The sequence below is a fragment of the Mytilus edulis genome, chromosome 4, assembly GCF_963676685.1.
Source record: "Mytilus edulis chromosome 4, xbMytEdul2.2, whole genome shotgun sequence".
Lineage (NCBI taxonomy): Eukaryota > Metazoa > Mollusca > Bivalvia > Mytilida > Mytilidae > Mytilus > Mytilus edulis.
Window position 1 is genome coordinate 88194768 of NC_092347.1, and position 72089 is coordinate 88266856.

Genomic DNA, 72089 nt, shown 5'->3' on the forward strand with positions numbered 1-72089 from the left:
GTTGTGCTTTTGTATATGCATGTCTGCACCTAGAACAAAGAGATGTTTCTGAGATAGCACTAACATGGGTATTTCAATTAGATAACATTAATGGCGGCGATATCAGTTTTATTTCCTATACTGAACACAAATACACACTAAACCGTTAAAAGCTTCACATTTGATACGGTAATGTATAGCGCGTTGCATTAGATTGCATCTAATACTCTTTTTTCCATTAAAGTCGAGGAGAAATTTATTTCGCAGTAAAGATGGCGCTTTATAGTGTTGACGATATCAGCTATTTAAGTAATATTTACAGACTCGTCCAAGAAAATCAATTTGGTCTGATTGTAATTTCATTCAAACGATTCTATGAGCAAAGGAACCACACAAAAGGACACACTAAAGATTTTAAATATCTTTATTGCTTAATTCATGACTATTTAAATAATATGTTGTCAAATATGTTTGTGATACATTCGCAATTGTATTTGTAATCTTGAAATGGTATAATTTTCATTATGGATAATTCTACAGTGAATACAGTATAATACAAACAGTTTAGACTGGCAACAGAAAATAGTATAAGGGTTTCCATCTTTTTTTTCCAATAGACTAGACATTTGTATACATAAACTATTTAAGTATTCAGAATATATAGAACAGATAACATCATAAAACAAGACCTTCAATATTGAGATATATCAGCTTTTGAACCAGTTTTTTTTTTTAAATTAGAATTGTTAGATGTAATAAAATGCGAGTTGCATTTAATAGACAGGGCATTAAAACCTATAAACCTTAAAAGATTACTCCAGCAAGAAAAGAAAAGATACATGCTCAAAAAATGTTTAATACTAGAATTTAAGTATGATCTTTTGCAGGATGCAGTTTAGTACACATAGTCATCTACTCCCTACACATCGATGTCTTTTGCCGTTTTGTTGTGTTTGGTTTGCTGTCTTATTGATTCATGCCCCACATCTCATTTTATTCATATGGCATCAAATAGGTTTATATAATATTGTCTTTTATGGAAAATAATAAAATAACCCTTTTCCATTACTTGTATTAGTCTTTTCAAAAAAGAAATAAAAAATCATAAAAAATAAATGATTTTTCAAAAACTTCACGTTAAAAAATACAAAACTTTGTCCATTTAAATACTTTATTTTTGAAGGTCAGATTTTCAAAAACCTATTGTCAAAATTGAACAAATTTGTATATTGGTGCCACAAGTATATATCATGTTATTGAAACTCGATCAATTTGTACATTTGTTCAAATCATTTTGCAAATTCAATCTATACTGAACATGCATCAAACTGTTTGCATTTATGGTAATAAACACGACGAGTGCCTTACATTTTTGTGACCCACACTTGAATTTGCATTTTTAAATTGTCTACAAAGTTATTCACTGCAACTGATCACTGATATACCGATACGAAGTTATGACGTTCACAGTTGTAGTACACACAAACTATGGACCGTAACACCAAGTGTGTTTTTCTATTGTAATGAGGTTTTCCGGTGTAATATTAATATGTTAGTGGCTAAAATGTAAACTTTAAATATTTGTGATAATTTGCGCTTGTAAATAAACATGATCGTTTTGTAAATGATTTATAAATGATTTGTTGTTTCTTTAACGTCCACTGATAAATAGACCATGCTTGATTTGAACAGCCATTTTTCTTAATGCAAAATACATTTTTATTTTCGATTTTTATACCTGTTCAAACAAGGTTTTCGATTTCTAGTTATTGAAAGGAATTCAACAAAATGTTTTATGAAAATAATTGGATTAGTTAACTTCCTAATCTTATTAGGTTTGGATTTTTGAACGAACCTCTTTTTATCTATTAAAGGACATTGAATTTTAATAGCAAGAAAATTTCATATGCACGTCTAACTAAATAGTAAATCAATATCTTCAATATAAAACAGATTTATTTTACTAATTGATATATAACTTAACTTATCAAGACCACTGTTGATATAGTTTGTAAATTTACAATGTAATCAAAATTGTTCACTGGGATGTTTAATTATCTTATAAGAGTTAAACCTGTCTAAACTGAATCTTGCATACATTGAACACCTGGCTAAATTAAACATGTCCCTAGCCCAGTCATATCAAATTGTATGCGTTTTGAACCTGACGAAACAGAACATCTGACACAACCGAACAAAGCCTAAAGTCCCGAATAGGATCGGTTTAGACAGGTTTCACTGTATTACTTATTAGCAAGGCACTACTACAACAACAACAAATACGGTTATATACAGTTCTGGTTTAATGCAATACTATTGTATTTACTTAGCATAGCTATGCAAATCAATCATGCATTTAATAATTCCCCGAGAACTAAGAAGAACCCCATTGGAAATAAACGAAAACGCTTTTTTGGAACGATATAAATTTATAATTGCATTTTAAGGCTTGTTCGCAGAATTGTAGTTAATGTTTTAACCACTTTTATAAATATTTGAAAACAATAACATATATGTTATCCAGCAGTAGAGCATGATAAATGCTTATATTAGTTTCATAAGCTATAAAGTTATAATTCACAGTTAAAAGTTTACTTCATTTAGCCAGGGTTAAATGTACAGAATTAAGCATAGCAACCAAACTGATAAACTAAACGTATGAACGAAGCTGATCACTACTTATTTAATGTCTGCAATTTGCAATAACAACTTGATGCTAAAATTGTGCGGGAATAGTAGTTAACAAGACTATGAGCTTAAACCTGAGAATTACTATCAACTTTGAACTTTTAATGTGTATTGGTCAATTACCTATCAACATAGTTAAACAATTCTCGTATTTGTGCTCGCTAAAAGGCTTGGACAAGGTGTAAGAAAAGTTAACATGATTCTACAATATTGCATATTTGACATTGTTAACCGGTATAAATTCATTTTATTTTCCCCATTTCAATAAAGTTTTACATATATTTAAAAAAAAATGGTAATATATTAATATAAAAAAATCATTCTGAAGTTGGTTTGTAACAACATTCGTTCTGTAGATTTACTTAAAAAGTGCTCGGTTGAAAGATCCACTACACTTTATAACGGATCTTTCTTTTGATTAAAAGTATTTTATCAAATTCTCAAGCCATAAGCCAGAAGTCGTTAGATGAACAAATAATTAATATGCCAAAAAAAAAAATCGACCACTCTTAAGAACATTGGTTAAAAGAGGAACAACTAATATATTTATCTAAACATAAAAGGTGCCGTACAAATACAGATGAGTGCAGACATAACCTTATTAACGGTGCACGGTCATAAAACTATGTATTGGTGTACGATCGTTTGTACAATATTCTAATTTTTAAGTAGATGATAATGTTGCTTTCATTTTGACAATTCAAAAATATAGAGAAAACCGTTACTACCTGCTAGTTAAATGGAAAGGACAGTAGTGGATGTTATGTCGAATCTGTTCTGTATAAAATACACAAACATCGAGTATTTCCTAATGATCTTATTATTTTGTTCTGTTTACAAAGAAAAATGACAATAATTTTTTAATATAATTATTCATAAATATTTTCTGTATTGAATGCATTTCTCGAACACAAAATACTTGTACATGTACTTATTCGGTTTTATCGACATCAGGAAAAATATATACAGAGAGGATTGTGACCAGTTTCGGGCAAAACAGATGCATTGCATGTAAATAATTATTAACCTATGCAGTCACGACCATATTTTGTCTTTTGCTCACAAATGCTGAAAAATCCATGCTTCAGAATATCCGTTGTAATTTTAAATGACATTAAAAACATCTACTATCATACATGGGTAGTTGTAACTGTAGCTCCATTCCTTTCAGCGTGTGCCACACCCATTTTTCTCCATCCTGGACGAATTTTGGGGCAACAACTACAGAATGTTTGACGAAAAGTTTCTCTGAATTGTGTGCTCATCGTACAATACAAGACAAAGTTAATCGCGTTGTTACACAAAGCCGTAATGTCAAATAAGTCACCGAGAGGCATATACACACTTTCGTAAAATCTTTCGATATCAACTATGTTGAGAATTGTCATGATACCTTGTGGTAGCTCTGTAATTAGGAACAAAACCACGACGGCTAGTAACATTAACGTAGTGCGGTTGTGTTCATTGTGCTTGTCTGAGTCCTCTTTCTTACCCTTGTTCTTTAAAGCCATTCGTCTTTTATACGCTCGATGCATGGCAACAACAAGCAAGATTGTAAGAAGTGTCAGCATTATACATGGAATTATTTTCATCAAGCTGGCTTGTACAAAAAAGTTTAAAGATTCGTTAAATTGAAAGAAGGCATTTTCTTGTCGGAGTTTCCATTTGTATATTTTTTCTCTTTTATATATCACAGTACTTGTGTTTGTTGTATTGATGGTTTTCTCGCACACATTCACAAAATCAAAGTCGTTTGCAATAACGTTAGGTATTGTGAAAATAATTGTACTGACAATTATCACAACGATGACTTTTTTAGCATGATCCAGTGAACATAAAGTGCTACCTCTCGTTGGAAACCATATGTATAAAAATCTAAAAATAGCCAGCGCTATTGTTAGCCATATTGCTATTGTGTGACAACATATGCTGAAGCTGCCATGGAACAGAAGAAAACAAATCCAACCGTAGCCGCGGGTAAACAGCGGGGGTAAATCCACATCTTTCAGGATGTAAAAATGCACTGCGAATGGGAAGTAATCAAGCATCGTAAATAAATCCGCTATAGCTAGCCATGTTAAGATAAAATTTGTCGATGAAATCATATTTTTCCTTGTCAATACTATTATGTTTGCCATGTTCGCCATGAAACCAAAAAGACAAACGCAAATACTGATGTATCCATGTAAGTAGGCATAAGCAACTCCAAATACTTGTAAAGGGGTAAGTGACGAACTATTGACGCTAGTAAATAACGCGTCCCCCGGCCTACATGTCACCGGTGACGTATTCATTCTTTCTGTTGAATTCATTGACGACGTCACAATAGAAGTGATGTTTGATAGTGTCACAGACATCTTGTCTTTCAGGTTCTGTATAAATCTACTTCAATGTCACATGATTAAGTCTGCTATCTTGTAATCTGAAAAAACCGAAAAGGTGAATCTTAAACAAAATGCAAAAAATCTCAAACAACATTTAAAAATGTGTATATACCTAATGTAATTTGTGTAGAATTTAACCCTAACAAGGGCAGATAGTAAAAAATCCATACATGCCTAATACAATTTATTTAGAATTTACCCCTAATAAGGGCAGATAATAAAAATCATGATAAGGGCAGATAATAAAAATCCATACATAACTAATGTAAATTATGTAAAATTTAACCCTAAAAAGAGCAGATAATAGTATTCTTCCGAACCTAATGTGATTTATATAGTAAGAATTAAACCCAAACAAGGGCAGATAACGAATTCATACATACGTAATGTAATTCAAGTAGAATTTTTCCCTAACAAGGGCAGATGAAAATAAGTTTGAAACATTTTTAACTGCGTAAGAGAAAAGATCAGAAAATAATTTATTCCATGGCGAGTGTTAAACTGTTAATGGAAAGATGGTATTATTCATGAATCGCAATGCATCTTTGAATGTCATCAATATTTTTTATGTCACAAAGAAGGTCAAGTTTACATAGGTTTTATTTATATTTATTCTCTTGACATCTAATACAAGGAGGTATACCACCATTCTATTAACACATATTGGCGAGACTCAACATTTGAACAGGTGCAAGTGCTAAATCGGATTGTTATTCATAAGTAAAGTCTGACTATAAAATAACTTAATTGATTCTGACAAAAAATGCATGTCGTTAAATAATGCAATAACGTTATTTGATTTTTATTGGGAGCTTATAACTCTATATGATTTGTGCGGCAATCTCATCAGCTGAAATGCTGAAATAATGTTGGAATTAATTTATAAGTCACGTCAATTAAATGTACTCTTATATGAGACATAATATCAATGGTAATTTAGCAACTAAAGAAGTTTGACTTTCATTTCACATATTTAACAAAATCCTTATAACACTAAATCCAACATTTTATTCGTATTTGCCTTCTGCACTAAAAAGTGTTAATATGAGTCTATCAGAAGGTCATAACAGATAATACATAAAAATAAGTCAATTTCTAATTTGTTCTCTGAAAATCTCACAATCTTTTTACTAAAGTCACATGTTATCGAGGAAATTGGAATGTTTATTTGGGCAAACACAATTTTCTATTTTCATTATAAAAGAATGAGACCTTTTCATATATTCTGCAATTATTTAAGACAATTTTGACGTTTCTTAATTTCTTTAAAACTCTGCATGTAGGTTTAAATTGATTTAAATTTATCATCAGAATTTCATACAGAATGCCAAATGATTAAAAATTGCAATTTTCGTTTTAGTGACATGTATAATTGACATTTTGTCTGTTTCCTTCTATTTAACAAACCAATCACGATCATAAAATTCGATTTTAGCCATACTCTAAAAATCACTATAGCTCCATTTTTAATGTACCATGTTTTATGTGTTTTATTTCAACTTTATTGTTTGAAGTTTGATTCATTACAAAATAGAAAAATAAACAATTTCTTGAAAGATTGAAAAATAAACTCATTTGTAGATATCATGATTAAATTATTGCACACCAGGACACGTTTTTCATCTACAAAAGACATAAGTGATGCTCGAATAAAAAAAGTATGAAGTTGCAGGGCATTGAAGACCTAAAATTACGATAGGTTTTGCCAAATTCAGCTAAGATAAGAAGTGTATGCTGCATTATATATTCATAATACCCTTAAATATATCTACAGACACAACCCCCACATCTCCTACAAAAAGCATCTTTTTTGTCGCTTGGTTGCTGTCCAAATGGCATTCCCGTTTCTTATTTCCCAGACATAACACAAGAATACAAATGTAGCAACTATACACCAGGGGCCGGTTTCACGAAGCTATCCTAAGACCTGTCGTAAGACATATCTTAGGACATGTCTTATGATTCTTTTATGACTATCCTAGGACATATCTCAGACCTCGTCTGGAAGCTGTCTTAGGATCATCTTAGCTAAGACATCCTAAACCTGTCGCAAGTTCTTTAAATTTTCAAATATAAATATGATCTACGGAAAAAAATCATGTAAATGTAATATGTCTTACCATAAATTATTCTAAACGTATTGATTATTATAATGACATAATTTGCAAAATAAATATAAAAAAATAAAAGTAATTTATATATAAATTATCTTTAAACAATACATCAATATGAATATGAAATTTTCAATGCAAAATTAAGAAAAAAGAATATAAAATTATGACATTGTTTTGGTACAAGTGAGTTGAATTCAGTTTCGACTTTATTGGTTATAAAAGGTTAAGAGATAAAATCGTGCAATTTTTATATCAATACATCGAATTTTCATTGTTGACAAATCCTGATAATCCGTCAATGTATATATGTTTTAAGCAGGAACATGAGAATAGATAATTAGATAATAATAAGATATTTTTTTTTTTAAATTAATATAAAAAATGAGTGTTATTTATATAAATAAACGTATAACTATCCTAAGACCATCATAAGACACCTCTCGCGTTGTCCTAACTTTATGACCAACTTTAAGAGATGTCCTAATTTAGGACCGCTTTGTGAAACCCACTTAGGACTAAGATATGTCGTAAGACCATCCTAAGACATGTCTTTTTTTTTTTTTTTTTTAATAAAATAAATCCTTTATTGCACATTTCTCTGCTGTTTACAACTTACTCGACTCACAGCATTCAGTCTAGTATCCCTGTAAATTAGTTACTGTTTAACCAGGGAGATTATACAGTAAAAATATTAGCTATTAATTATGATTAGTTATACAATAATAATATATAAATACATTGATTTTGACAATTTGTCTTTTGCAGTTTCCTCATATTACGTGATTACGGAATTTGTACTATCTATTGTCCGCTATTGATTTTAGGTTTATCGTTAACCTTACCTTTTGATCAAAACAAGATCACGTGAAAGTTGAGATGATCGGATAATTAAAGAATGCCACGTGTATTGATGATGAGCAGAAGGCTCTCATCTAATTTAAGTGTCTATAATGGTGAGTTTTGTAAATATTTCAATTGTTTTATGATAATTTATTGAAAGCATCATGATTTATTTTAAAATATCAAAGAATTTCTATTCTGACATTAGATAGTACAAGGTCAATGTTCAGTAAGCATGCTGATTTGTGTACAGGTAAACCTTGATCATTTGTCACATTTAAACACACACATGAAATTTGTTTACATTGCCTAAGAGTCATTCTACATGATATATATGTGTAATGATATTAAATAAAAATACATTTTATGATTTATAATATAAACATAGTTATTATATATTTTTATAAACATCACACAAAAACCTACTTGTTTTTTTATCAAGTGTTTTCATACTATCAAAGTATTGTTGAAATTCTAACTTAAAAATTCTGTAAACATCAACATTATTTTGTTTATACTCTGATGCATATGTAGATTTATGAATAGAGAACATTAATACAGTCAGAAACAGATTGATGTCATAGTAGTTTTTATCATATATTTTATACCCAAGTATTAGATTTTTGAAAGAGATTATATGTGTCCCCATTTTTATTTTGTCAAGCAGTAATTTGACTTTTTTCCAAAAAGTTTGAAAGTATTGGCATGTGATGAAAAAGTGTTCATAGTTTTCTAATTGGTTGCAAATATGGCATTGGTCATCACTTTTCAGTTTCCAGATGTGCAATAGCTGTTTACAAGGAAGGATATAGTGAAGTAGTTTCCACCTGAATATTTTTAACTTGTTAACTTGTAAGCTGTAAAATATAAAGTTAAGCATTTTGTACAAGTAGCTTGACGATTCTAATTTAAATTGTGTTTTCCATTTTAGAAATCCAATTGGTGTTTTTTCCTCTATATTACATGAATTAATGCTTTTATATATTTCTTTTGATGGAAGGTTTTCAATGCAGATCAATTTTGTGTTGTTTTGTGTTTTTAAGTATAGTTTTTTATTTGTTTTAACTTGAGTACAGCATGATTTATCTGATTTCATTTCCATTTGCCACTTTCTTGGTATTGCGTTTTTTATTCTTGATAGTTCTGATATCCAATTTGATTTAATTGTTAGTTTATCTAATACAATCTTTTGTGAAATGTTTCCTTCTTTGTCGATTATATCATTAATAAAAAGTATTCCATTTGTTATCCAATTTGAAAATATTAAGCATTTGTTTTGAAATTTTATATGCTTATTGCCCCAAATATATTGTTGTCTTATGTTAATAAAAGTTGTATTGTTTTTGTTTGAGATATTTTTTATTTTAAACCAACTTTTAATTATTTCTAAATAAAAAAGAGGGAGTGTTTTACTAAGGTTTGGGATTGCTTTTATGCTACCTGGATTCATGTTGAATAAAGAGAAGTTTTCTCCAAATATATTAAAAAAGAAAAGGGGAATAACTTTCCAGTTCGCAAAGTGTGTTGATGTTAAACGTTTGACCCAGGATAATTGTATAGCTGATAGAAAATTGTCAATATTAATCATTTTTAGGCCTCCTTCCAAATAATCTTTACATAAAGTTATCCGTTTAACTTTTTCTTTTTTATTTCCCCAAATGAAGTTGTAAATTAGTGTTTTGAATTCATTCAGAAAGTTTTTGGATATAGTTGTCACTGATGCCAAGAAAGTTAAATTTGGTAGGATAAGAGATTTAATTACTGTTATTTTACCTATCATTGTAAGATTTCTTCTGTTCCAGCTATTGATTGCATCTTGAGACTTTCTTAAAATTCTTTCTGTATTTAATCTGTCGCATTCATCTTTGTTAAGTCCAAAATATACCCCTAGACTTTTAATAGGTTCTTTATTCCAGTTTATATTTTCATATTTATCTTTGCAGCTTTTCAATTGGCCTAACCATATGCCCTCTGTTTTAGATCGGTTAAGTTTAAGACCTGAGAGTGTTCCAAATATTTCAATCAAGTTTAAAGCATAGCTTATTTCCTGCTTACATTTTAAAAAGAGAGTAGTATCATCTGCTAGTTGTGAAATTTTCAGACTATGTGTTTTGGAGTCTAATTTAATTTGAAATCCCTTAATACCAGTATCTTGTCTTATTCTACATGCGAGAATTTCTACTGCTATTGTGAAAATTAGAGAACTGCATGGACACCCTTGTCGTATCCCACGATATACATTGTAGGTTTCTGAAATCCAACCATTATTTAGCATACAACCTTTAATATTTTTATATAATGTTTTAACCCATTTAATGAATGAGTTTGGGAGACCAAATTTTGTTAGGGCTTCATACATAAAGTCCCATTCTAATGAATCAAAAGCTTTTGAAAAATCAATAAAAAGTAATGCACCATCAATTTGAAAGGTTTCAGCATAATCAATAATGTCTTGGATTTGGCGTATATTAAAACCAATATATCTATTTTTGATATAACCATTTTGATCCCCATGAATTATTTTTAACAGTATTGGTTTTAAACGTTGAGCTATTGCATATGCAATGAGTTTAGTATCTACATTTAATAGTGTAATTGGTCTATAGTTATCCAGTGACAAAGGGTCTTTTTTTTTGTAAATTAAGGATATTATACCTATTTTTTGTATGGTTGTTAGTTCTCCTTCTTCATAGCATTTGTTAAAAACTTCAACAGTAAATTCTTTTAGATTATTCCAAAAAGTGCGATAAAATTCTACACTTAGCCCATCTATTCCTGGAGATTTATTTAATTTCATTTGAAATATTGCCTTAGTGCATTCTTTTACTGTTAAAGGGCCCCCCAAGGATTCACTTTCTATTTCTGATAGTTTGTGATCAATGTTGGTTTCATTTATGTAATTTTTTATATCTTTTAAATTTGGAGAAGTGCTTTTATATAGATTTTCATAGTATGATCTTTCTATGTTTAGAATTTCTGAGTGTTCTGTAACTATTTTCCCATCTTTATTTTTAAGCGCTGTGATACTTTTTTTGGTTTGTCTTGATTTTTCAAGGCCCAGGAAGAATTTAGTGTTTTTCTCTCCTTCTTCTAACCATTGTACTCGGGATCTTATTTGTGCACCTTTAACTTTATTTAAGTAGAGGTTTTCAAGTTTTTCTTCCATGGTTTTAATTTCTTTTTCCATAGTTGGGCTTACATTTGTTTTTTCATTTAATTTTCTTAATTTTGTTTCTAAATTTTTTATATCATTTTTATTTTCAGATGATCTTTGTTTGCAGTAAGTAAGAGTTGCGGTTCTTACCTCTGATTTAAACATATCCCAAAGTGTTTTCAAATTTTTGGTGAGTATTTGTTTTTTATAGTTTTCGATTAATTTATTTATGAGATCAATATATTTTTGCTCTTTAAGTATACTATTATTTATTTTAAAGAATCCCCTGCCTCTTTCTTCCGAATTTTGTCTTACTTGTAAAGAAATGGCTTGATGATCAGTATATAATATCATTGCAGGTCGAATATCTGCTTTCATAACATGCGGTCTTATATCAGGACTTATTAGAAAGAAGTCAATTCTACTGGCTATTTTTGTATCATTTTTCCTTCTCCATGTGAATTGACTTGTATTAGGATGAAGTTCTCTCCATATATCTGTTAAATTATTTTTCTTTATTAACTTTTTTAAACTATTCACTGGTTTGTAGTTTCGAGAGATATTATTAGTTTTTTTATCATTAATTGATAGGGTTTCGTTCATGTCACCTCCAAGTATAAGAATACCCAAGCGATTGTTTTCAATTATATTTTGGACCTTTTTGAAAAATTTGTTTCTGTTTTTGTGTTGGTTTGGAGCATATACATTTATTAAAGTAAAAATGTTTTCATTTATTTCTATGTTAATCAAAATTATTCTGCCTTCTGTATCTTTTATCTCATTTATTGTCTTACATTTTAAATTATTTTTCACATAGATTGATACCCCCTTTGATTGTGTGTTACCATAACTATGGAACATTTTGCCATCAAACTCATAATTTATAGTTTTTTCATTTTTTTCTATAAAATGTGACTCTTGCATGAAAAGAATATTACATTTTTGATTTTTTGTCCATAGTTGTAATCTTTCTCTTTTCTGTTTTTGGCCTAAACCTTGACAGTTTAGTGATATTATGTGTAGATTTTCACCCATTGTTAAATTTTGAGTTTAGATGTTTTGTTAGCATAAATGCTGAAAAAAGATATATTTGTTTCATCTGATATTTACAACATATTTTCATTAGTTTGATTTTATGATTACTATAAAAACAATGGTACACAATTATGTGTGAGATAAGTGCATATAATAAATAGAATATAAACACAAATTTGACAGTGTACATGAATGTAAATAAAACATAACACAAACAAATATAAGCATGCATGCATGTAGTTGAACATATATTTTTATTTACTTGTTCAATATATACATTAGATTTTTCTTTTGCTACTTCAACATATTTTGAGACTATATACATGATATATCTACACTGAAAAAACAGATATATTTTATTCATAACATGTGTTTTAATTTTATGGTTATTTATTTTTAGATCTGATGTTTTGGCAGAAGTAAATGTATGAAATTTTTGGACCATGTACAAAGTGTGGAAATTTACAATCAATTTAGAAGCAATCGGAATGTTTATATTTAGCAAAATCGGTATTTGTGTATATCTACATAATCTATGAAGGAACATATTTGCTGATAATCTGGGACTTGCAAAGGATGGATGGATGGATTTTTTCATGTGGATTAAAATTGACTTTTGAAGTATTCCTAATATGTGGATTAAATAAGATATCCATATCTTTTTAATGTGAAATGGAAAAGGACAAAGTATGTGAATTAAGACTGATGGATAATTTGTTATAGAGCAAGCATATATCATGGAGAGTTTATAGCTGTTAAGTATAAAAATCAACAGAAAAAGTGATTTTAGACTGATGTGATTTAATGAATTGGTGTTTATCAAAGATATTTTCTTTTTGAACTTTGATTTTGTTGGATTTCTCTTATTCATTTTATCTTTATTTCTACTTCGAGCAGCTAGTGTTTTCCTTTTACACAGTAGAAGTATATGTGTAATTATTGTGTTTCTTTCATTTATCATGTTTATATGATTCTTTATTATGTTTATACAAGTAAAAAGCATCATAATAAATTTTATTATCAAAACAGCTTTCCGTATATATTTATTTATACCTGCAAATATTATTTTTGTGGTAATTACATCACAACTTGACTTGTTCCAATATGTTATTTGGTGAATAGCATATTCAGAATAGAGACATTTATATATTGATTTTGTGGTCATTTGAAATTCAACTCTTTTTACAATATGTCTTATACACAATTTATTACATATATATACATTATCCTTTATATTTCTTGTAATACTATTTTCAAGGTGTATATAATCTGAAATTATATCACACTCTGACTTATTTTTTTTAATTTTTTTTTCTTGACTAAAAACAAAAATAGACAAACAAATAAAAAATATAATACAGTATTTACAATAATTCATAGGTGTATTTTATATTTGGACAATTTGTGTGTTTGGATCGTTATGTGTTATGATCGGATGTCCTTGGTTTTGATGAGCCAATCTCACGGTCGTGTAACTTATCAGTTGGTGTGGTGGCGGAACGTTTGGATGATTTCTGCTGAGGGGTTGTCATAGTCGTCCCGAGGTATTTATCTAGTGGACCATAAGTTGTTGCTGGTGATTTGGATGTTTTTTTTCTTTTTCTTTTTTTTTTTCATGCATTGTTCAGGATGCTGTTGGTCTGTTTCATCAGACTTCAATTCAGATGGATTTTGGTCTGGTACATTTGTATTGTTTGTATCTGTGGGAAGTTCAGCATTTTTGCTGATTTCCTCAGTATGTGTTATGTCTAATAAGTTTTCGGTGGATTGTGATAGCACAATCTCCTCATCTTTCTCAGATTCAGCTTCACTTGCTTCATCTGACTCTTCGGACGACACATCTGAGTCAGCTTGACTGTTCTTATCAAACTCAGCTGTGCAGTCTTTAGAGATATGACCATTTGTACCGCACGTCTTGCACTTCCAGTCATTGGTACATTCTGATTTTTTATGACCTTTTTGCAGGCATTTGGTACATTCAATTTCAGCATTTTGGTTTGTTTGACCCTTGTAGAAAATCAGTCCACGGTATTTGCCAATTTTGACATTTCTTGGAATTGTGATATCGAAGGGTTGGACATAAAAGATCCTGTCGCCTGTTTGACAATTTGTCACGAACCCATCAATCCGAAGTCTCTCTCTTTGGTAATTAAGTACTTCGAGGTGCCAATTTTGCAGGTATCTAATTAATTGTCCATCATCAGCAGATAATGGAATATTCTTTATTCTAATTCGAACTGTGGTTGGGCTTTCTTTCTCAACATATTTAGGGTTTCTTGGGTAAACCTCGATGCGTTTTTTCCGAACTGTGATGGAGCTTACCACAAGAGTTTCCCTGTCTTCTTCACTGTCTGGATATATACGCCATACCCCTCCAATGACTCTCTGAAGTCCATTTAAATGGTTAGCAGGTATTGTGAGATCAATACATTTGAATAACTCGGTATGTGTAAGATAATTGTTTTTATCAGGTTTTGAACTACCGAAAATGTCTGATTCTAATATAAAAACAGGCTTGACGTTGAAGTATTCCGCATCAGGTTCTGCATTATCTTTATGTGTGTTGTTGTTATGTTTAAGTGCCATAGCATAGGAGTCCGCCATTTTTTCACTGGCCGGATTTTCACTATCTTGACCACTCATGGTACAAAGTAGAAAACTGTTATGTTATGTTTTGAACTATACTAATAAACAGATAGTTTCTGGAAGGTTAATTATCGTTTTGTTTGTTGCTGGTATGGGTAGAGTGACTCTCACATATGTACATTACTATTAATTTTTGTTATTTTTCCGGAGCTTGGAAAACCGTGGTCAGCCATTCAAACCGGAAATCCTTTTCTCTTTTTTTAGTCCTAAGACAGCTTCGTGAAACTGGGCCCTGAGTCATAGTACAGACTTGACGGTATTTACAATCATTACGATAGTGTCCTTTCTCCTCCTTATATCTGTGTGTATAAGGAACACTTACTTATCGATGTTACCGTTAATTTAAAGTTGAAGAAACGGGCATAAAGTAAAATGGTTATTTAAATTTTTTTTTTAACAAATTACTGAAAATGAAAAGTAACTGTTATCCATTTTCTTGTATATCATGTTAAAAATCAACTATTAAGAAAAATAGGGAGAACACCAATTTACGATAAAATACTATTCGTAAAACATCAAAGCATAGATTTCACTAGTTAATGAAGAAATTACTCAATATAAATGCTGATTACTTTTTATACCTGATATCAAGGCTTTTATTTATGATGGTAATCTTTAATCAACCACTTTCAACACTGCAGAATTTTCGATTTTATTATTACCTCAGAAACATTTTAATTTGGTTTTATTTTGGTGTACTGAGTTCGGTAAATTTAATGCCTGCACAAGATCCTGGTCATTTCCATAATGCCGCCCACACCAACATTTATCCATGATAACTATTTACTCTACGAACTGTAGATTTCAAATGAACAGAGGAATCAACTTTCCCCCAGTTAAGGTGGAACGGTAGACTTGCTACATGTCCCTTCCTTATTATTTTTTTCAATTTTGCCCCTTTAACAATTTTACTACTATAGTTAAGAGATTACTTTTATACTGACATCTGCAGAGGAAGGCTTTCTCCAAAGGCAATCAGTTTACTGACCGTTTTCAATAACCATAAAAATTAGTAAGAATGAAATAAATGAAAGGGACTTGTAGCAAGTCTATGTAGCACGGTAGTTTTTACATTCCAGAAACTATGTTGCTCTTTTATGTACGTATAACTTACTTAGATAAATGTGTCTGAACACCGTGATCTTATTGGACAAAAAAGTATCTACTGAACATACTTTCACAAGCTGTGGGAGCAAAATATGAAAAATCCGCCAGAGACTAAAGGACGAGGATGAACACATATATACGTCACTTAACGGCCTTCAAATATGAGCAAAAAATACCGATATGAATGGCCATGGACAACTTATTCTTCTTATTTGAAATCATGAAAATTACACAGTGAACAAACTGAACATCTCTTAAGGGAACCGTTTGACAAAAATCATTCTTGTAGTATATGATACAAAAATAGTTTTATACAACATGTGGAGGGATTTATAGATTTATATGAAGCATGAAAATAGTGTTAATGAACAGGGAAGTACAAACATCATGAATATAGTATTTTATACTGAAAAGATAGACATTGCCGAATTATATATCGTTTTATACGGTAAAATTAAATTTTGACATACTATATCTTGGTTTAAATATTTATAACATTTGTAAATGTTTCCCTGTTTTTGTAGGATCATAATTTCCGGGCGATCCGATACCATTCAGGTGTTCTGGTTGGATGATTTCTTAAAACTCGTTTATATTTACAAGGAATTGTATATTTAAATTTATATACACTTACAAAAGAAATATAATTTTGATAGCATATTTATTTCCTTTTCAATAAGAACTTTGGAGCCATCTTGCAAATGCTTCCCTATATTTATACGATTTTGACTTAACAATTAACAGACGATCTTGACCTGCTTATCTCATATTCATTGCAATCTTCTATTAATGTTTGAAATTTACATAAACAAACATGTACTAATGACATATCATGGAGAGTAGAGATTGAATGACTTTCAGTTGTAATGTTTCCCCATAAATATTCATAAACCAAAACTGCAGTTTCATTTCTATATGAAATGCTGTGCAAATTTTTTCTAGTTGAATGCAGCAATTATTTTCAGAATGAAAATTGCATTCGAAAATCTAATAATGATCCCAAAGTACATAAAAAACAAATGAAAATGTAATTTTAGAGTGATGTCATTATTTTAAATGCATTTTAATAGTTATTGTTATTGTAAAATTATTTTCTATTCCGGGACATTTGAATTTCAGTGTTTTACTTGACAAATCGAATAAACCGTTCGAATAAACTTGCCATGTATTTTGCTCAGAGAATACAATTAAATTAAAACTGATGCTGTTGTCACTTCTTTGCTTTAATTCAATTCTAACTTTCGTTGTGTAAAAACAGCACAGTTTTCGTTTTTTCCAAAAACATTAGCATTTGAAGTTTAAGGATTTAATTTATGTACCCGTTTGTTGTTTCACTGCTACACATTTGAAAATTTTATAGAAAATTCCCAGCACGTCCTCTTGTACTCTTATATTTGATGTTATTCGATACTCAATCGAAAGAAAGAGTATAACTGAATGCAGGACTACATTTGATTTCTTGAAAACAACTTTTAATGAATATTCATTACTTCAAAATAAGTACCAATATTGACTTATTCACTCTTCTAGGGTGGGGTCCACTTGAGTGACTCAGCATGAGGTAGGTCATTGAAGACTCAGCTTGAAAACAATAAAAGCTATCATAACATGGACACACATGTGATTAATGTTTGAATCTCCTTTTCACGGTATCTTTCGCCTCTCTCTAAAAATGTAAGAATGGAAACCCTGATGTAAAATCTTTGTATTTTCTGAATCTGGCTTGATTTGCTCCAAAACCCCTAATTTGCATTAAATTCAAAGGAACACTAAATATTATTGCTGTGAACATCGTTTACCTTTTGCACATGAACAAAATTGCACACCTCCTGTATTCAATATCATTGCTGTGTTGATGTTTTATTAAAGTGGTAGTTATGATTTGATCTAAAATAGGCCACTGTATGGCTGAATAAATTTTGTATTCTATCTTTATAAACAAAGTAAGTAAAACCCGACGCATCACAATGTCATTATGTAACGAAAGATAAAAAATATCAATATAATAATAAGCAAATCATTATTATTTCCCCAAAATACATATTATTATGAAAATAGTATGATTATTACACTTTCCAATACGAACCAACAAGATATAAAAGTTAAATGATGATCGAAAATCGTAAATCTTTGTTATACATGAAATGTTTATACAAACCGAGGTTTTAAGGTTATTTTCAAACGTGCTTTGTTGACATTGTCATAATTTCGCTAACATTGATCATTACCATTGTAGAAAGATAAAACGAATGGTTTATGTTTCCATAAGTTTTAACAATAAACATAAGCATTGGACTCTCAAAACAGTCCTAAATGGAGTATCATGTATGTACAACACAAATACGAGATACACGTGCAGTCTCCACAGATCTCCACATAGTACCACGCTATTTACAGTTTCTGAAATCTGCCGCAAATTAACCTTTCATTTTTGTGGTTGGAAGAATACAAAAAATTCAAAGATCAAACGGAGTTCAACATTATTCTCATTAAATAGACTTGCATGCTAGCTTTACCGAAACTCCCAGGTATCAAAGTGCAATCAACAATTATCCGTTCTTTACCCAAGAACTAATGCATAGTTTCATTGTTTAATTAGGCCTCGTTCTGAATATGCACGAAGATAACAATATCTTAATACAATAAAACAAGTATGGACACAGACACAAATTGTCAGTGGGGTTAAAAGTCGTTACAAATGTATTGAAAGCTAGACTGGAAATGTGTATTAACAAATTGAGTTGATGTGTACATGTCTTCATTCAAATGCATTGACTGATAAAAAAAGGGGGCTTCAACTTCCACCCCTCTCTATGAATAAGTTGTTTGAGTGTTTGAATATGGAGTTTGTTAATAAATAGCTGCACAGTAAGCGCATGATATGTCTCCAATGGGTTTTCAATGTAGCCAGAAACTCCTGCACTTATAGGTGTCCAAAAACTATAAAATCCCTTCTTTTTTTAAGCATATATAAAAATTCATAACACAGAAATGTATAATCTGAAATTTATTACAATCAAAAGGGACCTTAGGTCAATAGTTTAAACAATTCACCAAAGTTTAATTAAAGGTGATGGATGCATTTTTGTGTTATTGTTCAAAATTGGAAAATTCTCTCTTTTTTAAGGATAAAATCTCTCTTCATAACATGGAAACGAAAATTCTAAAATTTATAAAATCGATGTGGAGCTAATGTCAATAGATATAAGCATTTCAACAAAGTTTCTTGAAAGTAGGGGAAGTGTTTTCTAGTTATTGTCTGAAGTGTGGATGATGGACTGATAGACAACAGTATACTATAATATGTTGTGTGTGAGACATTGGTATAATAAAAAGGTTTTGAATGAATAATGATTAGAAACTGTTTAATGCAGTTATTGAGGGAACGACAGTGAAGAAATTGCTGAGATCAATGCGTTTGAATCCTAAGAATTCAATTTTTGTTGAAATGAAATAAAGTTCAATTTTTTACCCTTTGGATCTTAATGTAGACCAATTTGAAAACGGGACAATCCTGTGCAATTGAATATTTCTGGCTATTGGCAATACTGTGCAATTGAAAATTTCTTGCTATTGCGCAATATTGTGCAATTAGATATTTCTTGCTATTGTGCAATACTGTGCAATTGAAGATTTCTTGCTATTGCAGAATACTGCGCAATTGAAAATTTTACAATAAAATAACAATAATATTTGTCTTAGCCACGTAGGGATGTAGTTTCTAAAACAACAGGTAATATATATGAAGGGACTTAATTAAAAACATCAAATTAAGAACGTTTCATAATACGTATAATGTAAGTGCACAGAACGATGCAACTAACTAATGAATTATTCTACAGCTGAGTTCAAAGTAAAACTAAAACTGTTCTTTTTGGATTACGAAATGTTCACTCAGCACTTTGTGCTTTTGTTTTAAAAGCAGTGCATATTTGTTCATTGGACTAGTATTTATCAGGCTTTTTCTTTTTCAATTAGAGCTTCAAACGATAACATTAGATGAAATATAATTAAAACTAATATACTCCATTATCATGCTCAATGAATGACTGAAATGAACAAAGAGATTTTTTATAGAAAACATACCATGCTGTTTATTAAAGCAATTATCTTGGTCCATTTAAAATAAAATCCTATATTTCTATCTCTCGTTTAAATGGTTTTTGGTTGAGATGCTACTCTGTGACATTTTTTTTTGAATAAAAAATCTAAAAATATTATTAAATTTAATCAAAGATAAATTGAGATAATACGTTTCATTTCCAACTTAAACAATGGCTAAGTAAAAGCAAACATGGAACCCAATTATTTCAATTATTTATAGTTATTTAAGCAATCTAAATTAAAGTTCGATGTTTTAAACACCTTTTTAACAATCATTTAAAAGAAATGACATTATAGTTAACACGTAAACTTCAGCATTTGAGAATCAAATGTAAAAAGTCAATAAACCGTTTATGAAAATGTTTTTGATTCATAAAACATTGTCTGTTATCAACTGGTACTCTGTAGGTCCGGTACTCTGCAGGTCTTAAATCTTATGCACATGATTTAAAAAAAAAAAAAACTCACCACATTATAGCCGTGGAAATTTGATAAAATCGGTAAAATTTACCATTTTCGCTCTGATTTACGCTTAAAGTCTCTTTGTAAATACAGAAGTTTAATCAATTTTATATTACTTTAGCATAAGCATAAAAACTTAATAAACTACTACATTTTTTTCTTCATGAAACATCGGAATGGTATATAAATAAATAAAAATGCCATTATTCAAACATGATCATTTAACGTTATCGTTGTGAATTTTAAGTGAGATAAAAGTCGTGGTTATTGATCAGAGGCTTTTCTTTACGCCCTGTTTGGATGTGGAAAGACTTTTCCGGTATTAAAGCGCCGTGTGTTTTAAATATGAGGCAATATATCAATACCACGCTGGCAATTTAGCTGTAATTTGAATGTAACATGACATAATAAAAATACTTTTCAGGCGCATCACTCTTAATAATTATGGTAATAGAACAGCTCCACGTTTAAACGGCTGAAAATTATGTTATTTTCACTCATAAAGATTGGCTCATTGAATCAATGTACAAGAAAATTGACATGGCAAATTATAACTATACTGGTTCGTAATTTGATCTAGTCACACCTGAAAACCTAGCAGCATTTACTAGCAGAATCATGTCTTAAGGTACGGAATGTCTTATATAAACAATATATAATACCACAGAGAACTCTTTAACACAGATATTAGTCAAACAGACACGAATTTTGGAATGTAACAATAGAGTATCTACGCTTTCAATTGGACTTTAGAAAAGTGTCTTATTAATCTTTGTGACGCTATCCTTCGGAGTTTAAAGTTTCCTATTCTTCTCTGATAGTATTTGCCAAAGTCTTTATTCGAGCAAATGTTTAAATGTACTTTAAAAATCTTCATGGTTACATAAACAGTCATGAAGAAACCAATCAAAAAAGTATATGGCGTAGAGAACGATTTTGTAATTCTGATATATATAGTTGAGATTGTAAGCCGATTCTGTCACATGATTTGTCGTGACATTTGGTGTTGGATAAGACTTAATGGCACGACGATTGCATGAAATACATGCTCACACCGTAGTGGACTTGGTCAATTTTAGTTTGGAGTTCATTATATCCTCCAGGTACTTTACAAAAGCGAAGAATCTGGCGGATAGTTGACTCATTGTCAACAATACCACATCTCCTTTTTTAAACTACATGTTCCTTCTTGGAATTCCGATGTTTGAAACGACACCGGTATATTTTAAACGACACCGGTATATTTTAAACGGCATCAGGATATTTCAAATAATTCGATGCAGAATAAACAACGAGGAATGCATGCACTGTTTACTTTTCCTCAAACATCACAAATTTCCCTATCCCTCTGCCTCGTAATGGCATCACTTCTTGTTATTAAGATATCAACAATTTCGGCAGACAATTATCCTTTAAACGACATTGATTTAATTAATCTCAAAATGCCGATTCGTCTTTTTTGGACATTTATGTTCAATTGTTTTGACTAGAATAGTGACATTTACCATTATGGTGATCAGTCGTAAACAACTACATTGTTACTTGTATCAATAAAATTACGATTCTTTTACAAGAAATACATTAAAGGTGTTCCCTCCTAGACAGAAGGGTTTAAATACCTAGACTCAAGAGTAGACCAATAGCGTTATTAGTAGTTATAAACTTGGTTAGACTACTCTGTTTCCTTCAAGTTTACGATGAAGCCAAGAAAATGAAGATCTTTTTGATTAATATTCCTTCAATTATTTAAATTCTGCATGGTATAAAACTAGAAACCTAATAACGTTAGTCATCATGCTTCATGTGACATCTTTTTCAATATAAAATTTCATTCCAAAATGTAAAGAATTTATAGTGAATTTTTGAGAGTTTGATTAAATAACCATTCCCATGGAGATCTAAATGATGCTCGTATTTAGACATTTTCATTTTACAGTTGGCCCATCAATAGCGAAACTTCATTGAGTTGAAAAGTTTGGTATCAATATGCTGCATGAATTGAATTTTTATTAGAAAAATCAATGCGAAAGAATCACGTTCGATACTTCTAGCAGAACTTCTTATAGTACATCTTGGCGGCATTTTATTGAATTTAGTCAAGTTATAGAAATCATCATTGTATTTTGCATGTTAACATTTCATAGATAATGTGATTATTTATCCATTCCAAAAGGGTAGGGCAAACTTTCTCGAACAACGATTAAACATGGAATAAACGATTTTGAAATGCGTACCTCTAGATGTCTCTATTTTTTTGTGTCTTTAGTTTGCTGTCGCATTGATAAGTGTCCTTCATATATGGTAATTACTTAACCAGACAAGTCAACACTTGTTTCGAATAAATTCCACAGTAACTATAAAAATATGTTATCATTATCAAATCCCCAAAATGACAAAAGCCTATATATATATTCAGAGTCAAGAGAGAAGAAAGTTCTCACTTGTGAGAGACATGCATAATATATAGCAGAAATAAATATGACATCTATTTAGAATCATATTCAAAACAGTGTGGTCCTGGCCATTGATTGACGACCTAAATTATCCCATTGACTGGGACAGATTAGGTGAACGTTTGTCGGTATCAATCACTGCTCACTATGTACTTGTTAAAGACACTGAATCTGTGGGGTCACATAAGGTTCTCAACACCTAAATAAAGTAATTCGAAAAACTAATCCGGAATAATACGATGTGTTGATTTATACCAATAACATAAATCAAAACATAAAGGTTATTCCTGAATAATTTTTCGAATTATTTTATTATTAAAGGCGTTAAGAACCTATGGTGACCCCACAGTTTAAATTCTATAATAAGTAAGAAGTGAGCAATGGTCTTTACCGACAAACGTTCACTTAATCTGTCCCAGTCAATGGGATAATTTAGGTCGTCAATCAATGGCCAGGACCACACTGTTTTGAATATGATTCTATAGCTCAAACCTATTTTAGCTCGACTAATGGAATATAAAAAATATATTTATTTATAAAAGAAGGTTCAATTAGAACTAGTTTACAAGTGATGCTTAAGTCTGTGATAACGGTAAACGATAAACAAAATAATAGATCCACACAAATACAAATTCATACTCTATGAAAAGGAATCATTAACAGAATTATTACTGTTGAAAAATTTCGATACTTGATCGAACAAAACCTTGAAAACTTACTCGTTAGGCCATTAAATAACACTAACAATGGTTTAAATTAATACATTAAATGATGGTGTCGTTAATTGTGGGCACTTGACATCTCCTTGTATTTTATTTGTACTACAATTTAACATTTGAAGCACACATAAATAAATGGTGCTGAATCAATGGTAACTGTTTACGCTTTAACGAATCAATTTGATTACATGTTTCCCTGAAAGCGAGAGAAAAAACATGACCTCCAATTGCCTTATGCATATTGAACATATCCCTTATTTATCCAAAGCCAAATATTTAGACAGGCCAATTGATTTATTAGAGCGAAGGCTTACAAACGAATCGCAAAATAATTACGTTTTCATGTGTATACAAAGACCCGTTGATAGCATTGAGCTGCATCTAAATCTTCTGTAGGCAGATGCCAATAATTCGTTAGCTTTGTACTACTAGTCTCCTCCAAGATATTTACATATTAAAAGACAATAATAATTGAATGTTATTTGACGTTCAAATTGACAACCGGATATCCACGTCATATTTTTCACAATTTAGCTGTGTTTTATGTGTTTAAACCATAAAGCGGAGGTTGCTGGCATAATACAACTATAAAAATGTTCGAAATACAAGCTGATCAAGATCTAAGAAAACAATGAGCTTTTTGTTGTTTTAGAAAACTTTTAGATTCAACATGAGGCACATTACTAAGATGGCAAACGATAAATTATAATTACATTGTATTACATGTCTCGTGTACCAGATTAAACACAAAACCAGTATACTATTTTTTTACAGTCTTGCCCCTGACTATACTATCACACGTCCGTCCGGTTGTAAGGTAATATGTAAGGTAATATTTCAAATTGAAGGATAAAAAAAACCCATAGAAAATACACAATTCAGATGCATTGATTCTAAGAAGAAAAAAGGGAGGCCTATGTTTCGTGTCACAATATCAAAATCTACATTTTTTTTTAAAACATTGGCTGAACAGTACTTTGATAAAAATGCTTTAAAACCAAAACACAATTACAATCACTTATTTAAACAATCAATAAGAGATATCTCCATGAAACAAGTGCATTCATCTTCCAATGCTTTAATTAAAAAAAACCTCAAACTGAAAGCGATAATGTTGAACGATGGTTTTTGTGCCACAAACCATAATTGACATCTTTTTGAAGGTAAACGCAAACGTAATGCACCGAAAAAAACAACTAATATTCGAGTAGCATGTACATTAAAGGAAATATAGGGTATGGCAAATTTCAATAATATCTCGAAAATTTAGTTCTTATAAAGCATGTCTTCATATTATTTTGAATTTTAATTTAATTTTGATCAGTTTGAAAATCTTTAGGAACTTTCGGATCAAGATTAGAGCAGCGAGTACAGTACATATATATGTGAAAATAAAAAGATTAACTATCAAACACAAAACAGTTTCTCGACTATAGAACCTAAAACTACACATGACATTAATAAAATCAAAGGAAAGAATTAGTTTTTGGAAATTTAACATAAATGATATCAGTTTGAAATTTGCATTGCAAAATAGGAAATATAATAACATATTTACCATCAGTTATATGAATGGACAGTTTAGCACGAGAATCCATGATTTTGATACATGATATAAACCTTAAGGAATAGCTGGTATCTAAGGATAAAACACTTTCTATTCCTCCTCACAACAACTCAGTAAGTATATACTGTAACACACTATATATAGCATGTCAGTTTTTCTGCATAGCATTAAACATTTCCCGGAAGACTGAAAACTCGGTGCTATCCAGGTAACATAGTTTGAAACCGAAGGCGTATATATTGTGTGAAGGAAGTACCCTTATTATGTTCAAGTTTTGACATTTAGGAAAATTCTTATCAGCTTGATCAGCATGGATGAAATCAATTTCAAAATGCGATGTATGATTTACGTCTTTTCACACAACGCATTGTTGGCTTAAACATAAAAATTGATTGGAACCGCTTTTCTGCCTTCCTTTAATTGAGAAAGACCATTGTTTGCATGGTGCAATGATATCGTTGAAGATAACATTGATTCAGAAGAAAGAAAGCCAAGGCTAAAAAGCTCAACACGAAACAGGTTGGCAATTAATTTTCGTTCGGCTAGGTGTTCCGGATATTTGTTTACGAGTCAGTGATTTTCACTAAGTTTTATATCGATATATTATCAATGTTTAGAACTGGGCGTTTTTCCTGTTATCAGCTTACATAAGAACGTACTTACACATTGTAATAAAAGACACACAAACATATAAGCTTGAATTTATTAATTACTATGCACCTAAAATTCAGGTGTTTTATAGTCAATGGTAGAATAAATGTATTTCATGCATATCATCTTATTTGCCTGCTGTTCTAATTTTCAATGCCGTAATTCAGGAAGTAAATAGTAACATACATAGTCACCCTTACGTTTTCACTGATTGTGCCGGTTCATTCTTTCTAAGTAAATAACGTTACAATTCATGCATCGATATAACGATACAACATATATATATATGTAGTTGCTGGTTTTGCTTAATACAACAGAAACATATTGAAATAGCTAATAATGTATCCTGTTAAAACTTGATATTTTGAGAAATTTGAAATGCAAATATGTAATCTTCAGATATAACAGCACCATTATTATCTATAGATCAATATCAATGAATAAACATTAGGTATTCCTCACATAACAGCACCATTAGTATTTATAGATCAAAATCAATGGTAAATAGTAGGTGTTGTGAATAATGATGAAAATAATAACCAACTAACATATTCTGTACTATAACTTAAAGAATTTAAGAAATCATATTTTCATGATATAAACAAATTCAAATGTGTGCGTAACATTCCAAATAGAAAGTGAAAATATGTTTACATGTCAAATAACGGATTACAATGGTGTATATGTTACTTTGGCAATCTCTAAATCGCAGCGAGTGAAACATATTTTACGAGCTACAACAGACTTGAATCAACCGTCAAATAACATCCTCATGTGACAAATAACACTGAAAAACCACACAAACTTGCTAGGTTCCCTCCTTAGAAGACAGAAGCACGTGTTGGCTAGTAAGCAAGTTTTGAAGGGATAATTCATTAAGAAACTGATCTTTCCTGCTGCTGAGTTTTCCTGCTGAGACCACTTACCTTAAACAATCTTACAATAATTCAATCTCATTCACATTGTATTGAAAATTAAAACATAACATGTGATATGGTTCACATTTCAAATAAGGAAACATTTGTCTACGTCATAGGGTATTTTTTTGTTGAAAGTTAGTAAAGCATAACGAATAGCAAGTTATATATTTGTTACTACTTTTTATACATTTGTAAATCCACAAACAACAGGTCAGTGTTTGTAAGCACGGAAATGGTATAAGAAATTACGACGAAAACAAGCTCGCTAATAAAAATTAACACGTCGGTGAACGCTCCAACATTTTCAAATTACTTAAATTCAACAAAAAGGTCCAAACTAAATGGCTGTATCACTTCAAACACGCCTTTTTGGAAACTTTGGAATTTTAATTTCAATTATTCAATTTTTTGACAAATTATTTATACCCTCAAATGAACAAATATATTGGTCATCGTTAGAGTTTTAATGTAAATTCTCTGAACATGTTTACATTAAAAATGTGTAAAAAAAAGATATTCACCGAAAACATTGAATTATAAATAAATGCTATTAAAAAAAGTTGATGCTTTCATGATTCCCATGAGACAACTCTCCTCAAAAACCAACTGACGTATAATTTAGCAGCTATATGTCGCCGTACGGTCTAAAGCAATGAGCAAAGCCCTTACCGTAGATTAAGCTATACTTTTACAAATTGTGACTTGGATGAGATAGTTGTCTGATTGGCACTCATACCACATCTTCTTATATCTACTTTAGAATTAGTTATGATATTTTTCTGCCAGCACACGAATCTTTAACTTGTCAAAAACGTCAAAACAACTAATTCAATTGACTTACGTTTTAATAGCTCATAAAACAATAAGAATACAATTAATGTACCTATTGTACAGTAAAGGGATCTTTGCTATAGTATAATGCTGGTAAATTCATATTTGCTTAGACGTACATTAAATACTTCTGTATTTCTAAATCCAATGTGCAATATAAAAAACACAAACACTTCTTAGACGAATAATATAATAAATTTGTTCCTGATCAACACAAACTATTCCATTCTTTAGACAGATGGTAAAACTCTTCATATCTGTTAAATAGCATGTGGTAGACTAATAGGTTACTAATCAGAAACTATTTACAATATTAACATTGCTGCCGTTTGTAATTAATAAACACTTATTACTGTATTTCCTGGTAGAAGCATACATTTGTATATGTATTCCATGCTGGAACACCATGACCAGATTAAAATAATAGCATTTAAATTTGCAGCATTTTAAGTATATTTACAAAATTAATGTACATGTATTCAAGGGAGTCTACCACAAAGATTGGAATACGGCGATTTTCGTATAAAATGGTTAAAAAAGTTCACAACATCCAACGATACAATGTTTTTACTGAAATTATATATAACATGTCTGTTTATCTGCTTATAAGTTAGAGAAAATATTTTATCTGAATCCAAGTTGTCAACATGTGAAATCGTATTGCAAAAGATGCATTATTCCATTTTATATATATGAAAAAAATGTTTCTATAATGTGGATTTTAGTTTTTGTGACAAATATTCTGCTTCAAACGCGAACAAAAACTTAGATGTATATATAAAAAAAAAGTTTGAGGAAGGAGGAATAGTGGCGAAACAATTACTACGATTTCTGCAGAAAAAAGAGTGGTACAAGTCAACGTAATACGATATAGAGATATAGAGAAAATGTTCGACTTCAAACTGCAAATGAAACTAACATACCTTCCTATTTTTTACAAACAATATATACTGATATTTGAGTGTGTGTGTCAGCACAGCAATTTATTCTATAATTACCTATAAACCCGGTACCATACTGAACATTTCTAAGCCGACAGTTGTTTTGTAAATGACGCCATACCATGTACCATTTGTTTCCGTGATGTCACGTGGTTATACTTTAATCTTTAGGGAAATAATGTTCTTTCTTTAATCAGATTGAACTATATATACATACAACAAAGGAAAAAAACCCAAGATCTTCATTAAATCTTTTTAATTATTCTATATCATGACAACAGTTGTACTCAAGTTTAACTTTTATGCACTGTTAAACTTTAGTTAGTACAAAGCGTGCTACCAGCTCTCAAGTAACAGCTACGTTTGTCGGGGTTAAAATCTAAAATCTAAAATTATTTTGATTATTATAAGACATGAACAATTTCTTTCATTTGACATTTTTAACCTTAGATCTAAATCTATCTGTCAGAAACGATTATTTTAGTTTTATTTAAAATCAGTCTTTATGTTTTATTTCTGTTTATTTTTAGACTAGATGACGTATGACGTAGAGCGTACAGTTTGACAAATTTAAGATTTGTTCATTAAATTTCGTCTCTACTGCAAAACTCCTGTAATCTTTGACTTTTACAAGGTTAATTCCACGCTTTTCGAAATAAAATGGCAATTCAAGTCAATTAATCTGACATGTTAGGGAATAAGAAAGTAAAACTTTTATGTTTAAACAATAGTGGGTGTTTTTAGTATTCTGAAAGATTGGTTCAGGGTTGCATAATAATCTGTCTAACAAAAAAAAAAAATCACAATATACAAACGCATGGACAAAAGTATAGAACGTCGCAAAATTCGTTTTCCGAGTTATAAAAGTACGGACAGAAAAAATAAATTAAAAGAGATATTCCAATAAGACAGGAAACCAACAATGAAAAATAAACGAAATGGCACAAACCTATCTACTCATTTTCATACATTATTTATCCCAGTCAAATTACCAGATTTAGGTAAAGACAACTGCAAAAAAAAGTGTTTATAGGAAATCGTGACTGTAGTTTCTGTGGAGCCATTGACATTATGATATATATCTAAATGACACTGTTACATAATCGTCCCATGTTCTTCAGAAACAACGCAAGGCAAATTGTTCATTCTTTTTCAAGAAGACATATTATGACGGTTTGCTTCATTGGTACAATAGTTATTTAAGGTACCAGGTCTATAATTTAGTACGTCAGACGCGCGTTTCGTCTACATTCATATGTAAGACTCATGAGTGACGATCATATCAAAATATTTAAAAAGCCAAACAAGTACAAAATTAAAGAACATTGAGGATCCAAAATTTCAGAAAGTTGTGCAAAATACGGCGAAGGTAATCTATGTTTGGGATAAGAAAATCCTTAGTTTTTCGAGAAACCACAACCAGCGTATTCCAAGGAAAGCACCGATCGTCGGACAGAAATCGCCAAATTTTATATTTTTTTTGTAATCCGAGTGCCTCCTTAAATTATTGTTTTAAATACTCGGAAAGAAGCTCCCACTCATGTGCATTAAGAATGAGGCAATCAGTACATGTTGTCTTACAACTACGCGACACAATCGACTCTTACACTTTCGCCCCCTCCTAGAAATGTATAACAATTACAATAACTCAACACCTATATTCAAAAAGTAAACATCCATGCCAGTAGCATTACATCATACCAATCGCATCATTGAGTAAAGAGATTAATATCATTATTTTCTTCAAGGTCTTTTAGTGAGTACTTTTAGTGAGTACCACCTTTACGTCATGCTATAAATAACCAAGACAGTTGAGAGCAAGATAGCAGTCAATTTCAAAGTTTCCTTTACTTTATATCCCAAAGTTGTGATGAGAACATGAACTATTATGTTTATTACTTAGTACATGTACATTGTACATAAATGATGGTAATATTTCAATGCAACACACATGACAAAACAATACAGAAGCGTGACGCTAGATTTTAGTGCCTCAAGATGATTATGATTTTCTTTTTTATAACCTCTAATTATGTTTTGGAATATATATTGTGATATACAGTAATTATGTTAAGAACTACATAAACCATTACAGATACAACACGCCAATACCATTTGACTTAATTGACTATTTATCTAACGCTGATAACACAAATTTACAGTTTTGTAGAATTCATTCTCATCTCAGATATGAAAAATAAACAATTTAAATTCAATATTATAAAGCAAAGATAAGAATGTTTCTTGCTATGACCGATTTATGATGTGTCTGGCTGAAACACATTTCACTGGTTCTACTGAATCTACGCCATTTAAAGTACAACCTTTAAAGTGTACATCCTTCTATGAGGATTTATATTTAGCGTGCACTCTTCGTGATAGGGTGACCTGTGAGAATTGTAATGAAAAATTTCTTGCAAATTGTTCGTTTTTAACTTTTACGTCATGTTCACAACAAATTTGATCTCCATTCTGATAGGGGACGTGGCATGCACTTATTAAGGACTGGCATGCTCCTTGTGGAGATAGGGGACGTGGCATGCACTTATTAAGGACTGGCATGCTCCTTGTGGAGTTTTAAATTTAGACAACATCAGATTACCAATGTTCAAATATTATAAATGTATTAAGAAGATAAAAGTCAAGATAAAAAAAAACAAAAAACCTCCAACAAAACAACAAAAGATCTGATGGATAATGCAACTCGCTTTGATATAAATGAAATAAAATTCCGGGTATACATCAATGATCGAGTGTCCAATTACCATATCGGAAAACCTAAAAAAACATTTTGCTATAGAACTTAACAAACTAATGGTAAAATCATACACTATTTCTCTCAGGTTTCATAACGTTCCAGCGGATGTTTTGTTATTTTAATGTCCTTTATTTGCAGAACATATTTATCTATGCACGGTCAGCAATCAACCAACCGACTATTGCATAAAAAATAAAGACAGTAATGGCCACTAAATTTTGTAACCAATATTTAAGAATAACAATGAATGAGATCTTAAGAGATCTAAAATCTTTGATTACTGACTCGTTTTCTGACCTGTCCTATTTAGATGACTGACTCGTTTTCTGACCTGTCATATTTAGATTACTGACTCGTTTTCTGACCTGTCCTATTTAGATTACTGACTCGTTTTCTGACCTGTCCTATTTAGATGACTGACTCGTTTTCTGACCTGTCCTATTTAGATTACTGACTCGTTTTCTGACCTGTCCTATTTAGATGACTGACTCGTTTTCTGACCTGTCCTATTTAGATGACTGACTCGTTTTCTGACCTGTCCTATTTAGATTACTGAGACGTTTTCTGACCTGTCCTATTTAGATGACTGACTCGTTTTCTGACCTGTCCTATTTAGATGACCGACTCGTTTTCTGACCTGTCCTATTTAGATTACTGACTCGTTTTCTGACCTGTCCTATTTAGATGACCGACTCGTTTTCTGACCTGTCCTATTTAGATGACTGACTCGTTTTCTGACCTGTCCTATTTAGATGACTGACTCGTTTTCTGACCTGTCCTATTTAGATGACTGACTCGTTTTCTGACCTGTCCTATTTAGATGACTGACTCGTTTTCTGACCTGTCCTATTTAGATGACTGACTCGTTTTCTGACCTGTCCTATTTAGATTACTGACTCGTTTTCTGACCTGTCCTATTTAGATGACTGACTCGTTTTCTGACCTGTCCTATTTAGATGACCGACTCGTTTTCTGACCTGTCCTATTTAGATTACTGACTCGTTTTCTGACCTGTCCTATTTAGATGACCGACTCGTTTTCTGACCTGTCCTATTTAGATTACTGACTCGTTTTCTGACCTGTCCTATTTAGATGACCGACTCGTTTTCTGACCTGTCCTATTTAGATTACTGACTCGTTTTCTGACCTGTCCTATTTTGATGACTGACTCGTTTTCTGACCTGTCCTATTTAGATTACTGACTCGTTTTCTGACCTGTCCTATTTTGACTCGTTTTCTGACCTGTCCTATTTTGATTTACTTATTAGCTCAATTTTCTTTTTCGGGTCGCACATTTATAATTAGAATTTATACTACATTAACTGACAAAAACTTTAAAAGCACAATAACTAGTGGACACGTATATGTATTATTAACAGATAAATTGCAAAGACGTAAGATTTATTTTCTGAATTTTTGAAAATCCACCAGTCAAATACAAAATTTACAAAGAATAATTTTTAATTACTTTAATGATTATATCGTTAGTAAAAATAATTATAATGTAACAAATGTTATCAGCTGTTAGCCGCGCAATGTTTTCCTTGAAAATCCCATGATAAAATCGCGTATAGTCTATTGTAAATGAACATTAGCATTTTGATTATTTATTTTATATTAGAACTTGCCAGTAGTGCCTGGAAAACATCTTTGTTTGTTTTTCCAACAGAATTATAACAGGTCGGGCAGATAAATAGTTTTTGATCGTATTTTTGATTATATCAGTGACGCGCGATCGCCTCATCGCTTCATTAGAGTTGGTCTGATAGCAAGAAATTATTAAGAAAGCATCGCTTTATCTCTCCGATTGCTCTAACGATCTATTCAATGTAAATCTAAGACACCATCCCCTTAAAACACATATTTCTTCTTGTTTTCCGTTATTATTGTAGGAAAAAACTAGTGTTTTAGTAATTTATCAATATAGAATCGACATATTAATGGAGAGAGGGATATCAAATCGTTTAAATGTGTCATGTTGGTAATGTTGCTAACTGAATATATCTTGAGTTTGTAAATATCTGTTGGAACTGATTGATAACCAGTTGATCTTTTGGCTCAAAACTATTTGAAAAAAAACCCACATTCAGTAATTGATGCACTAAATGCAATGCAAGTCTCACTGCACATGCAACCAATTGTAACAGATTTCAATTTATATGTCGATTCAGAAACTGATTACGAGTCATCTTTAAACGCTATTCTTTAGTTAATCATTAAAATAAATAAAACAAACAACCAACACGTGTGTGATTGTGTGTGTGTGTGTGTTTTTGTTTGTGTTTGTGAGTAAAATATGGCTAATTATTCTCATTGAAAAGACATCATTGTTCTCTGTTAAAGACCGCTTAGTGAAATACATAATCTTGTCCTACATCTTCGGTATACCGTTTAGTGAAATACATAATCTTGTCCTACATCTTTGGTATATATTTTTTGTCATTTTATCTATTAAAATCTATAATATTGCATAAACGATGGTGTAAATAAGATATAACCGATCAGGTTAACGACTTCAACTTCGATTTGTAATCTCGTATCTGCTTGGTTTGCTATCAATTTATTTTTCTTCTTTATCTCTTTTGGTACAGATAGACTTAATGTAAACAAATGAAGACGTTCTGCTATACACGGCTCATAGATGTGACATGTGATAACATGGGTATTCGATGTTTGAACCGCTATATCTGTACATTTACAATTTTAAAAGATAATGTCAGTTTTTCTTTTTACTGTTTATGAAGAAAAACAACGAAAAACTCAAATCGAAAGTTTCACATTTAATCACAGGTTACTTTCACAAAAATCTTAAGTTTTAAGAATTGCTGTTTCTTTAAAACATCAATATCGAAACAGAGAATCATCCTCAATTGCAAAAAGATTTTTAGAGGCAAGCTACGCGATTTGTTTTGTAGAAAAGTAGTGTCAACTTCCCAGAATTTGTTTAACTTTCAGGGTCAAAACGTTAAAGCTGCCCAATCCTTTGAAGCTTGATTATTAGAGAATGTATAGCATACACATTTAAAATTGAGTATCACACTATTAGATATTTCTATTAAGCCCTAAAGTTATTCTTGTTGGAGGATTGTTTATTCAATAGTGCACATTTCACACAAATGAGTTACTTTGAACCCGAAAGATGAAGCATAGTTTTACTATCAACAGAATTTTGGTTTGGTTTACCGATGTCCTTCTTGTGAATGAAACATACTTAAAATTTGCATAATATCTCAACATTTTGTTTTAACAATTTTCCGACAAATTCAGAAATTATCCAAAATATTGTAAGAACCTTATAAGGTAGAATTTTAGGCTGTTGCACTATGATTCTCAGAAATCTGATGAAAAAATTTTTTTTTGAAAATGGCTCTGTTGTCCCTAGTTCTTTCTGAATGGAACGGAAAACTTTCCATTCAATACTGTACTTAAAAAGATAAAAAAAATCTTCATGAATCATGTATTATTATTTACATATTTTATAAATAACTTTTTCATGACAGCTGTGTGAAATGTGTATTTTACGGTATGACATTTAAATACATAATTTCATTACTGCACCATAACACAAAATGTACATCAAATTTTCCACTTCAAAACATTTGTATGTAAAGAACTTCATACATGTACGTTAGTATTCAATACTACATGCACATTAATACATAATGATTGTTCAATATTGATACGAACATTACAAGCTTCGATTTGATACAAATATTACAAACTTGTTTTACATATATGTAGATTTATTGAAAATTATTAACTTTTCAGTTGTACAAAGATTGTCGGGTAGTAACTCTTTCTTTTTATTTCGAGTACATATAAAAAGTTTGTTACATTTAAAAACAAAATTGATTGAGGTAAAATAAAAGCAAATAACTCTTTTTAGAGTATTATTTTCAATGGTATTCTGAAATCATATTGAAAAAGATGCCAAAAAGACACAGTATCGTAATAAAAATAATCGAATATGTTGATAACAGACACCCTATAAAGTTTCAATAATCATGTTTTTTAAATACATATTCAAAGCACTATCTTTCTACTATCTTTCTTTTAAAAATACATTGTAATAATCGTATCGCGAAAATATGTTTTTTTTCCTGAAATCTTTTAAATTTTAAAGATAAGCATTTCAAGGACGAAATACTATTGTCAACCTGACGATGTTGATTTTCAAAACTGAATACATTGAATTTATCATCTTTAAACCAAAGTCAATTATATATATTTTTCTACTGTTGAATGATTTTCTACCATTACAATATGAATAAATAAAAAATCAAATAAAAAACACATCAAATCCAGAAATGAAATTTTTATAAATTACAAAACACATATCAAATAAAACTTTTAATTGTTTCAAATGAACATTGTCAAATGGACATTGTAATTTGTACTCAGTATTGAGAAATGTCATCGCTCATCGATAGAAAGTGTTTTCAAAAATACAGACTAGCTGTCGTTATTGCAGGTAATGTGTTTATTGATATAGTTATTGATTGTTGGGGGTTAATTAAACAGCTAAACTGTAAAAACATCAGGACTGGGACGAAATAAAACAAAAAACCATTCAAAGTTTGCACTTGTTTCCCTTGTTTGGCAATATTTGATATTAGTTTTCAGTAACTTGAATGAAAAATAGGATAATAAACTTGTTTTTATACTTTTTTTGGATATAATAACGTCATACAGTATACGTGCCTCTGAAAGGTAAGAATTCTATAATGTAATGTATGAATAAGCGTGATTTAACATGTAACTGTTTGTTATGAATGTGTGACTACTTCCCCCGCCTGATACTACAAAGAATTATAGGTATTTACTTTGGTTCGATGAGTTAAACTGCTGTTTTCATTGGACATACCCTATATTTTATCGTATTTCATCGCTTTACAAAATGATATACTTGTTGATTTATAGGGCTTCATATACGTATTTATAATGGTCTTTGAAGGACAGTAAGACTCTACAGATACGTTTGATTTATAAATATTGCATTGTTATTGAATTGTTGCATAAATCTTAAATCATAAAATTTTCTTTTTCTGATAACAACTAAATTTTAGATTTAAAACTTCAGCTTTAATTTTTCAATTGATAAAGTTTTTTTTAAATACGGGTTGTATCATTTATTGTTGGACATCAGATCAATATTTAACAATAATTTGAATGTAAGAGGTCAAGATGATGTTAGAAAAGGTGAGGTATACATCAAAATAGGCAAACATTGACCTGGTTTGCAATTGTTCTTATAGCATCTCCGTTTATTCAATAAAACTGGACTGCTTAAAAAAAATCTTTTTCAAATACGTGAAAGATGTCAAATTTCCTCCTTATTTGGTATAAAACAACATTTCAAAGAAGTTGTCACTTCAATTAGGTGTTAGAACAGTGAAATAACTGAATTACGTACAATCCTTTATAAAGCATTGAAAAGAACTAATTGTTAGAGGGTAAATCAAATAATACAAACTTACGCATTCAAAACACAAAACGTAAACATTTCTTTAGTGATTAAGTGTGAATCCTTTCTTTTCAACTTGTTAATTGTTGATTTAAGGATTGGCGTGTGTCTTTTAGGAATAGAACCGTTCTTCTTCAAAACAAAGGTAAAAAAACCACAGCTAAATAACGCGTTAGCAGAACATTTCTAACTAACACCAAAAATTCGAACTCAAGCAAGCTCTATATTTTGTCTCAGATATCAATTCGTTTGTTGTGTTTGAGATGTCTTTCGATGCAAAATAATTTGTCAATAACAGGTAAATTATGCAGGATTTCTAGTGAACAAAAGTGTCAACGTCCGTGAATTTTATCTTCTGACCTACCTATTTCCAATTGCATAATTTATCAATTTCAAACATTTGAAAAATGAGATTAGCTGAAACCAAAGTCTACAGTATTTATATTTCATGAATTCATTTAATTTTTTCAATAGACATAATCTATTAGAAGTGTCAATATTTGGATTACCATAATCAAAAATCATGACTCGAGCTGAATATTGGTAATTCAAAGATAACAAGTAAATACGAGTTGAGTTTGTAATTTTATTGTGGTAGCTGAAAAACTCGATTGGATATATTTTATTTAATGTATTGAATTCGACTCAACTCTACAGATGTTTTTGTTTGGTTTTAATTTGGTTTTATTTTTTGTATTTTTAATTAAAAAGAAATAGCTTTTATTTCACATTTATCCGTTGGTTTTCTTTGAGAAATTGTCATGTAACATTTTTACTTTTTTATATTATCATTTCATCATGTAGTTTATGTAACATTATGTAAACTATTTAGTTTTTTTTTGTTTTTATGAAAGTCTAAATCTTTTCGTAGATCTAGAATCACAAGGTCATCAGACATTTGTTTCATTCTTTGAATTTTTTTAAAACGAGGTCAACACTGCAATTGAAATCTAAAATCTGGAGATTGAAGATAATTCGAAGAATTAATTGAAATGTGCGACTGACAAAAAAAAGAGTACCTAGTATATCTTAAAATGTAAAAGTGCTTAAGATACTACGAAAAACTTTCAACTTATAAATAACGGTCAGTTTACGCAGGTTCAAACAAAAACGTCTAAAGAATTTGAACTCAAAGTAGTTATCAACTTATATAATGAAGCAATTTCTTACATCATACCGTTAAACATTTTTCCAGCTAAATATAATCCGTTGTTGAAAGTTATTTTTGTTTAGTTGTACTTTACAAATTTCTGCATCAGATACGTTGTGATACCATCATATTTATTATCCATTAGAAAAACACGCTTCGTTTCCACAATTCTTTCATTAATAAGATGTTATGTATTTAAGTGATTACATACACATTAAACTATTTCTTATAGAATATTGGTCATAATAAACGAGAAAAATCAAGTCTGGAATAAAGCTAAATAAATGTAAAAAAAAATATTAGTTGAAAAAAAAATCACCCAACAAAAATACAAAAAAAATAATTATTGAAAATTAAAATTACTTACATAAGGATAACTATAAGAAATTTCCAAGTAAGCGTCTCTCTCTCTCTGTTTCAAAACCATTAACTTCTCTGCTTTCAGCAGATTATAAAAGAAGCATAATTTCATGAAATCGATCACACCAAACTGCCAATCAAACTCAGCCTGAGAGAACCGTTTATATTGTCAATACTTAATGGTAACTAATTTCTCTAAAATACTGTCAGGACGAGGCTAATAGGAAGCCGTATTAATAATTGCGGTGAAGTGTAATTTTACAGTTACAAATAACACCTTTTAATCATTTGCTGACAAATAATTAATAAGGATTTGTTTCTATGTTTACCATTCATTATTAGTTTTATGTAAAATTATACAATTTATTGGATAAAGATTCAGATGAAACAAAAGCTTTCAGGGCTGTTTACAAAATCAGATACTTTATAAAATGGATAATATTGATGATGTCATCAGCTAAACAAAAAATGATAACTTATTATGAAATAGGTTTATTGTTTAAGTATGAAAAATTGATGTTCAATAATCAGTATGATCACAATATCATATTGTTTGTTGATTTTGAAATATTATGAAATGAATTTATTTAACAAAAGCTCAAAGTTTTTCACCTTTAAAAATCACGAAGAATAAAGAGTAAATGTATCAATAAGTTAAGCTTCCAATTTAATCAATCCGTTTAATAAATAGAATACGACTATTCTGAACAACTAATAGTGGACCAATAATTATATTTATGGAGAGTATCTTTAATTAGTTACAATGTACATAAAGGATGTTGTTTTCAATAAATAGATATCAATCAATCGTATAATAGATAACGAAAGTAAATCAATTCATGGTTACATTTCACAATACGTCAGTAATAAAAGCGCTGTCATTGACCACAAAAGGAGAAATTGTTACAATAATACAGTTATAGTTTAAGTTTATATGGTCCAAGTAGAGAAATTGGTACAAAGATTGTCTAAGGATTAGAATAAAATCCGATTTATTTGTATAGACACCAACAGTGGCATCGACCTAGTGGTTGTAAATAAACTCATCATAGATACCAGGATAAAATTTTGTATCTACGCCAGACGCGCGTTTAGTCTACAAAAGACTCATCAGTGACGCCCGAATGCAACAAAAGTAAAAAGGGTAAAAAAAGTACGAAGTTGAAGAGCATCGAGGACCAACATTCCTAAAAGTTTTGCCAAATACAGCTAAGGTAATCTATTCCTGAGGTAGAAAAGCCTTAGTATTTCAAACATTCAAAAGAGTTGTAAACAGTTTATTTTTAAATATCAATGATAATTCCTGTCAGCACAGAAATGATAGCACTAGGATAAGAATTACAACCTTTTGTGAATATACCAAGGTAAGCTTAAGGTATTTTAAAGAGAGGATAGGCAAATTGAGAAGACAGATAATGGAATACAGATGAATTTATAGTAACCTAATAACGTGCACATTGTCATACGGAGTATTCAAATTAAGTTTTTTGTATTCAATGTCAGTTCAATTGGAAATAAAAACAGAACCTTATGAGACCAGGAGTCGGCTTCAAAAAGACACTTACGACTAAGATTGATTATCAGTATTATTCACGACTTTCGATCAATCTTAGTCGTAAGTGTCTTTGTGTAATAGACTCCAGCAGGTATCTATTTTCTAAAACGAGAAGTCGACATAAACTAAGCCATTGCGTTTGCATTCGAAGGTTGTTCATCGGCATACATTTCAAATAGGGAAAACTATTGTCATTTGAACGAAACCTTCCTGTATCTGTTTGAATCCTAATATCAATCCGGAGGGATATTTAATAATTCGTTAAAGAAAAGGATTTTGGGGAAGAGTTATAATAATGCTAGTTTCTTGAATTAATTTGTTTGTAATATATTATCTTCTACACCATGATTGTTTCATTGGAGAAATAATTGTTTAAACAAAGAAAGGGATTATGAAGGTTTTTTAGTAAGTTTTCTTCTTCAGAGTTTGTATGAGCTAGTACAAACTGACTATCGAGTGACTTTTGACATTTCAATCCGCAAAAAAAACAACAAATTTATTATGTTATCGATCAAAAAGCACAGCAAAGTGATAATTTCTACTTCAGAGTATTTGTTTTTGGAACTAGTGTTTGATCCAATACAAATTGACATTTGCACGGACAAAGAAGAAAAATACAAATACATAATAAGAATTCTAAACTAACGCAAAACAAAGACATAGTGGAACAGAATGTAAGAAAATGATTACTTTATCTCTATGTTTTTCTTTATACACCTAAATTTTATAAAAAATCTATTTAAAAAGATGCATAGACATGTACTCAACAAAACATCTTTCTAGGATTCTTAACGTGGATTCTTTCTACAGACATGAATAGCATCAGGAATTATTGTGACGCATCGTTGTAAATATAATGGAATTTGATGCGATTGTCATACAAGTGAAAGGTTTAGCGCCATAAAACCAGGTTCAATACATCATTTTCTACATTTGAAAATGCTTGTACCAATTAAGGAATATGACCGTTGTTGTCCATTAGTTTGATGTGTTTTATCAGTTGATTTTGCCATTTGATTAGGGATTTTCCGTTTTGAATTCTCCTCGAAGTTCAGTATTTTTGTGATTTTATTTTTTAAGCCATTAGCGGGAATCCGTTGCAGATTCTTTAAATTCTACGTTTACAGTAATGTCAAAGTTTCTAATTTTACTACGCTTAACACTACTTTTCCCAATCATCAATTGAAAAATTGAATACACCGCCTCATCAAAAAGAGCTTTTTCATTCAAAAATAGGAAACGTAGATACGTTCCTTGCATTATTTTTTTAATAATCTGCTTTTGTGAAGAAAAGCACAGATTACAAAAATAAATACAACAGAGGTGATATAATCAAAAGATATTTTGTCTACAACACATTTGTTGAAATTAGAAGATTTAATGGGACGATAATATGTCTGTTTCTAAACCCACTATTCTTAGATCTTAAGATTCCAGAATAGCTGCCTTATCTGCATGTAAATTTACCGATTGTGTCCTATTTCTGTTTGTAACTTGTGAACTGAGTGTGAAATTGCATGACATGCGATGCATTCATAGCAGGAGACGTTCACCATGCCGATGCACCGATCTTGCTCTTTTTATAGTTTATTCAGTTGTCTCAGTTTTAGTTTGTTACTTTGATTTGTTTTATTAATCGATTAATGACATTTGAACTTTCAAAACTACTGTTGCCTGAATATATGACCAAAAACTATGACACACCATGCATGTAACGAAGGTTTTTATTTAAAACTACAAATGGAATTACAAAAGAAATTATCAATGGTCAATCCCTTGTGAGAGACGGATACACAAAAACAAAGCAAGCAAAACAAAAATTATGAAGTTTTACCATATTTTGACAAGTCTCAGTTAAATTTTAATGAAAATAAGTTTTTTTACTTGACTCGGAAAACAGTCAATTTATAAATCTTATGATATTTTAAAAATGTATTACCATACAGTCAACATCACCGCTTGATTTGACACAAAATAAGTAATAGAGTACATTCCTACCGGAATCTTGGAAATGATTTAAAGAAACTTCCATTTAAAAAACCCCACCATGAAACTAATTGACAAAAGGGGAGGTTTGTGCTCTGTAAAACTTGTTGAACACCACCACGATGTGAAAACACAAATACAGTCCACACAACATTACACAGTATACTTATTATTGAACAAACCACCGTTATTACTTCAATAGTACAAGACGAGGAAGTGTTTTCTGGTACACTTTAACCAAAAGACGTAATGCAAATAAAAACAATCCATCAATCATTATTCAGTGGTAAGTTGTGTTTGAGATTATGGTAATGTGAAAATGGATTATATTCACCAACTTCAATAGAGTTAATAAAGGTTCACCGACGAAACATAGGGGTTTGACAATTGTGTTTAAGGTATTATGTGATGATTTAATACACCATACCCGTCATCGTCCGTTACTAATTGGGACAATATCCTTATGCGCCTTGAAATGAGGAACGTCAAAAGTCACGTGTAAACAAAAAATCTGTGTAGTGATATTTGACACTTTTCTATGATAAACAAGTGACTGAGCTTAACCATTTCAGTTAATTTAGAAAGTAGGATAACACAGAATAAATGTGTAAAATCTATGGAGCTGTTAAATGTGTTCAAAGTATTTAATTTTCAAAGAACTTATTGTATTAAAAATGGGATTTTTTACCATGAGGAGCCGCATCACAAAAGGATGCTCGGGGTTTGCTAGTTTACGGAAAAAATAACCTCACTTCGGACCCCGAAAATTTAACCACATATGTCAAAATGTCTCAGCTTTAAAACGAACCATCACACATATCCAAGTTAACGATATGGACTGAGCAACAGAATTCGAAGAAAACGTTACCATTATCGCCTATGGAGAAACTAATACGCATCTTGACCCAATCAAAAAACAACTAAAATAGTTTAATTAAACATTATAAGGAAATGAACGAAGTTTGCAGTCCTGTCATTAAGCATACATGTAAGCCTGTATATTCTATTATACATATAGAGAAACCATAATAGCGAAAAATGTTCATGGCGATTACACATTTTTATAAAATGTACTAACAGTTCCATTATTAGGGGACATTCACCAACAAGAACATAGACTGCAACGAGGTTTGTTCTATTTCAAGTTAATGAGAATCACAACTTATATATGCAAGGCTTTTGAATTGAAGTGAATTCTAACTTTACATAAAAATTATTCCAAAGACGATAGTTAACGTACACAATGGATATATTATTTTATAGTAAATGAAATAAATACTTCACAAAACGGTTTCCAAGATTTCACAGAATATTATATTTGATCAGCATATTTTCAATTAAGAATTCAGCTCGTAATGTTGACTTATAGAAATCGTTAAATGTGACACGGTTCACTGTTGCATATAATTAAACCTGAGTTATTTTCAAGACAAATTAAATCTTTATTCAATCTGTATTTCACTGAATAGTTTCGTTCAAATATGTTTTAAGTGTCATGCATTCATCAATAAAAGAAAAGATGGCAATTGATATTAAACTTAAAGGAAACGTGAAATCCATATTACTACACCAAAGACCACTAGATCTTCAATTCTTTCGTGACGGTCCGACATTCTGTTAAAATCCGTTGACATGGAATTATTTTATAACATCATCTTGTAGACATATGTTGTGTATTAAGATACGTAATCTTCTGTGCACGACTATTTACACAGACTGTCGTAAAGTAGGACTTTAATTCCGGATCAATTTATCGAGCCAGGCAGAACGGAAACGACTTTTTTTATGTGGAAGTCTGTACAGTTCTGTTTAAGTACAAAACCAAGATATGAGCATGCCAAAATAAATTGAATAGTACACGACATGGACAAACACGGAATGTTACGTTTCCTGTATAAACGCACAAAGAAACCATCGTGTTGCTATACAAAAAAAGGAAGAAGATAGAAGTTACTAGGAAATACCTCAAAATCCAAATAACAAGTTAATGTACCTATTTTTTTTTAAATACGATTCAATAGTAGTTTTCTGATTCTCAAATCTTGTTTAACTTATAATTTTATACAGAACAAGAAAGAAGTTCTAATTTGAAAGAATAACCTGCACTCCAAAGTGAGCAGTACCAGACAGAGCAACTTAGTCAGCGTATCCGTGCATAACCTGTTTTATTACGCTTTTGTTAATCATCATAAACATAATGATTAGGTTTTTGCTGCTCAATCTTAATTTTTTGTGTGGAATGTTAAATTGACTTTTGTTTGTATGTCGATTATATTAGACCATAGAATGTTATGTCTTTCACCTGCTTATGGTCTGTGATAGATTTTTTTTTCACGTTTTATTTTCGCACCTATCTATTTGGTTATTTCTATGTTTATTTTCCTTCATAATTCATGACGTTGATGTATGAGACTTAACGAAAGGTCATTTAGACCCGTTTAAGTGTAAGAGTGTGATTTATTCATAAGATTAAGTAACTTGCTTGTATTAGCTGTATTCGGACATTCTTGGATGTCAAAATTGACGAAAAAAAAAAAAACGCAACTTAATTAACCGAAGTTATAGAGTGTCGGTGTTACGATAAGGGCCTAACATTATGTATAGTAGCCTACATCCAATATTATTGCTACTAATAAGCATATAAAAACTTGTATCAATGATATTATCTACCTTTAGCCAGACTTTTTTTTCCAGATACGGAATGACGCACAAGATGAAAACAATAGTAATAAGTTGTATATGTAACTTCTAGCATACTTAAACATTAATCAAATATAAATATATATCAAATATTGTGATGACCATATGTGACTTGACGTGAGTAAAATAAATATTTAATGTCTTAATAACCAATCGTAGGTGTAAAAATATAATAACATATAACCATTATTCACACATATGTTCTACACAGATATCTCAATTATCACTTAAATACACGAGGTCAATATCATACACACATTGTTTTGTTAATCAAACAAAATTTTACTTGACAAAAGATGAATATATTTTGTCACCTTGCTATAATGGATGTAGAAATAATTATATATATAATTAATTACTTAACACTATCTATAACATAGCAGGAAATATAATTAGATTCACACGTTTAATTGAACATTTACCTGGCTACCTTTAATTAATCAAAATCAGATCGCAACTTGGTCATTTTATTTACAGTTATAATAATGGTATGTTTGTTAATTTCGTTGAGCGAACTAAAAGATGGTCATTAGGGGGAGGTGACTAGATTTGGCTATATTTTAGGTCCATTTTGGGTTAGATAAGTTCTTCAACATTTATATTAGGTTTTGGATCTAACAATACTTTGGCCTTGAACTTCTCTCAAAAGACGTCCATTGTCAAAATGTGAATCTGGTGCAGTTTCGCTTATTGAAATGGATGTTTTGTAAAGTTACTTAAATAAAGTCCTATCAGAAGTGTCGAGTGTTATACTGTCAGTACATTGTTGGCGGATGTTAAGGTACACTATACAATTTATTTTTTATAAGAAGAGAAATAAGGAAAATACCGAATTACAAGATATATTCAAATCGGAAAATACCTTATCAAAAGGCAAAATTAAAACTTTAAACCCATAAAAACAAACTGGGAACAACTGTCATATTCCTGACTTACAATATGCATTTACTGATGCAGAAAAAGGTAGATTACACCTGTTTTTATAACAGCAAAACCTTTCACCTTTATGACAGTCGCATTGAATTACATTATATTGAAAACAAGGTGTGACCAAAACAATAAGACATAACAGGTCAACACTGTCATAAATAGGGATTGTGTTAAAATCATTATATAAAAAAAAAAAAAATAATAATACAAAAGAGATGATAAACAAACACAAAAAGGAGATGTTGTTTTATTTCCTATTGTTAGTTAACTATTCCCTTGTCACCATCTTATGGTGTTTAAGTATATGAACTTGTTCGATTAGCTTGTGTTTGTAAAAACGTGTTAGATTTTAACGAAAGAAATTTATGTATTACCGAAAAACTATTACACCAGGATTTTCGATATTACAAACTAGTCTAAACATTTACTAAATTGTATCATCGGTACAAGGTCATAATTCGTAAATATAAATCAACATGCAGACATCTTCTACATTTTTTTTACGTTCAGCTATTTCACATCAAATCTTTTATAGTAATAACATTCATACCAAAAGCTAACACAAACTTTAAATACACTTTATATTGAGAAAGGATATTATTACGATACTGTTGTCAGGTGATTAAAGATGAAATATCTTGGCTTTAATATTGAGGTTCTTTGCATCGTAAATTAACACTTTTATTCTAAAACAAGTTGTTGACATGATACAGGTTATGTTGTTCTCATATATATTTTATGATGATATGACACTACACACCTAACGGGAGGGAGTGTACTTGATATTCATATGAAGATGACATAATCTTTCAATAAGTTTAATTTATGACTGGAGCTGTCATGTTAGTTCCTGCTAGTAGTCCTTTGTTTATCTATAATATTGTCATTTTGTTAAGTTTCTTTTGTTACCTATTCTGAAATCGGACACGGACTTCATTTTAACCGAGTTTTACTGTTCGTATTGCTGTGTGTTTGTTTTTCTACATGGGATAGAGGTATAGAGGGAGGGTTGAGTTCTCCCAAATGAATCAAACATTTATTTTAACTGTAGCATACTGAGCTCTTAATTTGAAATACAGTTCTGTTACGTCCCGTTTGTTAGTTGATATACGATATAAAAAAAAATGACAATTACTGCTGCTCTTAATTTGTACAAATGAAACTAATTTTTTTCCCGTCAAGTATAAGAACAAATTCAGATAAACATCTTAGGCTTTTCGGTATCACATGGACAAGTTTGTTGCGCAATGAGGAAGGACAAGTTACATTGTAGGTGCCTTAAATTTCTATCATAGTTTAGAAATTATTGGTTTATGACGAGCAATTACCCTGCGACTTTTAAGAGAAAACATTCATGAGATTTGAAAAATTATCAAAAATTGATGTTTCCTCTAAATGTAGATATTGTAAAAGCACTACCCATTTTAATGAGAGATCACTAACATCATATTTTTTAATTAATATAATTTTGTAAAACGAATAAAATATGATTCGAAATATAACATACACCTTTAATGGGATTGAATTTCTCTTAGAATGCACAGTATCTTTGATATTTAATCATTAAATTGCCTTAATTTTTGGTTATTACATGATTAGAAATGTATAGTTTTTGGATGAAATTGAGATTTAAAAAAACTGTGTTACGTCATCAATATCGTATGATAAAGGTAAATACATTTGAGTCGTGGTTAAGTGTACTAACCGGCATGACAATCAATACATCATTTGATAAGAACCTTTTACGTAAATTATATTCATTACTTATACAGCCTTATACATACTGTATATTGGGATTGTAATTAGTTGTTTTTATTGTTGTTACCAGAATTCACATGCATGAAATAAATGCTACGAAGTTTTTGTTGTTGTTACAAAATGTTTACAAAGAGGGATTACATCTGTTTTCTTCAATAACCTCCGTGCTTTAAAAAGTGTAAGAACACAATTAAAGGTCATTTTTGGTGTGATTACAATGAAATATTGGTAACATGCCAATGAGTCAGCCAACATCTGACACAAACAACTAAACGACATTAGTTCAACATACATCTAAATCGTTTAAGATTAATTTCTGTTTAAAATGTAAAATTTCCCCAAAGTAGTGCATAATTTGTAACAGAAATTGTAAAATGTCTTCCATCTCAACCTAAGAATCTTATTTACAAAAAGAATACACAAATAAATTGAGAAAACCTCTGACAACATTTCCAACGACTGAAATGTTTGGCTTTCTGCGTTCCTGTTGGTGGTAAATTCAAAAATGCGTTTTGGACTCATACAATTAATAAAGGGTTGTTTTACTTTTCACTATCTTTATCAAACAAATGCTTGAAATATAGGCTAAACAAATTAGGTTCATGTAAGAAATGTATAATGGGATAAATAAACTACATTTTTATGCAGGTACATGATATTTTAGTTATTTATGGGTTAGTTTTTTTAACATTTGATTATCAAGAACAAAATTACTGATATAAAGTTTTGAGATGGATGATTCTGATTTCAAAAAAGGACAAATGTTATTAGTGTATAATAAATCATCAGTTTATTGATGTATAAAACAGACAAACGGATAGTGGAAGCATTTAAATTGACTTGCCCTCCACAATCAGGAAAAGTGTAACTGTTAAAAGTATATTGAAAGTTCAACTTCAGTATCAAAGTTCTCAGCAACATCATGAGCATGACGTATGCTTATTAATTTGCAATCATATCAGTATCGAACAATCAAGTAAGTAGTGATTAAATGTAAAATAAACAACCTTTAGGAGATTTGGCATGATTAAACGTTTAGGAGCCAAACCAGTAACCTTCGTTGTACAACTATCAATGTAAGGTGTCAATTAATATTTACAACAACTGATACCTGACAACAAAAAGACTGGTTAACCAAACATTGCATGAATTTACCTTCTATATGTGTTTATGAATAGCGTATGTTACAGATAGGTTAAAGAATAAGACACAACACCTTTTAGCAAATGAGCAGGTGCCGGAAAGTTTTGTACGTGACGGGGAGTTAAGATACTTTCTGTCTTAGACATTGCATGGAACGTCAAATCGTTGATTATTTTTGCGCGTATAATGATATATTTTTCTTACCATACCAAAGGGTCGACAAAAGTTGTTTCAGAACATGAACTGATTTTATCATTTTTGTTTTTTGCCACCATTGTATATCAATATCATGTTAATGATCAGGATTATGCGCAGTTAACCTTATTTATTTACTTTCACGTCATTTGTTTACTTGGCGACATTAAACACTTTAATAGCTTGACTGTTCCTTTGGTATATTTCGTCCCTCTTTGATAGTCTTTTTTTGTACGCAACAGTGACTGTACAGAATTGGAATTACCAATAAAAATACAATGTTAATAAATACCAGTACATGAAATTATAATGCATTCTTAGACCCTAAACATCTAAGGCAATACTTGGAAAGAAAACTATAATGAATTATCATTTAATCGTCACACGGTTAATAACAGTAATAATTTAATTTGAAGAACCGTCTGATTTTTATTTTCTGCGTTTCCTGTTATTCATACTGTCCTAATTCTAATATCAGCAAACGGAAAATAAGTCATAAATGCAACCAATAAAAAGAGAAATAACCAATGCAATCAGTAGAAAACAGATAACAAAACAAAAAAGACAGACAAAATGTATATATCTAACATACGCATCGAGCAAAGGCGGAGGAATTGATCTCAAAGAGAAACATTTATGCGAAGAAAAGGTCATGAGAACACTAATTGATATAGAGCCATACACGGTAACTTTTAAATGGGCTTCGCGATATTGATTGTTATGTTGTTCTTCTCACCTCAACAGAACATTTAGCCGATTTTTCGTTATTGAATATTTCTTAAAATCGGTATATAATACGTATTCTATGATGTGTTTTGTGTACTTTTGCTTCTAAGTTGTATATAAAAAAATCTATACGTATAGTTTTTCGTAATTGCATCCAATAATACAGAACTGGGGAAAAGACTGTCGAAATAGAATCCCTTTAAGACCTTGGAAATAATGTTAAATACAATATGAGCAAAGAGAGTAGTTTACCGTCAAGAGAGTTTATTTACAGATGTTTAAGGTGAAAAAACATACTTTTGGATACGACCTTGTGTCATTATGTGTTTTCACTGTAAGTATAAAATGACCGTTTCAGGCGAAAATGAGGCACATGATACAAAATCTCGATATCATGGCGTAATATTTCTTTTATTAATATGTTCATTGAAATGACATTATATACAGATCACAAATGACTTCAAGTTGCCAGATGATACCCTACCATTTATATCGTTCTGAAGTAACTTTGAGCGTCACTGATGAGTCTTATGTAGACGAAACGCGCGTCTGGCGTACTAAATTATAATCCTGGTACCTTTGATAACTATTCCATAGGTCAAATAAGTGCTCTTTTATACCCTCCCCCTTGAATATGTTATAAATATATATTCTTCTCTGTTTTGATATTAGTAGACATAAAACAATCGAAGTGAAAATGAGATATTAGATTGGGAAGCATAATTATGTAAGGAAAACCAAGAAAGTAATTCTCACAAAGGTTATTACTGTATGATCCATGATATATACAAAGTCATGAATATTTTATATTCATGGTTTGTGCAATATCCGTCGACATCTATGCTGCAAAAGGCAACGAATCGAATGCACAATATATATGACCAAGCACCCTAGATAACAAACATTATATAGTTATCGTATTGATTGTAAATTTTGTAAAAGATACCTGAATTTTTACCTTGCTAAAGAGGTTATTTTTTATAGAGCCTTGATTGAACTTTTCCTTAAAAAATGTATGTTTCAAATAAATCTAGACTCGAAAATGTCTATACAATTAGCAAGGAAGTAATCTTCACAAACATTAAAGCTCTATGAGCCATGATGTATACAAAGTCATGAACATTTCTTGGCAGTTTATTTTATCTCCATTATGAATTTTCCCGTAAAGTGTTGCTGTTCAATATTTACCGATACAATTCACAATATCATTTTTACTGTTATTGTAGTAAATTGGTTAATGTTCGAATGAATTTCTAAAAAGCCGAACGTCAACAGCATGCAATTATGTTGAAAACATGTGGATCGATTCCTTTAGAGCGGACGATAAAATTTCAGTTACACGTCGTGTCGTATCAGTGATTTTCATAAGATTTCCTACTTTAGTTCAATTTATAAGTTTTTTTTGCATATTTTCTTTGCGACGGATCAATGTCTTATGATTAGGTAACCTTTCTGCGTTAAGAGGACAACTATGTCTGGTGACACAGACAGGCATCGTGTTGCTTACATGATTACAACATATGTCCAACGTTGCGTATAATATCAAATTTGTTCCTTATGAATATAAAAACAAAGACGGACAAAATGCATTTGATTTTATTTCTTTTTAAAAACTTTATTTTTACCTTTACGTTAAAAAACTACAAGTGATGTCTGTTAACATAAATTATAGTTATTGATAAAATTACATCCAACAACCCAGATTGGCGACATAAATCTGAAAAGATCTAAAGTATGCAACATCAATTTTTAGCATTTCCGTTGTATCTAATTCGATTTGTTTTTTTTCCAAATTTTAACACTGTAAGCAAAGGGTAAACTGTTCCAAGGGGGCATTCCAAACTTATAAGTTACACAATTAGAAAATACCATTGTTCTATGATAATGATACTTTTTTGTATTCTTGTCTTTCATTTTTGTTAATATACTTGTTTATATGCCTTTTTGTTGTTTCTTGGTTACAAATGACATGGCTCTGTCCTTATACATCCTTTCAATGTGTTATTGTGCCATGATAAATGTTTGTTTGCATATTTGTTTGTTTTATAGTGATTACGATAAAAACACAATGTTGACTGCTGTACCCCTGTTTTGAAATTTTTACTTCTCATGTCGGTTTGTTTTCTTCACACATCGTTGTCAATTAAATAGTTTTATGCGATTTTCACACAAGTGAGAGGTTTAACAAGCTATAACACCAGGTTGAATCCACCATTTTCTGCATAAGTAATCCTGTATCATGTCATGCATATGACGGTTGATGTCCATTTGTTTTAGCTTTTGATTTTGTCCTTTGAGTTGGAACTCTCCGTTTTGAATTTTTCTTGGTGTTCAGTAATTTTGTGATTTTGCTTTGTACAAGGAAAACTTGACAACACCAGCAACGACAGACAAAATACTATAAAGAAAACATTATATTAAGCTAAAACAACAAGAATTACATTTAACAACGCGAACCCAATCAGCAAACAGAAGATAGAGTAAACGATTCTCTTATATATATGAGATAGAGAAACATGATTCAACCAACTCAAATAAGATTCCATGACAGAACCCCCACCAAAAAAAGATGGATAAATAGGAACCCTATAATGAAGAAAGAGTTATACGAAAATCATCAACACAAAAATTTTTGATTTTGAGAAAAGCGTATCAACCAACAAACATACGATTGAGTAAAGCAATTCATACGCACACACGGAATAAACTCTTCATATTTACCAGGCTTACATTTTTCACGCCAGACACGCGTTTCATCAACAAAAAGTTTACCAGTGACGCTTGAATTAAAAAAGTTGAAAAGGCCAAATAAAGTACGAAGTTGAAAATTATTAAAAAACCGCCAATTCCGAAAGGTTAAACCTAATACAGAAAACTGAAAAACACAAACACTACCGACACAAATAAGATTGGGTGATATGACCAGCTCTCAAAATTATCAGGAGATTCTATAACTAAAACACCACACACATACCCATTCAATTACAGAAGATTAAGTTATACGAATTGCAACAACAGACACATTATTTAGAATATCATATGAGGACCTTCATTAACCCTGTCGTTATATGATATTTTAAAACTGGGTTTACATTTGTTACATAACTTCACTCTTATGATCATTCAGGTAGCGATCTTTTAATCAGCGGATCTAAGGGAATTATTTAAGCGATGAAAATTTGAAATATATGTGTTGCGTTTATAATATCAGAAATGTAATCATTAAATAAAGTACGCTACAGCTGGCAGTCTTTGGACGTTTATTGGGTTTCAAATTGAAGAGAATTTTATTTCTTTTTCTCTTCTGAAACATCAATAAAGATATACAGATTTATTTCTTTTTAATATCAAAGTGAATTTTTATGCTATAAAATACAATAACTTTTTATTTTTTCTCATTTGTGTAAGTAAAAAATTACAGTTTTGTGTCAAACTTTACTTTAAAAATTATCCTTCTTATCTTGTAATTTTTTTGTGTGTATTTTTCTTAATACCAGGAAAAAAGTGAAAAACAAAACATTTCAAACTACAATACTTACAAATAAAAAATACAAAATATATCAACGCTGAAATAACCGTAATCTGATATAACTTCAATGATGACCGACGTTCAAAATCATATCAAATATGACATGGGGAAAACTGTATTATTACATAATAATACATGCAAGTCAAAATCAGTTGGATTAATGATAAATGCATATCGAACCAAGATTGTACAAAAAACCTTTACACTCCTACAAATATTCAATTTTTCATCACTAATTCATATTCAGAGCAGACTTGCGTTTCACATAAAATTGTTGCGGATTACAAACTATAAACCGAGTTACTTTAACCTTTCGTGTAATAAATATCATTGAGTAATAACATATTATGCACAATTCACCATTTACCCATATATTTGACCACGAAAAAGTAATAAAAAAACTACAACTTACCCTCAAGAGCAGTAATTTACTGTTATAAAACGTTCAGAAGATCAAATAGTCTTTTATTTCTTCACAATATTACATCAAGTCCGCTTGACAGACGTTTTAGAACCATTTAATACGGTCGTAAAATAATTTCATCAATATGCTCGTTTTTATCAATTCTGCAACAATTGTAACATATGGAATTTAAGATGAACGAATTGAAATATGTTTTATAAATCATAACTCTATTATTATTGATAAACGGCTGTCATAAATATATTTTTATTACATTATTGAAACGATTTATTAATTTGAAGCACGATGTTAAAGTATTGTTTGTACTATTTTAGTCAAGTCATATAACTATAAATATGCATGGCGAGTTTTCTATTCTTAGGTATAAAAAAAAAAGAAAAGATTTTATTAATGAACAATGTAGAAATCAATCCTAACAAGATGTTACCATCTTTAACCTAATGATTTGGGTCATACATTTCATCGCTTGAATTATGTTTTAAGAAAGACGTGTGACAGCATATTTATGCAAACACATAATATAATCTTCGGGGTAACTTAAAGGTAGATAAATAACGACGATGAATCATCAGCATAATCAAAGTGAAAGTACAAAGGTAGAATACCGACGACGACAGTTATAGCATCAATGTCATAATGAAAGTATAAAGGTAGAATACCGACGACAGTTAAATCATTAATGTCATAATGAAGGTTTAAAGGTAGAATACCGACGACAGTTATAGCATCAATGTCTTAATGAGAGATTCCGACGACAGTTTAAACATCAATGTCATTATGAGAGTGTGAAGGTAGAACACCGACGACAGTTATAGCATCAATGTCATTAGAAGAGTGTGAAGGTAGAACACCGACGACAGTTATAGCATCAATGTCATTATGATAGTGTAAAGGTAGAATACCGACGACAGTTATAGCATCAATGTCATAATGAGAGTATAAAGGTAGAATACCTACGACAGCTATAGCATCAATGTGATAATGAGAGTGTGAAGGTAGAATACCGACGACAGTTATAGCATCAATGTGATAATGAGAGTATAAAGGTAGAATACCGACGACAGCTATAGCATCAATGTCATAATGAGAGTGTGAAGGTAGAATACCGACGACAGCTATAGCATCAATGTGATAATGAGAGTATAAAGGTAGAATACCGACGACAGTTATAGCATCAATGTGATAAAGAGAGTATAAAGGTAGAATACCGACGACAGCTATAGCATCAATGTGATAATGAGAGTATAAAGGTAGAATACCGACGACAGCTATAGCATCAATGTGATAATGAGAGTATAAAGGTGAAATAGCGACGACAGTTATAGCATCAATGTGATAATGAGAGTATAAAGGTAGAATACCGACGACAGTTATAGCATCAATGTGATAATGAGAGTATAAAGGTAGAATACCGACGACAGTTATAGCATCAATGTAATAATAAGAGTGTGAAGATATAATACCGACAAGAGTTAAAACATAAATGTCATAATGAGAGTGTGAAGGTATAATTATGACGACAGTTTAAACATCAATGCCATTATGAGAGTGTAAAGGTAGAATACCGACGACAGTTATAGCATCAATGTCATTCTGAGAGTATAAAGATAGAATACCGACGACAGTTATAGCATAAATGTGATAATGAGAGTATAAAGGTAGAATACCGACAACAGCTATAGAATCAATGTCATAGTAAGAGTGTGAAGGTATAATACCGACAAGAGTTAAAACACCAATGTCATAATGAGAGTGTGAAGGTAGAATACCGACGACAGTTATAGCATCAATGTCATAATGAGAGTTTGAATGTACAACTACGACGGTAGTTAAAATTTAAAGCATCAATTCCATAATGAGAGTTTGAAGGTACAATTCCGACGACAGTTCATGCATCAATTTCGTAATGAGAGTATAAAGAGAGAATAACGATTATAGTTAAAGCATTAATGGCATTATGAGAAGTCAATCACAGAATGAAAACCATTATTTGGAGAATATGAAGACAGAATACCGGCGACATTCAAAGCATTGAAACCATCATAATCGTAATATAAATGTAGAATACTGACGACATATAAAGCATCAATGTCACAATGCGAGTGTGAAATGAGAATACCGACAACAGCTGAAGCATCAATGTCATAATTATGAGAATACGAAGGTAGAATACCGACGACAGTTAAAGCATCAATGCTAACATTATAAGAATACGAAGCTAGAATACCGATGATAGTTAAAGCATAATTCTAATGATGAGAATATGGAGGTAGAATACCAAAAACAGTTAAAGCATCAATGTTGTCGTTATCAAAATATGCAAATAGAATGACGACGATAGTTAAAGCATCCAAGTCATCATTAGAATATGTCATTACATCCTAGACCAAAGAAAATTAAAAAATCACACGTTATCGGTCTTTTAAAAGATAACAATAGGGTATTTATTATGCCATACTTTCCTTCTTCGATAGTTTTATATGTTATTAATATAAATGACAATAAAGGAATATCACTTTGAACGTTTTAAAGATAATTCGAAAATCAGAGATTTAAGAATTGAAACATATAAAAAATTATAGTTTAATTCTTGTATAAGTTATTCTATTTATGACATTTTATTCTTCTGTACATGTCGATAAAATATACCAGATAGTATATATTTTATACGCAATGTCTTTGACGTCACACATTGTTTAAATCGTAGAGGAGTAACACTACAGGATATATTTCTCATGTGAAGTTATTGCTTTGTGTTGGACTGGAAAAATCACAGTATGCATTGCTACTAATGAATTAAAATGGCAGCATGGTATACCGCTGTTTAAAAGTCAAAAATTGATTGAGAGAAAACAAATCTGTGTTACAAACTAGTGCCTGTGTCATTTTGGTCTCTTTTGGACAGTTGTCTCATTGAAAATCATACCACATCTTCTTTTTTATACAGACAAACTAAATCGAGAGTAACACTTCAACTTCACCCTTTTTAAGAGGAACACAACTGAAGTGTTCTTGGGGTATTTTATTATAAGTGATAAAACCTTCCGTCTCTTACAGACAAAAGATTATAAACTTTGAAGTTTTCGTAAAAACTAAGGATTTTCTTATCCCAGGCATAGATTACCTTATCCGTATTTGGCACAACTTTTTGGAATTTTGGATCCTGAATGCTCTTCAACTTTGTACTTTTTTGGCTTTATAAATATTTCGATATGAGCGTCACTGATGAGTCTTATGTAGACGAAACGCGCGTCTGGCGTACTGAATTATAATCCTGGTTTCTTTGGTAACTATAGTACTTTCCTGTGCGTAAGAATTTGTTTCGTTGAATATTTCAATGCCTAGATTACAGAATTCTGGATTTTTTTAAGTTTAAAAAGTTGAAAAATACTTTCTATTAGTTGCTTACGACCTTTGTAGGGGTAGATCAGAACCCGTGCCAATATTTTCTTTCATCCCTTTGACAAATGAATCAATCAAATACTGATTTCTCAAATAACGGAACATTGTTTCATGTCGCCAATTTATCTGTTGAGTAATCACACTTAATCTATAATTAATGTTTTCACAAGAATGATTAAGAATATGAAAATTGATTTTCCCTATGCTTAGAATATTTTTAAATCTTATGAAAACACAAACCAAACGCAGATGTTAGTTTACATGAAAAGTTTTGTTTCGTTAGGTCTATGTAAACAAATTTGAATGGTAATACAAACAAATATACTTGATTTTGTATTTTTGGTTAAATAAATACAATAAAGCAATAACTGTTAGCTAACCTTACATGCTTAATATAAATAATCATACAATTATTCAATCTAAGTTTAAACAATAATAATGGCCGAAACATTATTTAAAATTTCCATTTACAAAACTTGAACTTTTCGAAAAAAATAGGATTTTATTATCCAAGGATCGGATTGGATTTTATTATCCAAGGATTGGATTACCAAAGCCGTATTTAGAACAACTTTAAGGAATTTTGGATCCTGAATGCTCTTCAACTTTGTATTTGTTTGGCTTATATATAATTTTGATATGAGCGTCACTGATGAGTCTTATTTAGACGAAACGCGTGTCTGGCATACTAAATCATAATTCTGGTACCATTGATAACTATTAACAGCCGTTCAAAATGCCGAATTTGAATAATGTATGGAAATATAAGTGCACAGTAAAGGTACATTATACATTCAGCTGTTGTACTGTTTAAAAAAAACCAATAAAAAACACATGAATCATCGTTATCAAAAAGACACATTATTTTCTTATGTATTTTAGTAACGTACAGCTATCGAATATAAACCTCTCTTCATAATGAGCAAACAAAAGTTAAAATAGAAAGTGGTGTAAATCACCCACCCACCACAACCTCTCCAAAGATACCAAACTTATGATTAAGTACATCACATAAGAGTTTCGTCTAACTAAAACTCACAAATGACACACGAATCCAAACAGTCGATGGTGATACCATCCAGGAACGAACACCAATCAGCAGTAGCATCGATAAGAGTACTAACATTATAGCCTGACATTCAGTTTAGGCATTCATTGAATTATAGAACTGTTTTCCATTTCTAACTGTGTTTTTATTCTTTTTTTTGCGTCGATTGCATGTTGTTTTATCGGTGTCAAAACCTGTTCTTTTCATTATAAGTATGAATCGCAGAAATTTCAACGAAACAAATTATCATAACGAAAAGAAAAAGCAATTAAAATTAAGTGATATTAAAAACCCTCGTGTTCAGTAATTTAAGTTAAGGTTTGTTTATGTAGTACGACCACTAAATTTCCATTTCACATTTTTTTTCTATGCAAATTTTCTTAGAAAGTTATTGTTGAATGTCTTAAGTTCAAGACGACCCCTTCAACCAGTTAGATATCTCGTTTTGAACCTCTAACAACCGGGGTAATTAGCACTTTTATATAGCTGCATGCTATTATACTATTTACCCTATGACAATGTACTTAATAAGAATTCAAGAAAAATTGATAACATGCCTTTACAATGTAAACATAACATATACATTAAAATGCGGTATAAGATAAGTTTGAAATTGTGTTCTTATCAATTAATAGAACTTTCTTTATCCCATGAGTACAATAACTGTTATTCAGTTCAATGTAATACTAAAATGAGTAGTCAAGTTATTGTTCAGGGTTTGTATATGTCGATTTATAATTGATTAAATACACCAGTCCCACTCATAACACATATGTTTTAGTTAGGAAGACTTGTAGTAGTATTACATATCTTTTATACGAAATAGGAAAATACCTAACGGGTCATTTAGTTTCTAAAACAACATAAAGTACGGTTCCATTTCATTTGCATGTATTCACATTTTGTTCGGTTTTATATATAGAAGGCGAGGTTGCAAAGAAAAGTGTATGCAACAGACATTTAAGGCTTTAAGCATTACAAACTTGAGGCTTTTTGTAAGGCATTTCCTTAGTTAGTTTGAAAACAAAATGCAACATAGGTCTTGAGTTTTTATATTCTTCTTACTCTTCTGTCACTAAAAGCTTCAGGGAGCATCAATTCCTGTGACAGAAATGTTGGTGCAATATGTTAGTATATATAAATGTTTACGTTTAATTGTTATCCTGTTAAGTTAATATACAGTGTTACAATACTTAGAGGAAGTAACATATAGTTTTTACAGTATAATAATAGAATGAAATCTACGTGAATTCCATGTTTTTTCGAAATGGTGTTAGCGGGCTGATATGAAAAAGTTATCAGATGCTTCGATTATTATCACATGCCTTCCCGTAACGTTATCACATGGCATTCCGGTTACACTCGGGAATTTCCGGAAAATACACCTCAATAGTACGTTTTCCGTGAAAAACATTACAATTAAAGTAGGGTTCAAAACTATTTTTACGATACATGATAATATATCATGTAATGCAAAAAAAAAAAAAAAAAAATTATGTACTTTAAAAAGTTTCCAGCATAATTTGCAAAGTTACTGTACGCATGTTAATTTTTCTAAACAGTGTTTATTATTTTTTGTTGATTTTGTTGTTGCCAATATAAAAAAATATATCATGCCGTTGTAGTTTCCCCTCTGTCAAGGGATATGATATAAAAAATTCATACCGGATGTACTACCTTTGGCGTCCGACGTCAATAAACTTTTCCCTTTTTGAACTTCTACGTGAGAAACACTAGAAAGGATCTATATATAAACTACTATTTTTCTACATTTTTTGAAGCATAAGATAAAAAGATCATAGCATGTAATTTTTCATATAAGATGTATTATCAGCCCTCGGTCAATATAAGCCCTCGAGCCTTCTGCTCTTGGGCTGATATTGAACCCTGGGCTGATAATACATCTGATATGAAAAATGCCATGTAATAATCTGATAGTAATATTTGATATATTTGTAGAGCCTGGTTTTTTTCAATCAACAAGAACGAGAGATCATGATATCTCACCAAAAGCTGATGTATTGTTGCTGTATTATGAATGTCCAGTGATAAATATATCAGGTATATTTAGAGCTGGTTTTTTTTTTATCAAAAAGAACGTGATTCATGCTATCTCACCAACAGTAGATCAGTTTTACCAGGAAGCGATATATTTTTCTAGTGGTATGATATCAATAGATTAATAAAAAGTTTTGTTCTCTATAGGGAAGGACGATAAATATTATTTTTTTTCTCTTACAGGGTGCAATTTCTTTTTCGTTGGTGTTTATTCGTTATCGAAATTATTCATTCAGCATTAAATAGTTATAATTCTTTTAACTAAAACATTGACTAGGGAATTGCTTTTATGAGTATATTTTACGTCACCAGAAACCATCCTAGATGTAATAGCAGATATGCAAATAGTGAACAAAACAGAAATATAGACTGCTAAAAAACCTATTTAAAATACTTAAAAGGAAGGTTTTTACAAACCATCTATTTATGGGCGAACTCCCACACATTCATGTAGTCTTTTTACATATTTTATTCTAAACAAGAACTCGAAAAGTATCATTGTTTTGAGACATAAAATATTTAACATGAAATCAGCATACCATATTGAAAAAAGTTCCTAGTCCTGAGGTTTTACTTCTGTTTATACCAGAATTAATTTTAAGAAAATAATCCACAAATAATTTAAAATTAAGCCATGTTAAAAAGAATAAAATGTTGCAATTACATTGTTTAAATTGTAGCTAACTACGCTGAAACTGTTTTAGTTCTTGACAAACAATAACACTCAAGATTAATAATAAACTTTTTATTCCGCTTACATATTTAACCCCTCCACATTATGTATGTATGTGCCTGTCCCAAGTCAGGGGTCTGTAATTCAGTGGTTGTCGTTAGTTTATGTGTTACATATTTGTTTTTCGTTCATTTTTTTTGGACATAAATAAGGCCGTTAGTTTTTTCGTTTGAATTGTTTTACATTGTCATTTCGGGGCCTTTTATAGCTGACTATGCGGTATGGGCTTTGCGGATTGTTGAAGGCCGTACGGGGACCTATAGTAGTTAATTTCTGTGTCATTTCGGTCTCTTGTGGACAGTTGTCTCATTGGCAATCATACCACATCTTGTTTTTTTTTTTATATTAGACATTAACAAGAGTAAATGATTTGATTCCTTAATTGTGAAATTTTAGCGTGTTCAGCTTGTCGTATTGTCTTTTTAAAGATAACTTTGATTTACACCATGACATTTTAATAAGAGAAAATTATCAAACAATATTGTAATGGGACAAAACAAAATTTATCTTAATAACAAAAAAATGTAGAAAAAAGTAAAATAATAAAAATATCGAACTCCAATTAAAATCCAAACGGAGAGTCCATTATCAAACAAATGGATAACAGCAGGATAAAAGCAGGAAAAAAACTAAGTTTAAAACATCAACAAAATAAAAATCCTTAAGAATTAAGAATATTTATGTCGTTGGGTTGCTGTCACATCTAAGGATCACAGACAAGAAAAAATAAGAAAAAGACCTTCTGCTGTTGTCTGTTCTATGGTCGGGTTGATGACTCTTTGGCATATTCCCCATTTCCATGTTCAATTTTATTATACACATACAGATTCGGGAGACATTATTAACAAACAATTCCTTAACTATAAGACCCGATAAGCGTTCACGAAAAAGTAAAACACCAAGAAGTATCTTGATGATCTCTGAAGGAAAAAAAATCAAATGATTCATTGATTGATTGTTGCTTCAATAAAGACCGACGGCCATGATATGTGTATTCTTTGTGCACATGGAAGAGAAACTTTATGACAGTGTAGGAGAGGTAATCATAAAGAGTTGGGTTTTTTTTAAAAGGAGGGGAAAAAACCAACACGATTGGTGGGGAGACCAATACTTACTTTTTAATAAACAACAATGCAAATAAGAAAAAAAACAGTTTTATATCATAATATCGAATGATTTGTACTCTGTGGGTTTGAACTTCTGAACCAGTCTTAAATAACTTAGTCCTTGAATTGACTCATCATTATGTAGTCTGTTAATCTAAGTGTTTGTAAACAAAGGAAAAAAGGTGGCTTAATTAATGTTTACTACTGTCAGCGAGAAATAATTGTCATTACAGGGATTAAGCAAATGAGAGGACTCACAAACTAGCTGGATCTAGTGTGGATAGAAAGATACTAATGTGTATAATTGAAATTCAAACATTTCAGCTGCATCACATTCCTTTTTTAAGTTGTTATTATCAGATGTATAAACCGAAACAATTTACTGACTTATTGAAAATTATTGGAAAAATGTTGATTGGAATTTTTTTTTTTTTTAATTTATAAGAAAACATACATTTATAAGTTCTTTTTGAAAGAATAATCTTTTTTTCATTTATGAATACTACTTTAAATATGTACAGGTAAATATATTAACGCGAGTCATACACCAACAGCAGATCAGTTTTACCAGTAAGTTTTTTTTTTCTTACAGGGTGCAATTCTTTTTCATATGTGTTCATTTGTTATCGAAGCTATTCGTTCAGGCATTACATGATAATTATTCTTTCAAATTAAATATTAACTAGAACATGGATTTCATGAATCATCTTTACTTCACCAGAAACCATCCTAGAGGTAATAATAGATATGCAAATATTGAACGAAACAGAAATATACAATGCTAAGAAACTATTTAATATACTTAAAAGGAAGGTTTTAACAAACAGTCTATATATAGAAGAACACCTTCACATTCATGTAATGGAAGTCTTTTCACATAATTATTCTAAACAAGTCGTCCATCCTTCTCGAAAAAGTATAATTGTTGTTATTTGTATATATATATATATATATATGTAAAAACAAACCAATATTAAACATGGAACCAGGATACAATATTTTACAAAAATTAAGTTCCATATACCTGAGGTTGTATTTCAGGTTATTCCAGAAATAACTTGATGAAAAAAATAAACATATGAATTAAAATAAGTTAATGTATATAGTGAACAAATGTTGCAATTACATTGTATACATTCACAACAATGAAACTGATTTAATTCTTGACAAACAATTATACAACACTTTAGATTATTGATAAACATAGAAATTAAGAATTATACGGAGTGTTATTTCTTAATTGTCAAAGTTCAACACGTTCAGCTCATATTGACATTTCAATAAGTTTGAAAAGAGAAAACTACCAAACAACAATGAAACAAAATTAACATCAAGAACAGCAAAAAAGTTGAAAACAACAGGAAAATCAAATTAAAAATCTTAAGACTTTAAATCCTTTGGTCTTTGAATTGCTGTTCCATTCATGAATCATAGACAAGAAAAACAAATAAGAAAATCAGACACATTTAGATAAGGGAGAGATTATCTACCAGCCATCTTTTAACTAAAAGGACCCGTCAGGAACTCACGAAAACGTTAAACATCAAGAAGAAAAGTATTTTGATCATCTTTGAAGGAGAAAAATCTGATGTTTGATTGATTGATTGCTGCATACATAATGGTCAACGGGCTTAATAGTTGAAAACTATGTGCACATTAACATCCATGGAAAAGAGAACTATATGACAGTGTGAGAGAGCTTGACACAAAAAGTAGTTTTATAAATGGGGAGGGGGAAACCGGCACATTTGGTGGAGAGATCAATACTTACTTTTTAATAAACACCAAAAACAAAAAGTAAAACAACAAAAATACTGAACTCCAAGGAAAATTCAAAAAGGAAAGCCCCGTATCAAATTGCAAAATCAAAAGCTCAAATACATCAAACGAACACATAACAACCTCTCACTTTATTGACAGGTGCATACAATTTCATTCTAATGACACAGTGCAATTAGAAACATAAGAATAGTTTTATCAAATCGAATAATTTGTACTATACGGGTTCGAACTTTTGAGGAATTACCGTGTTATGTTAACTAAGTCCTTGACTCATCATTACGTGGTCTGTTAATCTGAGTGTTTGTAAACAAAGGGAAGTAGGTGGATTAATTAATGTTTACAGCTGTCAGTGAGAAATAATTGTCATTGCAGGGATTAGGCAAATGAGAAAACTCACAATCTTGCTGGATCTATTGTGGATAGAAGGATACCATAGTGCATAATTGAAATTCAAATATTCCAGCTGAATCTCATTCCTTATTGAAGTTGTTAATATCAGATGTATAAACCGAAACAAGTTACAGTGTTATTGAAAATAATTGGAAGAATGGTGGTTGAATTATACTTTGTAAAAATGTTTTTCATACACACAAATATACATTTCTTTTCGAAGAAGTAACAAAAACTTCGATGCTTAATCCTTTCGTTATAGTTTTTTACCTTTCAATAGTTAAACAAATATATACAAGATATGATGGCAATTCTGTATAAGCAGATTATTCTACCAAGATGTTTTGTAGCATTTTTATGAGGCAGATGAACCTTACCTAAATTATTTAATGATTATATCAATACTTATATAATGCTGAAAGTGATCCCCTTAATTAATTACCAATGACGGCAAAATGTCTTCCTAACTAGACAGGAGTTATCTTTTAGTAACCAAAATCAAGATATTGCGTATGTACAAGGCAACATTTACTTAGTACATGTACATAAATAAAAAAGATTTTAAATGATTGTAGATAAAAATACTACAGAACAATTATATCAGATTATCTTCAAATTCATTTTCTTACTATTTTTTAAAATTAATATTGATACCCTTTTACCTATTTCTATCATATACCAATAGAGAATAAAATTGCCTCATTTATACTTACTTTATGGCACCATATATCGTTTATAAAGGAACTATTTCATATATTCTGTTCGAACTTTTAAAACGGGGGATTGAACTTGTTCGGTTGGATTTAACAAACCTTTCAAAATTGAGGGTCGAAAAATGTCACGGTACCTTCCAAAATGAAGACAACTTTTGACTTGTAGTGACTAGAAGGAAAACAAGAATCAACGCACACATATATATACAGAGTAAAAAACAGAGAGGTGAACGTCATTACTAAAAAAATGAAAAAGACCACAAGCCATAGAGTAATCAAAACACAACATAGAACACTAAGGAAAGGGCAACACGAACCCAACCAAAAAACAGAGGTAAATATCAGGTGCTCCGGAAGGGTTAGTATATCCTGTTTAACATGTGGCAATCGTCGTGTTGCGTCTATAAGTACAAACCCATATTCAAGTCTTATTCGACAGGTTACATTTGGGAAAAAAAGGACGGGATTGTGGTTACAAAAATTTGAATTGAACTCTAATTGCTGATAAAATTGATGTTATTAATTTAGACAGAGGTTTCATAGAGCACTTTGAAGACCAAGAAATGTAACGTTGGTTGAATGGACAAGGGTGCAATTTAGGTATCCAATTCAGTGAAGGACGAATCATTTCTTCGCCTTTAGTTGAAATTGCAAATAATCATAAAACAGACATATGATTATCCCGGATTTCCTCATTCTCAAGTGTTGTGGGGGCATACAAATAAGTGGAAAAGAAAATGTTGATCCTGCATTAACTATCGCAAGGCGATCATAGAATATTATTTTTCTTTTATCTTTTGTTTCTATTCATTCACACAGACTAGTACGTATATGACAAGTTCATATATATATGTGATCAGTTACAGATAAATCGGAAAGACGATGTTAAGCTTTATATGTTATAAATAGACTTGTTTATTTCTGGAGACCGTATACTGACCTCTATATATTCTTTGATGTTATTTTCTCTGTGTTGTATTATTCAAATACGAATACGCACTTTGATTCAATGTAAATCTTTCAGAACCCTGCTATTTAATACCCTGTTAAAGAGAATCTACCTAATGGAACTAAAACCTAATATATGTATGCTACTTAACGTTCAAAGAGCCTAACATATAAGCACGCAGATGGAATATGTTTCAATCGAATTGGATGGTAATCTTTTTTCTGAAAATTTTAATGCAATTGGATTAGTCTACAGACTGTTGTTATTACAATCGGACTTATGTTAGTTTAACGTCGGATATATTGATTTTGGAATTTCCATTTGACCCAAATTTCATTTCGGTATTGATTGGTATTTCTAAATGATAAAATTGTGCATTTGCGAAGCAGACTTCTCAGCTTTCTTCGTTGTATTTTTCGTCAAATTATAAACGTAATACGGTTTGATGTCTTTTTCACTCAAAAAAAAATAAATTGCGATAGGCAAAAGGGAACACAAAACATGTACGGAAAAAAAGTAAAATGAAAAAAAATACCGACCTCCGAGGAAAATTCAAAACAGAAAATCGCTAATCAAATGGCAAAATCAAAAGCTCAAACACATCAAACGTCGAATGGATAACAACTGTCAAATAATCTTTGACTTGGTACAGACTTTGGAAAGATAGTATATTACGTTTGACTAGTTAAAACATATCACTTATCACTTGCTTTTTTTATATACAAAACAGAAATTGCTGAAGAAATTCCAAAATGGAAACATCATAAAAGCCCCGAACTTCAATCATCAATTGATCGTTTAAATATTGCTTGTGGAGTTCACCAAAAAGTGGGCTATTTCTCAGTTTCATAGTTTTTACTTTATCTATCTCAAATAATTCATGAGATAAATTAGTCAAAAGTTATATTAGATAATAAATAAAAACGTAAAATTCAGAACTATGTAGATAACTGTTGCATCTAAATGTTATTTATAATTTAGTTTTTGTCCTGTAATCTGTAGAGATATTAGTGCATCACGCTGCTTCCTACATAATACTGCCAATATAACATTTACCTTATTTCCTTGCCATCATTATATCAAAAGAAAAAAAGCTAAACAACGTGGTTCATCCTCCTTTGATCAATTGGAAGTTTTTTGTTTGTTTTTTGAAAAGGAACTTTCTGTTTTAAATTAGCTGTTTTGTTATTTTACTTTTCAAATAAAAGTATTGCATGTAATCTCTTTTAAGATGATATTTTTGCTATGAATATGTTATATAATATAATTTGTCTGAAAATAAGGTAATTTTGCTGCCTCCTTTTTGCAACTACTTGATATGCATTACAAGTTTAACATAAAGGCACACACACCTAGTTCTCGACTCCTAGGAGTCGAGATTAAGAATTGAACGATGGACACTAAGGGCGTGAATTTTTCTTGCTACCTGATTGGAAGATATCACGAGACGTGAATAATTAAAATTTATTGATTGGTTAGGACAATCCAAACCAAGTAAATGTCCTTCAATCCCGTAGAGTATCGGATTTGTCGTCTCTATGTTAGCAATAAGATTTTACACAGGTAACTTTTGTCTATAAATAGACGAATCTTCTGGAGTAAACAACAACGTTAAACGATACTACAAGTTCATAACGTGTGACCTCACGTGTGTGGTAAAATTTGTTGATTGATGCACGTGGCTATTCTAGTAAATGAATTAATCTACAAAGCGAGAGCTCTTTCCATTTTCATCAGCTAAGAGTCGAATTTAGCACTTTTTGAAAGGCTATCGCTTGTTTTGTTTCTTCACTCAAAATGCCCTAACAATCCGGAAGCTATGTAGTTTTCGTCATCTGTTGTTGTAGGGTAACATTTCTATACAAATGACAATTTCCAGTAATACATTTCATTTAAACTATAAACTGCAATAATTTTCAAGTAAATGTTTCATAACAGGAATATCGAATACGTTCTCACAAAAAAACACGCTTTCGAATAAAAGACTGAATTATTTTTTTACAAAGTTACTGCCTATAGGGAATACATTGTCGATTCAGAATTGATAGATTGTTTTTTAAAAACTGTAATTATAAGTGACATTCTACAATACTGCGGACTGTTATCCCACTGCGAAGATGGGGGAGTAGCTTCAATGGTTTTCGATAGAATCATTTCTTCACTCATAAACTGTTTGGATTGACTGCCTTGAAAACAGCGATCAGATATTCTTTATTAATTGAGACACGTGATAAATGGGATTTAACATATCTAAATACCCCACTACAACTTTTTTCAATCACGTTTTTACGATAGTAGATTTTTTTCTAATATCATTTTAATCAGGAGTGAATATCCTCATTATAAGTAACCTTGTAATGTGTGCAAGATAGACGATCAAATAGAGGAAAATATGCAGAACATACTTTTTAATTATGTTTTCTATTAAAGATAACAATACAGTTAACTAGTATTATACTAAATGTTTGTAGACGTCTTAATAACTCAAACAGTGTAATATCCTATTATTGCAAATGGATCACTATAGTTCTACTTTTATTTAATTAAGGTTCTCTGCTTTTCTAGTTAATAAAGCATGTTCAGAATAGAATAGATTAATTGTCTGGTAGAGAGTACAGATAGACGTAACATTGTAGCAAATTTGATGAAAATTAAAAAGAAATGTATCAAATGGGGTCTGTGTAAATGAAATACTATAGCCGAATTAAAAATCACCTTCATATACAACATAGTAATGTTAACATGGGTGGAGAGTGTTTAATCTTACAGTTTTTTCTACCCCAAATTTCGGTAAGTGAACTTTGGTGCTCCGAAAGGTTAAGCAATTATAGCTCCTTTAGTGGCACTCATCTCAAATTTACTACCGGTTTAGGTTAGAATATATGAAAAAATGGTCAAATTAGAGCGTTACGAAATTATAGTAGATATAAATACGGACATTTCTACTTTATCTGGAACGAAAGCACATAAATGCAGCCTTTATTGTACAAGCTGATCACTGGTGTATTTTTTCAATATCCAAACACATAGGCCTAGTTATTGTTGTTTTGCTTCTGACAAGTTTAAAGTACAACTACGTTACAGTTCGAATAAACATTTTGATCAGTAGCTTTAATTATCATAACATATTTTATATGTCTATTCAAAATATCCAATATCCATTAATAATTGATACCAAATATTATATTATAATCAAAACTTAAACCATGCGAATATATTTTTAAAAGGGCATAACAGTAGTGTGGTTAATTCTAGTTTTATCAAATCAAATTGATTGAAATCGTTTCTATTGTTATCATTTGAAAGATGCTATATGTAAGTGGATATAAATTATGTTTTTCCTTCAAATTTCTTAATTTTGTTTCTATCGGTAATTTACATATTATACAACAGAAGTTCCTATGCAGTATCGTAAACTATTAAAAAAATTCAATTCGAGATAAAATTCAACATACAAAAACAACACTGATAAAAGAAATGCAAACAGAGTGTGACATTCTATGTCTACGAACAGAGTTGTCCTCTTGTTATGTTAACAAGTATAAGAGAACAATCAGTCGAAGATAAACTGTCAAAACTATGAAAAAACCCACCAAAAGACAAAAAACCGTGTAGAAAACATACCATAGAAAACTAAAGATAACTCAAACCTCACCAATAATTAAGCAACTTATAGATAATTATCTTCTAAATGCTATTCTGATTTTATTGAGCATTTATAGATGAACCATTAAATGACCTTTATTCCATATCAACAAACTTTACAAAGCTATCCTTTTTCGTTGATTTATGACAACATCAAATTAAACTCATCTCCGAGTATGTACTTGTCAAACAAGACGGTCGTTACTAGAAGAATTGGAATTCCTCATCGTTCTCGTGAACACCAATTGGATTCTGCCAATAATTTGAGTTTGTATGACTTGCTTAATTTTTGGTATTTTCTATGTTGTTATCTGCCTTACTCTGACTTATAATTATTATTAACCTTTGTTAATGCCTTCCCTTTGTCCAAAAACAGAATGGTACTTTAATAATTTTCATTTAAACTAACATATATTGTATGCGCCTTTTAAACATTTAACACCGCTGCATTCGTTCGAACATGTCCGAAGGCAAGAACCTGTTATTTTGTGGTTGTCGTTTGTTAATGTAGATCATACATTACTCGTTTCTCGTTTTTTGAAAAGATTATACCGTTGGTTTCCCTGTTTGAATGGATTTGATCTAGTCATTTTCTGACCCTTTTATACCTTTCTGTTCGTTGTAAACCAAGGCTTCGTGTTTAAGGCCATACTTCGACCTGTAATGGTTGAATTTTTACAAATAATGACTTAAATTGAGAGTTGTTTCATTGGCACTCATACCACATCCTAAATTTTTTATTCAAAACAGAAAGTAGAACTGAGCGTTGACAGATTGTTGTAAGTCAAACGTGGACACATGATCTGTATCCCATTTAAATTGAAAGCTTATTTAGAAAAGTCATCAAAGGTACAAGGCTTGTACCTCAATTCACCAAATGCGCATTTTATCTACACAAAATTTATCAAATCAGTTGGAAGGCCAAATCTATTACAAAAGATGAAGAGCCGGGAGTTATCATATGAACATCCTTTTTTCAAATATGGTTATACAATGCAATAAATTGATGTGCAGTCGGATTAGGGTTATGACTAGAAATAGGGTTGTCTGATTAGGGTTATGGCTAGGGTTAGGGGTGAACTGCTGGTCAGTCTTTCGGTCAATTATTTGCACAAGTCATACTAACGCAAAGGGTCAATTCAATTAACCTTTATCAAAGTATACTTGGTTCCAAAACGTAAGACTGAATTAATTACAAAAAGAAAACATGTTTTTTAATTAAAAAATCCACTTTCAATCTTAATTGAGATACTTAATTGAAATTAAGAGACAAATATGATTTTATAGTATTGTAATAACTTTTGTAGAAATATAGAAAATATCTTATTGATTAAACTTTTAAAAAAAAAGTATGATGGGAGAGGACACATACTTTTTAGCTTAATAATAATAATAATAAAAGAATGTATTATAATTTCACATTTTTTTGTTATGTAGCACACAATCAACGAGAGTGATTCCATGTTTTTGTTAATTTTAGGGCATTTCATTTGAGCTATCGAAAAATATACAATTGAAAAAAATGATGAAATTGAATTTCTACAAAATAGTGTAAACTTGTTTATTCTTGAAGAAAAATCCATAATATTTACTACTGATTGATCACATTATTACTTATTTATTTAGATATATTTGTCTTTGCCTTGATTGTTACGTATGACTGATTTGACATTATAAAAAGTAACATTTGCACAAATAGACATCTACAAATTGAAGTTAAATTAGCACGGGATTACGGTATAAGTCTACGCGCTCCACTATATATATTTTCATTATACACGCATCTTTAGTTTTAATTTTCCAATTATTTAAATGTAGAATTAAAACTCTGCGGTTATAACCATTTATGGTCCATCTCTCAAATTGATTATTGTGCATTTGTGCTTTTTCTCCACATATAATGTACTAAAATTCCCCTTAAAACTAATGAAAATCACAAATTATCGTTTGTTATTTGGAATTATAAATATAAATCACAATTAAACAGATAAATATTTAAAAAAATATTTGAACCTCATTTAGAACAGGAAATTGAGATATGTATTTTGTTGATTGCTCTGATTTGATACATGAATCGGGTTTCTACGTATAATGAGGTATCATTGAGAAAATATACTGAAAAGAAGAATGATCGTTTCCATCAATTGTTAAACATATATTACCAATACTTGACTTATAATTTTAAATTTGTACTCAAAACGAGCGTTTCGTCTACAAAAGCATAAAAAAACGCCAAAAGGACCAAATAAAGAAAGAAGTTGTAGAACATTGAGGCCAAAAAAGTACGAGAAGTTTGTCAAACACAGTTAAAGTAATATATACCTGAGGTAGAAAATAAATAGTATTTCGTAAAACTACGGGTATCATAAGCGGCAAATAAATCGCCAAACCCACTTGAGTAAAGGGTTCTGACCATTTTTTGTCTTAACATTTGTTTATACTTCGGTATAATTTTTGTGTCTTTTATTTTGACAGTAAGCTTACTGGCCTTTAGTCTTACTGCTATATGCCGCGTTCTGATAGAAGTATCAGCAAATGCCATTGTTTTTACCAGGGGTTGGATTCAAGCAAAAAAAATCTTGAACAGTTGTTAAGCAAGTTTCAACGAGATGAACACTGCATAAATGAATTCCTGGAAGATTTGTGTATGCTGGAAAAACCAATTCTATGAGAAGGTAATATTCTAATAATGTTATCTTCAGTAAGAATCGTTCCTTTAATTAATATTTATCAACATATTCGTATTTTGGTTTTTTTGCCAAAGTTATTTTTTATAAAGCAAAATTGAAACAGTTATTCAAAGCATACCTTAAGTGATGAATAACGAAAACTTTAAACTTTTGTCGTGGATGAAGAAGTCATTTCCTTTAATATATTTCATACTTTTCAAGAGAAATCGAAAAAAAGTTCGTAATGCTTAACCGTAAAAGATTTTTTGGTACCAAATTTCTTGACAACAATTAATGCAGGTTTCAATTAAGTTACTAAGA

At 30.6% G+C, this 72089-nt stretch overlaps 1 protein-coding gene and 1 long non-coding RNA gene across 4 annotated transcripts; one reads left to right on the forward strand and one right to left on the reverse strand.

Moving 5' to 3' along the window:
- Positions 1 to 385: 385 nt before the first annotated feature.
- On the reverse strand, positions 386 to 53390 carry LOC139520897 (G-protein coupled receptor dmsr-1-like). 3 transcript variants are annotated; one of them, XM_071313924.1, is made up of 2 exons: positions 53262 to 53390; positions 386 to 5089 (listed from the first exon to the last, which is right to left on the reverse strand). In XM_071313924.1, exon 2 carries the CDS (start codon positions 5022 to 5024, stop codon positions 3798 to 3800), a length of 1227 nt encoding a protein of 408 aa, XP_071170025.1. In that variant the 5' UTR covers positions 5025 to 5089; positions 53262 to 53390; the 3' UTR covers positions 386 to 3797. The 3 variants fall into 3 exon arrangements, with proteins under 3 accessions (XP_071170025.1, XP_071170024.1, XP_071170026.1); XM_071313923.1 differs by lacking the exon at positions 53262 to 53390 and adding an exon at positions 38335 to 38458; XM_071313925.1 differs by lacking the exon at positions 53262 to 53390 and adding an exon at positions 26830 to 26895.
- On the forward strand, positions 7785 to 12901 carry LOC139520896 (uncharacterized). Its single transcript, XR_011663974.1, has 3 exons — positions 7785 to 8118; positions 11270 to 11349; positions 12595 to 12901. It is a non-coding gene; the product is annotated as an uncharacterized lncRNA (long non-coding RNA).
- Positions 53391 to 72089: the final 18699 nt, after the last annotated feature.

Coding starts and splice junctions, on each gene's coding strand:
- LOC139520897 (XM_071313924.1), bottom strand. CDS start 5,024: ATGTCTGTGACACTATCAAACATCACTTCTATTGTGACGTCGTCAATG.